Source organism: Haliotis rufescens, unplaced genomic scaffold, assembly GCF_023055435.1.
Source record: "Haliotis rufescens isolate VD_foot unplaced genomic scaffold, xgHalRufe1.0.p SCAF_2, whole genome shotgun sequence".
NCBI lineage: Eukaryota > Metazoa > Mollusca > Gastropoda > Lepetellida > Haliotidae > Haliotis > Haliotis rufescens.
In genome coordinates, this window is record NW_025963890.1 from 73,373,407 (window position 1) to 73,445,495 (window position 72,089).

The 72,089-nt window shown below is 41.3% G+C and overlaps 2 protein-coding genes across 4 annotated transcripts; one reads left to right on the forward strand and one right to left on the reverse strand.

The window, feature by feature from the left end:
* Positions 1 to 6,659: 6,659 nt before the first annotated feature.
* Positions 6,660 to 15,140, reverse strand: LOC124133228. 3 transcript variants are annotated; one of them, XM_046497541.2, is made up of 6 exons: positions 14,937 to 15,140; positions 13,117 to 13,281; positions 11,692 to 11,878; positions 10,100 to 10,237; positions 9,889 to 10,018; positions 6,660 to 9,338 (listed from the first exon to the last, which is right to left on the reverse strand). In XM_046497541.2, exons 2-6 carry the CDS (start codon positions 13,224 to 13,226, stop codon positions 9,193 to 9,195), a joined length of 711 nt encoding a protein of 236 aa, XP_046353497.1. In that variant the 5' UTR covers positions 13,227 to 13,281; positions 14,937 to 15,140; the 3' UTR covers positions 6,660 to 9,192. The 3 variants fall into 3 exon arrangements, with proteins under 3 accessions (XP_046353497.1, XP_046353496.1, XP_046353498.1); XM_046497540.2 differs by having other exon boundaries at positions 14,965 to 15,134; XM_046497542.2 differs by lacking the exon at positions 14,937 to 15,140 and adding an exon at positions 14,558 to 14,884.
* Positions 15,141 to 31,477: 16,337 nt separating this feature from the next.
* LOC124133230 (small integral membrane protein 7-like) lies at positions 31,478 to 42,657 on the forward strand. The gene is made up of 5 exons (XM_046497543.2): positions 31,478 to 31,610; positions 33,032 to 33,073; positions 33,758 to 33,810; positions 37,800 to 37,890; positions 41,667 to 42,657. The coding sequence occupies exons 1-5, from the start codon at positions 31,585 to 31,587 to the stop codon at positions 41,680 to 41,682; spliced, it is 228 nt and encodes a 75-aa protein (XP_046353499.1). The 5' UTR covers positions 31,478 to 31,584; the 3' UTR covers positions 41,683 to 42,657.
* The last annotated feature ends 29,432 nt before the right edge of the window (positions 42,658 to 72,089 follow it).

The following is a 72,089-nucleotide window of genomic DNA, read 5'->3' on the forward strand; positions in this document are numbered from 1 at the left end:
AATTGGTGTATGAGCCCAACACTCGAATTGTTCCTATAGCATTTTAATTAAAACTCTGTCGTTCAGGCGTTTTATCGACAACAGAGCATGCTCCTGAAAGAGTCCGATTGTCTTTCCTCGAACGGGGGCGGTCGGGTAGCCTAGTGGTTAAAGCGTTCGATCGCCACGCCGAAGACCCGGGTTCGATTCCCGACATGGGTACAACGTGTGAAGCCAATTTCTGGTGTCCCCCGCCGTGATATTGCTGGAATATTGCTAAAAGCGGCGTAAATCCATACTCACTCACTCACTCACTTTCCTCGAACGTTTGATACACCCACATTTAGCGAAGACTGGACATTTTAATCATCAAAACGCGGTGCTTTCCTCAGTCTCGGATGTAATGACTTGAACGGACATAAATTCGACAGATTCATAACTGACAACCCATGTTGTCCTTGTGGTCACTACAATGCAGACTGGCCATACTACTACTTTGTTTGTTGCAATTATCATGACATTTGAAGCACATAAAGATATGATATTTGATCTGAAACACATTCTACTTCGCAGAAACTCACATGTCCCAATCATGATCAGGGGGGTTTAGTGCACTAACCACACCCTGCTTCGCGGAAAGGGAAAGCACGTGTTTTCCGTGAAGACCATGTTAATGATTGGGACATGGGAGTTGCTGAGAGTTTGTTTCAGTTTGGACAGGGTAAGACGTGACTCTAACAAAAGAGTACAACTTACATCACAGTGCCATTACAGGGCATTATTCAGAATATTAGCCATATAATGTTGCCACAACAGGGTGTTTGTTTGTTTATTTATTTGTTGTTTAACGCCGCACTCACAATATTTCAGCTACGTGACGGCGGTCTGTAAATAATCAAGTATGGACCAGACAATCCAGTGATTGACGTCATGACATGCATCCACCAAGTCAGCAAGCCTGACAACCCGATCCCGTTAGTCGCCTCCTACGACAAGCAGAGTCACCTTTTACAGCAAGCATGAGTTGCTGAAGGCCTATTCTACCCCGGATCTTCACGGGTCCCATAACAGGGTGATATTATATTGTCCAATCCCTGAATGTCTGTAAGCATTGTTGTTCATTGTGCAACCTGCACGTGTCAAATGTGTGATGGAACAGTAGTGCATGTTATAAATAGTTTGGGGTTACTAAACGGGCTAAATTTTCCTTGTTGTTTTTCGTTCGTTAATTAGATATTCCTTAATATCAATATTGATATACTAATTTACGGATGTGAAGGCCTATCATCTGAAATAAATCAAGAAATTCTTTTGTCCGTCCATACTTTCATTACAAATTCGTGTTGATTTAATCTTAATACCCGAAACCCTCACATATAACATACACGTATCTTGTGAACATTATGCAGCAATTAATATTACGTATAATATCACTCTGACTATCACAACCGGACACTGTTGATAATGCTTCATAACTGACCACCAAAGTATAGTTTGTGTAATTATTACGTATACACCTTGAACTTTACTTGATTTTTATATAGGGAGAGGTATTAAAATAAGCATTGTCTTGTTTACCCATCCCAAATTTCAGGTGAAATAGAAATGTTTGAGCTAAACACCAGTGTTATCAGTGCATATTTCTCACTCTCGTGGAACGTTTATGCAGATACAAAAGGAGAGTTGTCGCCTTTTGGGACAAAACGCTCGAACCTTGAATTGAGTGAGTGAGGGAGTGAGTATGGTTTTACGCCGCTTTTAGCAATATTCCAGCAATATCACGACGGGGGACACCGGAACCATTGATTTGAAGTTGACAGGCCTATATGTGTTATGTGCTTATGTTGTAAAACATACATGTATACAAGAAGCTTGTTTGTACAAATCATATACTCGTACGTGTATTGGCGCACCACAACTGACTTAACAACTTGCCATTAATAGGCTGTTCTTCATTCCTTAACAACATTGTAGGCAGATAATGTTTCCCAAACCGTAAGTATATTTCCAAACAGAACATTTCCATTCATGTCATAATCTGTATATACTTAGGCTAATTATACTGATGGAAACGACGAGGGAACAATGAAAAATATAGGGATATAGACTTTACTATCAGCACATTTAAAAAGCACTCATACAAATTCAACACGTGTCAGAATCAAATGTTGAGATGTGTTTGTGTGCATTGTTCCCAACGCGCATTTGGTTGATATGGCTGGGAACCAATGATCATTTTACTGTGTGAAAGATTAAGTGTCCCCTTATTTATTTCCATCAGTATATTTCAACAGAATCGGGAAATCGGGAATGCAGTCGGTTTGACAAAAGTTGTAATATATTTGAATGTTTTAGCTTTGGCAGGACCATATTAAAAATCGGTTACACTGATATAGCTATAATGTTGACATGTACTTAGTTACAATAATTTGCCATCCGTCAGGTACATGTATTTGGAATCCATGCTGTCCAGTTCAAACACACCAGAGATGAACACAAAAGGGGGAGATATATGTGAGGAAGGTTATCATTACGCTTTCCAACAGTAAAGTTGCCTCGGTGCACATATATCCCAGAAAATGTATTTAGCTTCACTTACTATTTATTTCCATAATATTGTTTGTTTGTTTGTTTGTTGTTTAACGCCGCACTTAGTAATATTCTAGCTATATGAAGGCGGTCTGTAAGCAATCGAGTCTGTACCAGACAATCCAGTGACTGACACCATGAGCATCAATTGGGATACAATGACATGCATAAACTAAGTCAACGAGCCTGACCACCCGATCCCGTTAGTCGCCTCTTACGATAAGCATAGTCGCCTTTTACGGCAAGAATGGGTTGCTGAAGATTTATTCTACCCCGTGATCTTCATGGGTCGGGGTTGAAAGAATAGAGATTAAACGTTATGAGTATATCGCTTCCATCCGTTCTTTCGTCATACAGTGTATATCCCAGGTATGGCACGGTAGGCTAGTGATTTTACATCCGCTTGCCGTGCAACCTATTAACTCCATTCATTGATACGAGGATTATTAACATTTACGGAAATTAATGCTTACAATGCCAAGCCAAATACATAAAAATTATTCAAAAGCTGTTATCAGATAATTGGGCAATTACTCGTTGGTGTTCATACTTATCACACGAATTATTTGTAAAAGAACAACAGAAATTATTTATCTCAGCACTGACCTTATCGTTCTTTCCAAGGTTCCCTCAAACTCCATAGCAGGGCAAGAAACATATTGAAGATGGTTCGCGGGGACAGCCTTCATAACACTGTTCACTACCAAAATTTCTAAATCAGCGTTCATTGTAGGGCGTATCCAATAGACCCACCAATGACGAAGTGCCTAACATGTTCATCTCCGATTCAATTCACAAACTTTTTAAAATTAATTTTACGGTGCAAGTTTCAAACCAACATCGTCTGCTTCCACCACGCAGTCCAGAATTAACGCTCATCAAAAACTCGTGCAACGGAAGTGAGCCCTGATTAGTTCAACTCGTAACCATGGCATCACGTGACAATGCTGGAGAACACCTGCGTGAAATATACAACGTGTCAAACCTGATTAGACATGGGTTTTTTTCAAACAACCCAGTAAAGGAAGGGCTGGAGCGATGGGTAGGCCCTAGTCTGTCACACATTCAGGATTTCTACTGCCGTCCTTGATAGGACCATTCCCGATTAAAATTTGTCAAAAGTCTGATCAAGATCCTGTGATTCGTGGCTGGAAATTCACAAACAATCAGATATTGTTCTGATAGCGTCCCGATTCAGCCGTTTCCAATCGAATTCGTCCCGATTCTCCCGTTCTCAATCCGAATCTGATCTGATTTGTATCTTCCGCGCGGTAAAAAACGACCGAATCTGCCCCGACAGCGTCCCGATTCTCCCGAATGTGATCCGACAGAGATCAGACAGTGACCGGACAGTGAACCGACAAAGACCGTTCGTATTCGGCAAGATCAGGATGCAATCTGGACACAGTCGACGAGAAACGGCAATGAACAATTCATGCCCGTTCATCACGACAGCGTCCCGATCAACAGGACACCGTTCAGACAATGCAGGACGATTTTGATCCGTTACAGCAGAATCTGTCACGATATAGTCACGATTGTAATCCGACTAGACAAAATCGGCTGAGTTTCCCGAATGTTACTGGACGCACCATACCATCGGGAGTGCTTGGCCGACCTTTTTGGACTTTTATCTGTTACGAACGTATACGACTGCTTTAAGACAATGATAGTACATTCCAGATAATTGAGGATAGTAATCCGTCTGATCTCAAACGGGAGCCATAATCGGCACTGTGTGAACCTGGCCTAAGGCATTGGCTTTCAACGGCGAATTTCCGGGTTTGATTCCAAACATGGCCACAATCTGCATTGTTGTTTCCGTATGGTTGGAATAATGCCCAACGTATTGATAATCCAGCCGACACATTTTGAAAGGGACAATGATGTTTCAAACAGTCTAGTTCTTTAGACGGTGTAATTAACTAATGTCTTAGGTCAATCAAGAGTGAGATTGGTGTACTAGATGATCATGCAATTTGAGTTTGCAGACAAACAGAATGTCTTTGAATGGCTTGAACCAAACTTCCTGTAGATGGTGATTTTCTAAATTGCCGGGCAAAAAGTAGAATATATACTTGAAAATTGGATTTGCCAAAAAATACGAAAGTACCAAAACGTTTGTCTGTCTGTCTGTCAAAACGTTACTGGATTGAAAACAGTCGCCCAAACACTGCAAACCTAAGCTAAAAAAGACTACTGTGATACCTGTGATTATCGCCATCGAATAATCAATCACATTGTTTCATTTTAGCGACCATCAAACATGGGTGTGTTCATTCTTGTGGGACCCGTGAAGATCCGGGGTAGAATAGGTCTTCAGCAACCAATGCTTGCCGTAAATAGCGACCATGCTTGTTGTAAGCGGCGACCGGGATCGGGTGGTCAGGCTCGCTGACTTGGTTGATGATGCATGTCATCGTATTCCAATTGCGTGGATCGATGCTCATGATGTCAATCACTGGATTGTCTGGTCCAGACTCGATTATTTACAGACCGCCATCATATAGCTGGAATATTGCTGAGTGCGGCGTTATACAGACAAACAAAACATTCTTCTGGCCGTCGGTTTACAAAGACGCAGAATTATCATCGTCAAGCATCCTATCTTTGGGTTTATTTCTCATATACGATATCAACATTATTTACAGCCTCTTTAGAGATTATGATAAATGTACAAGCTTTAAAAATATTAACCCGTCTTTTAATACTGATCATTCCCTCAATAGAATCCGACCTCGGCAATGTCGGACAAGTCCATTTTTTACACAGGTGGATATTTTCCGCACATTCTCAGAATCATCACGTCGATTATCTGTACCTTACCTCCTAATACCGATTGTCACATCTCTCTCGCTTTTGGATGCGATCGTTCGGCAGTAGCGTTCATCTGCGTTGCTCAGCTACATCTATGGGGAACAACATACCAGACACTTCCCTCTCAAAAATAACGTCGTCCAATATACGACGCTGTCAAGTTGCGAGCGCATGTTCGAATCTCCAGAAATGACGACATGATAGAACAATGTTTTATCGTGAAATGAACCACACTTCGTTCTTAATTGTTCTTTGCGATTTATCGCTGAGCTATGTCATATAAAATAATTAATGTAATATTGGCGATTGATTTGCCATTTCAAATATATTAAGACTCAATTCTTATACAGTAAACTACGTTTAAAAAGAACACGTTTATAACGAACTGACGGATATAACGAACATATTTTTAGCTCTTGACCATTTGCTGTTTATACATGTATATATGTAGTCCCTTTGAGTTCGTTATAACCGTAGTTTACTGTATCTAGCCACACATACATTTTATTCCAAAGTGGATCAAAATTATGTTGTTTTAATATCAAATGTACATACCCTCCAACAGAAACAAATTTTAAAGTGGTAACAAAGTATCTTGGGTTTTTTTCATGAAGAGATTTGACTTTTTTATTCACTTATTCGCTATTCGTTTTATGGCTTATGAAAGGGTAACAATAAATACTTATTTCAAAGCATTTGTTCTAAAATTATGCGACTTATCGGTATAGATACTTATGAAGATGTTGTGAGCCATAAAATACCTGGTCTTTACTGTTACCGTATTCGACATAATGAGCGCCCACGGCGATATTTGCTAAAATATTGGCTAGTGAACAATCTCAATTAGCACCCCTTCCGATTGATCAATGTACACAAGACTTATTTATTCGTGTATAATACGCACTCGTGTGTTATATGCACCCTTAATTTGGGGGAATTAAATCCTGGAAAAATATATATGTCGTATATAAATATTTCAGGCTGTCAGCATAAACCAAGAAATTTACGAACTTTTTTCACCAAAAATATTCCAATAAGAGCCCCATATTTCTAACTTTGAGAGCGCCCTGTGCGCTTATTACGTCGAATACGGTACTTACAACTTATAAAAATGCCAATCAAACGGTTTATGTAATGGTAAGTAATTCAAAGAGTAGTCTCTAGGAATTGGGTATATTGTAGATTATATGTGGAATAATGTATCATTGGGATTTCGAGAAATGTTTTAGGCTTTGTGATTTCAAAGTAGAAATACTTGCCATGACATAAGCTCATTTACGGGTTTTGCTCATGCTTTTATTCCCTCGGTATTTCTTCAAATGTTAAAATCACACGTGACACAATGCATCTGTGAGATGCGTGAAGCATATTAAATATTGATAAAAAATATATCATAAAACACATAAAAAAGAAAACCATGGTAACATCATTTAAAACGTACATAAAATTCATACGTCATTGTGTAATGAACTACATAACTACATATAACCCACAAACCAGTTTCTATGAGTTGAAGGCATATAGATATATAGACTATTCATTCTAATAGTTGTGTAATATATGGCCATGTTAAATACATACACAACTATTAGTATAAATCGTCTGTATATATGGCTATGTAAACACAACCATTAGAATAAATAGTAATATCTGTCATACATTGATTTCGGTGATCAGATACTCAGAGTGATTTGATTTTATTCAGCTCCAACCTTGTGGTCGTCATTCAGAACTAAACTGCCGTGCAAAACGATAATATACACCCATGTTTGATGGTGATTACAAATGAATCAAACAAGGAAAGTTTATTCGATAATGATGTATTTGATTTGTCTCTTTGGCCTTAAGTTTGCAGTGTTTCGGCGATTGTTTTCAGCCTTTGATTACTTTTGTAAGTTTTGGGGCAAATCCAGTTTTCAAGTGTATACTTTCTTTTGCCCGGCAGTTTTTTTAAAGTGAAAGTTTCACGTGAATAAGTGAACGTTATTTTACGACGAAGTCAGTAATGCCCCAAATAAATTCTGCGATCTGAGAATCATCTAGTCCAGGCCATGCAAACATGTGTTTGGAGGTACGACCCAGGACATCGGGGTATGAGGGCCAGGTCAGAGTGACCTCCAAATCCTCATGTGATAGGGTGTTGGTGACATACTCATCCCTGGCTTCCCTACGGGAGACAGGCACTGGGTACTTAGACCATCTCATGTCTCAGCATCCCTACGGAGAGACAGGCACTGGGTACAAGGGACATCGTCTGTCTCAGCATCCCTACGGAGAGACAGGCACTGGGTACAAGGGACATCCTCTGTCTCAGCATCCCTACGGAGAGACAGGCACTGGGTACAAGGGACATCTTCTGTCTCAGCATCCCTACGGAGAGACAGGCACTGGGTACAAGGGACATCCTCTGTCTCAGCATCCCTACGGAGAGACAGGCACTGGGTACAAGGGGCATCGTCTGTCTCAGCATCCCTACGGAGAGACAGGCACTGGGTACAAGGGACATCTTCTGTCTCAGCATCCCTACGTAGAGACAGGCACTGGGTCCTAAGGCCATCTTCTGTCTCAGCATCCCTACGGAGAGACAGGCACTGGGTACAAGGGACATCGTCTGTCTCAGCATCCCTACGGAGAGACAGGCACTGGGTACAAGGGACATCTTCTGTCTCAGCATCCCTACGGAGAGACAGGCACTGGGTACAAGGGACATCCTCTGTCTCAGCATCCCTACGGAGAGACAGGCACTGGGTACAAGGGGCATCGTCTGTCTCAGCATCCCTACGGAGAGACAGGCACTGGGTACAAGGGACATCTTCTGTCTCAGCATCCCTACGTAGAGACAGGCACTGGGTCCTAAGGCCATCTTCTGTCTCAGCATCCCTACGGAGAGACAGGCACTGGGTACAAGGGACATCGTCTGTCTCAGCATCCCTACGGAGAGACAGGCACTGGGTACAAGGGACATCTTCTGTCTCAGCATCCCTACGGAGAGACAGGCACTGGGTACAAGGGACATCGTCTGTCTCAGCATCCCTACGGAGAGACAGGCACTGGGTACAAGGGACATCTTCTGTCTCAGCATCCCTACGGAGAGACAGGCACTGGGTACAAGGGACATCGTCTGTCTCAGCATCCCTACGGAGAGACAGGCACTGGGTACAAGGGACATCTTCTGTCTCAGCATCCCTACGGAGAGACAGGCACTGGGTACAAGGGACATCGTCTGTCTCAGCATCCCTACGGAGAGACAGGCACTGGGTACAAGGGACATCGTCTGTCTCAGCATCCCTACGGAGAGACAGGCACTGGGTACAAGGGACATCTTCTGAGGTGGAATCCCCATATGGAAATCCGTTGATAGTAAATGTGATACAACTCCACAATTGCCACGATACACCATATGCTAAGCCATGTTGTATCCACACTCGTAGGACACAATTGTTCTTAAGGCAACAATACTGTCGGTCAATGCTTTCATATCCACGGTAAACAAGAAAATAATTGTAAACATCAACCATATGTCCATGAGTACACATCCAAGTCCGTGGCAAGTTCTGAGCTATGATCGAACGATCATCAGACCAGATGTTTAAATGTTCAGTTTAATATCCTCAAGAACTCGTGTAATCTCATAGCGGTCAAGCCGGTGTAACTATATTGGCAATCTCAAATCTCCCGTTAGAAGACCAATCAGCCTTGTAACCGCGGAGATCATCACGTGATCGGGGAGGTCCCTTCATGGTCAGGAATGTCACCTCTTGATTTGCAGGTGACCGCTAGGACGAAAAATATCACCGCTTTGTTGGTTCACCTGCTGTCTGGCCGCCGCATCATTTCCAGCTGAACTATAAGAGCAGCAAGGTCAAGGGCGGATAACGTTATAAGGGAGACAACTGGATACAACACGTAGCCTTTCCAGAAGGAGTTGGTGCATATCATCACTGTGACCCCATCTGAGGATAAAAAATAGCCATCAAGACAATACCTGCAGAGTAAGAGTAATTAAGCTTCTTATTATCCATCCATAACGCCTGAACAGCAGATACAATATAAGCTTAACACTATATTTCCTGATGTCTAACGCCGCACTTAGCACCAGCGTAAGAAATTGGCACTAGTCTATAGCCCTTGCCAAACTGCCCAATAGTTAAGGTATCCTAAGGACTAGTAGATTTTGCCCCTTTTAGAGGTTTTGCTGTATGTAATCACTATAAGGACTAGTGGGCTAAAACTTTTAGTTTCTATCGCTGAGCACTATTCTAGTTATATGATAATGACAATATGATAATAAAATCTGGACCAGACATTAAGTGATTGATATTAGGGGCACCGATCCAAGCCGCCTGAGTACGATGACAAGCATTCAAGCATAAGTTTCTAGAGATTGCAACATATATTTTATAGAATATATTCCAGACACTCAGACGCTGACCTTTCCTGATTTCATTGTACTCAAAATTAAATAAATCAACACATACGAGGTAAGAAAGGAGCATTGCGAACCTGGCTCTTTGGCTAATTTCTTGATGAGGTTTTTGCGTGTCCCAGCAGACAAAATGTCAAGGTTGTTAACATTTGCCAAGGTCACGTCCTTGACCTGGTTTTGCCAACCAAGGTATTGCTCCACGTTCACCTGCAAGAACACGATGCAGCATGAGACCACGTGACATTAACTAAATTAACAAGTAATCAATAGATAATGAAACAAACTTACTTTAACCACGCACCACAGCCGTTTAAACTTCTTGTCGTTCTTGAATATCACGTACGACATCACCAGCTGTGATGTCATAACTACGCTGACGACAACAGCGTTCACTATGTTAATCCTGTTTGTGCAGAAACAACCAACCTGTCGAGGAAAACAACAGATTTAACAATGGAATAGAAGTGGGGAAAATGTCAATAATTCACATTTACACTTCGGCTACGAGCGAACTAAAACCCGTTACGAGAATATATTCAATGGTTAATTCTTAAACCACTAGCTTTTACTTGTTATGTGGCGGTACATTTAGTAAATTTATTATTTTTAATGATTGTAAATGCCAGCAATTTGATTGAGGAACTCGTACAAAATCGGATCAAGTTGTGAATCGACAACCGTAAACAAGCTCCTAGCAGTTTGAGCTATCAAAACCCTGAGGGTAACGAGGTGTGAAGTGCTGGGACGGACAATAACCAACCACAACTAAGGGGGGGGGGGGGGGGGGGGTCACTCTTAGTTAACAGATGTCAAGGTCACTACCACACCTCAATGTCGTACATGCCCCTCAATCAAATTGCTAAACCTACAATCATTAGAAATAGACTTACTAAATCTGCTGCCACATTCTCGGTTTTAGATATAGAAAGAATTGTGTCTGATAGTAAAAGAGACATAAAAAGTCATTATTTTGATCATCGTCAATGCCTCATAAGGTTTGTATTCACTACCCGTATATACCTGTAGATTTGCAGTGTAGTCGCTATTTATAACCAACCAATCAAGCCGCAGCCTGAATCAAGAGCGAGGTAAACCAGCGAGTGGTTGGACCAATGAGCGTTCAGAACATAAGCGAATACTTCTCATGCATTATTAGTCATAGCATTGTAAACCATATACACAACACATTGCTTCGGTATCCGGCTGCGGTACGGTTCCACGGGTTCTTGTATTCATGTTAGTGTGACAGATACAACATTGTACATAATTATTTAATTCACCTTCAGTATCTGCTTTTAAGTGTTCAACTTTTATGTTTAATCATTAGTTAAGATAGATTAAATGTAGTTATTGTGTCCTTCATGTTGTACGCCTTAACAAACCAAAGCCATGACGTGCTCAACTGATTGGCCAAGCTAACCCTCAAAGTTGACCCTTTGTCTCACTGCATGTTCTCAGTCTGCACACATTTCTTACACAGACAAGTTGACAAGTGGAATCATCCAAAATCAGGTTAGTTTAGGAAGGAATTTCATGGGGATGGGAGGTGTATGGGAGCAAATATAAGCAATGTCAATCAGTGTCTACAGGTGTGTGTGCGTGTGTGTTGGGGGAGCGGAGAAATGAGACATCTTTGTACACTTTTATGCACAGTCAATAGTCAATCACTAACACTACATGAGAGCCTTCTACTCCTTTTTATAGTAAATAATTATAATGTTTCATTCCAATTTTACAATCATCATAAAGGGCCATGTGGATTACTAACGGTCCTGACATTGATGGGTGGTGGAGGGACGCGGTAGTGTACACAACCCTGTGGTGTATTGACGAGTATTTTATGTTAGGATATATATGCAAGGATAGGTTCTTGTACTCACCCCTACTGCAATAAATGGTATGATGATGAACAGCAGCCAAGCGATGAATGCGCACGCATCCCCTGCACGTGTGTAATATCCGCCAGTTGGGAATATCCGCCAGAATCTCTCCCACTGATCACTGTTTGGGTTGAATGTGCGCAGGCAGTCTCCACACCTCACCAAAAAGTTGTGTTGGACGAAAGGCCTATAAAACATGCAGCGGGAATTAATGACATAGGTGCTGAAAACGTGAGTGAGTGAGTATGGTATTACGCCGCTTTTAGCAATATTCCAGCAATAAAACAGCGGGGGACACCGGAAAATTGGCTTCACACAGTGTACCAATGTGGGAAATCGAACCCGAGTCTTCGGCGTGACGAGCCAACGCTTTAACCACTAGGCTACCCAACCGTCCCTGAAGAAACAACAGAATGCACATGCAGGGAGGATACAGCGTTTGGGGGAAAGGAGGGGTGAGGATAGTGTTTTAAACAGTGTTTCGGTGACTGTTTTCAGCCTATTAACGCTTCGGCGTTTGAAATCTTTTTGTCAAATCTAATTTTCAAGTGTATACTCTCTTTTACCCTCCGATTTACGTATAAATCGAAACTCCCGTAAGATCAAGTGTGTGTAATTCCCATGCAATGGACGCCGCCTCATACTGCTGCAACGAATTTATCTTGCCTACATGTTTCAATCTGTCATTGTAAAACATTTAAAACAAACTGAATATTGATAGAAAACAGCTGTTGAATTGAGCCTAAGACTGAAGAGTCACGTGACGAATAGGGGAATATGGAAAGAGTATTGTCGCTTTAATTTCATTTACTCGAAAACAACGTGCAGTATTTTGCTTCGTAGGGGGTCCCGCTAAGAAATCCACGCGCAACTGTGAATAAGGGATTTATTGTCCAGCTCAGGAATTTATTTCCCGGGATAGGTTGCACGAGCCTCGGTTGTTTTTTGTCAAGATTACGTGAGTGAGTTGGGTTTAACGCCGCTTTTAAAAGTATTCCAGTTATATCACGGCGTGTCAGCTTAAAGTGGGAGGAAAGCCCGAAGTAATGCAGGTCTCGGACGTTTACCACTTCGGTGAAACCCTCGAGCACGGGTATGGTGCTGACAAACCTAGAAACATAATCGGGGCGAATCGGGATTCGAACCCACAATCATAGGTTTCTGTCTTGCCCAAGGGACGCAACTCTGCACAGCGAATCGTGGCGCCTTAGACGACTGGGCCACCCGTGCCCCCCAAGATTACGTGAATCAATCTGATCTCAACAATCTTACATGTAGGTAAGATAAGTAGTTTTATCATTGGACAACGAAAATAACTAAGGCTCAAAATGTGACTTGTGCCACTTTTATCAGTACCCCTTCAAGTAGGTCACTCGTTTTTGTCAGCTGTTTCTATCACGAGACATAACGACCCTTTTCTCTCACCCTCTGAGCAGAGCAGACGATGTGCCGGTGTACTTCGCCTCCAGTTGTCGTCTGCTGTCGCCCTGCTCTCGCCTGCCTGTCTCGGGGATTCCGACGAACTCAGTGTTCATGTTGGCGTCACATGTCTACCACAGCTTCACCCTAACTGTGTCCAGGGCTGGGGAGCTGGGGGTATTAAAGGTGAAGATATGTAGTTCGCTGACCTATAACCCCCACGGAGGTATAGAGAGTTATGTATCCTGATAACAGCCCGTTATATGACACCGATAAGGACATGTTTTCGCTCCAGTGGTTATGCCCTGAATGTACAGTACTCTTGTTGCTGTCTTTTCACGGGGCATAAGTAACATCCATGCGTAGATATCCTTTGAGTATTATTTCATCTATATTCCAACGGGCTATCACTAAATGAGTCTGGACGAGACAACCCAGGGGTTGATAGAATGAACAACGATCAATACCACCGGGATGTGATGACACAGCGAAATCACACATTGTAACTATTTCATCGACACATTGTACCCATTGAAACCTCATCCACATTGATACCACTTCATCAACAAAGTGTAACCACTTCATCAAAAAGGTGTAACCACTTCATCTACACATTGTAACCACTTCATGTACATTGTAACCACTTCATGTACATTGTAAACTCTTCATCTACATTGTAACCACTTCATGTACATTGTAACCACTTCATGTACATTGTTACCACTTCATCTACACATTGTAACCACTTCATGTACATTGTAACCACTTCATGTACATTGTAACCACTTCATGTACATTGTAACCATTTCATCTACATTGTAACCACTTCATCTACATTGTAACCACTTCATCTACACATTGTAACCACTTCATCTACATTGTAAACTCTTCATGTACATTGTAACCACTTCATCTACAGTGTAAACTCTTCATCTACACATTGTAAATACTTCATATACATTGTAACCACTTCATCTTCATTGTAAACTCTTCATCTACACATTGTAACCACTTCATGTACATTGTAACCTCTTCATTTACACATTGTAACCATTTTATCAACACAGTAACCACTTCATCCCCACAGTAACCACCTCATCTACACATTGTAACAACTTCATCTACATTGTAAACACTTCATCTACACATTGTAACACTTCATCTATATTGTAAACACTTCATCTACATTGTAACCTCTTCATTTACACATTGTAACCACTTCATCCACATTGTAACCACTTCCTCTACACATTGTACCACTTCATCTACATTGTAAACACTTCATCTACACATTGTGACCACTTCATCTACACGTTGTAGCCATTTCATCTACATTGTAACCTCTACGCATTGTAGATACATGGCGTTGATGAAGAAGATGACGATAATGAGAATCAAATCATTAGTCAATAGATGTTTGAGGACGATCCCGGTGGTGAGATAATACCTGATGATGATGATGATGATGATGATGATGATGATGATGATGATGAGCAATAACGCTGACAGTGATGGCGGCGGATACGCAGGTGATCATGCCATACGTCTCTGTATCTCGGCTTGTCAAGTGTGTCGCGAGAACATCACAAAGCGCAGGTGTCGCACATGTCCCCACAACCTTAGGTTAGGCAATATTCACATGTACTCGAATAGAAGCTACATTTGAGTGACAAAAGCCATAAAGATATGTGCTAAAACCGTCATTAAATTCATATTGTCTTACACGGAATATGATGAAAGACGGGCATATTTGTGTTACACATGACCACATTTACAGACCTATATATAGAGTATTGCGCAGGCTGCATAAACTTCACAACTTAAACTATTTAGGTGTGTCGTCGACCTGCTTACCTTGTTTCACCGAGGACCCCGGGGGTAGCGGGTGTCGTGTTGGGTGGGGTAGGACCCAGGGCATCCGTGGGGTCGAGGCAAGGCGGACGTGCAAAATGTGCGATAGCCTTGCTCCAAGTCTCTACTGAATGATAGATAGTAATTGTATCCCTATAATTGGCAAGTCAAGATACGCCGACAACACTAGGGGCGCCAGTCTATATATAGGGCCAATTGTTCTTACTATTCTAGGAATTATGATTTAACTAATAATCATTTCCTTATAGACTAGTGCAAGTCTAACTGGGCGACAGTCCTCGTGACCTACTTTAACTGAACAGCTGATTGCGCAGCGCCATAGTGTGTTGGGCTCAGTTGTGATGACTGGCGTTCGTCTTTATGACTGTCTCAACTCAAAGTCCCCTCTGAATAGAGAGGGGCGACAGCCACTCCTCATTAAACCGCACCGCAGTATAGAGAGGCTGCACAGTAAACGGACATGTCTACTACACTACTGAATCATCCTTACTGCTTTGAGGTGACGTGAAATTGGGTTCAACGTCGCGTTCAAGATTATGTCAGTTATATAACGACATGCGTGTGTGCGTGTGTGAGTGTGTGTGTGTGTGTGTGTGTGTGTGTGTGTGTGTGTGTGTGTGTGTGTGTGTGTGTGTGTGTGTGTGTGTGTGTGTGTGTGTTTCTCTCTGATTGCACTTGTCTGGGCGTGTGTCGGTTCTATAGTGCTAGCCCACTGAGATACCATGCCGCAGCTTAACATGGATACTTCACTTAGAATCATTTTTCGAACCCTGAGCCGACCAGTCCTTGTCTCCTTTAATGTCGAGCGCTAGACAGGGTATTATTACCATTATTTACATATTAAAATACAAAAATGCAGCAAAGAGGGTTTGGGTGATCCTGGCACAGTCAGGCTGGTTAGGCTCATCATCAGCCCAGGGCCTTTGCCCCCTCTACACACAGACAGCGAATGAGGCTTCGCCCAGCAAGCACTGCCAAGTCAAACTCACCAGACCTTTTCGGAGAATGTGAAGACTCCCCAACACTGCAGCCTTCTGTATTACCCAACCTGTCGGTAGGGCAATATTCCTGGCAGCAAACCCGGATACTCTCCTAATGTCAATCAACAGATTGAATCACATTAGTGTCAAAAGGGACAGAAAAATTAATGATAAAGGACAAGATCAGGTTTGTTGGCCTGGAATAGGTCTGAGGCTGTATACGGGACTATTCCAACTTATTTTGTATCTATAATTTTCCATGACGCCCACTATGTGTCCAAACCACAAGCATGGTGAAGACGGTAATAGAATGATCGAGCCACTCCATCATGTCGCTTAAGATACTGTGTTTGTGCCAAAGCTGGTCATCCACTGACAATATGTTCGACAGTTTCATTAAATTCATTGCGTAATCTATATTTAATATATTTTCATTTTGATGCAAAATCACACATTGGCGGTTTCGAGTGGGAAGTGACTGGTCCTGAGCATCAAACAGAAAGCCTTCTGTTTCACTTTTCAGGCCAGCCGACATCATCCAAGCGAAGGACTCTACAGGGTTACTGATCCTCTCAACACACTCGATGCAGTGGTCGCTCAGAGTCCGGGTCGATTTGATATGGCACTACGCTTGGTTGACACTCATTTCTGAACCGTCCAGCAGTACAAAACCTTCAACAAAATCAACATTGAGATTATGTCCCACATCCTTGGCTCGTTTAAGAAAACTGTGGAATGCCTTGTTTCCATCATAAGCCTTGACATGCTTCAAAAGAGGATCGTCAGACAAATACATGTATGCGAAAGTGCACAATACAATTATATCATAAAGAGCATTTACGTTAAGCAAACCACGCCCTCCCATTATGATTAGTAAATATAAGCGATTGATGGAAGAGCGAGGGTGGTGGGATCTCTTGTCTGCCACATTTTTCGTGTGAGTTTGTCAATACCCTGAATATCTTGCTTCGTCCAATCAACAACACCAAATAGGAAAGGGCGGGTACAGCATAAGTATTTGTGGCTTTAACTTTATAGCGAGCGTTCAGTCTACATTTGTAATCTTCCCGAACATTGTTTTTGATAAGGGCATTCTGGAGTTTGTCCCTAAGATGCGTCCCTAAGTATGTATAGACCTGACTCCCAGAGATGGTCAATAACCCCTGCCCCAAGAATTCTTACTGATCCTCCCTCGTCAACCCTGCCACGTTTCAGTAAAGAATGTTGCATTTGTCGAATCCAAAGGACATGCCGATATCATTAGAAAAGGAGTCGACAATGATAATCTTTTTTTTTCAGTGTGGAGTCTTAGGGGTATTGGGGATCCGTTCTCAGTAGGTCCAGGATGATAACCTTCCTCTTTGCTAAGCAAACAGTTAAAAGATTTAGTGACAAACAGTAAAGCAAATGACTAAAAGAATCGCCCTGAAATATTCCTTTTCTAATAGAAACGGGTTCAGAAATTTGATTCCCTAACCAATATCATTCTGGGTTGATTCTCATGCTAATAAAGTTTAATATTTTAGAATAATGTTTGAGATCATCTTACATGTGTGACGATGCTGAATGTCCCATTTGTAATCTAACCAAATGTTGTCATGCATGATCAAGTAGAACGAGATGGGTGAAGGCATGAGAAACCATCCATATCGACAGGCACGAAGGCGAGAAGGGTAAACCAGCGAATCGGCATGCTAAGCTACGCAAAACATTGACGTCACGATCACGTGTCATGGGATGAAGTTGAGCTCTAATAATAACAATAGCTGTAAACGAAATACATCTTTATCAGAATAAGTAAACAAAATACTGGCCAAAGAAAAGGAATTAAAATCTGCTCTGGGGCATTTATTCGAGAATACAACTAGGTGTACCATCTCGTCCTCTCTCAACGCCAGAGAATAGCCAGTCTCGATTATCCGACGAAACAGATTTCGTTAAGTATAAAAGGCAAAATAGAGGTGAGAAATATGTGAATAGATCACTGAAAATCAGTGATGACTAAGGTGTTCTCGAAAAAGGTAATGTCCTGCCCTATCGGTGTCACCCGCCATTCACAGAATTTTGCAAATAATAAGTGTGTTTTTGTAGCCTGACGCCGCACAGCGCTGCAGTATTACCCTTTCTCTGACGTCATAACATTGTTTTTTGCACAACAGCTGGCGTATCGGATCCTTCGTACAAAAGGACAATTGTTCCGAGTCCGGAGTTTACCGGACACAAGCGGTGTGGGATATGGAACAAGATTGTTGGTCTCCCTATCTGGTCCTGTTTAGAAGCAAAGACGGGTTGACTGCTCGAGGTATGTGGGTACCAGTACCATCATCTCCGCGCTGAGATGTCGAACGTCCAACTGTCGATTTTATTTTTTATCAGTAGCCAAGTGTTAGGCGCTGAAAATCGCCATGCAAGGTTGTGTTCCTTGTCGCGCCAGGATCCGCTGATCGTGGGCTCGATTGTCTGTGTATGATCCTTAGTTTGCCAGCACAATGCCCTTGCTCCTAAGTTTCGCCAAGTTGTTAAACTCGACGACCTGTCACTTAGGATTTCATTCAGATCAACTCACTCACTCACTTACTTATCATCACCCACGCTGAAATTAGCGACATTCAGGTTCAAAGAAATAATAAGTTTGTACATCATTGTTTCATGTTTCAGGTGGTGTAATCATCTCTATTGAAACATTCATATTCCAGTAGAACCTTAAAACTGCTCCTTTGTAAAAATGCATTAATATATCATTTCATGTAGTTTCACCTATGATTTCGTCTATTGGCGTCAATGTTCGCTGCTGGGTCCTCCCTAAAAGTGGATGCATCTGATGTCCGCCATGGTCGGAAGATTCTGAGAAAGAGGTCTCTGCATGCTTGATACCATTCAGAGACAATTCACTGCCACTACCGACTTCACAAAAGGGAATGTTTCCTTCCTCGCTGTCCAGTTCTACGGGAATATTACGCTGAGGTCTGTCTTGTTGCTGCGATCTCGACATCGAGGTCAAGGTCAAGGCCGTCCTCTGTGCCTCACACAACATCCGGTACCGATCCCCTTCATCCTTCAGCACCCCAGACACCCGGAGGTAGTTGTTGACTAGCTCTTCCATCCTGTCTTTGTTCTTGTGAACTCGACGTGCCCGACGACACACCCTCAGCAGCAGCAACGTCAGCGTCCCGACCAAGGCGTACACCACTACAGTCACGACAATGAAGTTCTTCGCACCAACTTCGTCATAATCGTTTACAACGCTCATTTTTGCGGTCGTGGGCTTCTTCAAACATCCCGGCTTGCTGGTAGTGTTCACCTTCAGTGAATGTGCAACGTTTCCCGAATGTAATCTACTAGTACCTGACACTGTATCATTATTGATGGCAGTGTCCGGAATAGTTGCGTTTCCCTGAACAGCTGTAGCATTGAGGACAGGCGTACACTCTGTTGTATACACGACAGCACATATTACCACGAACACCCTGAGGACAGCGTTAGATACGACCTGCGTCATCTTTCACCTCATCAACTCCAACTTCATCCTGCGCCTACAAACTACATCTACTCCGTGTTGTCACCTTCACATTCCTGTTCCAGCAAGTGCTTTTAGAAAGGAACTTGAACCAGCTTTATGTCGGCGGTATTTCTCGAATCTCGGGCTAACATCAAGCTTACAAAGCAATAACTTCCGGTGTCCAATCACATACGCAATCTCTCTGCTTGCATTGCGTTGGGAAATATTAAGAACTTACTATTGTCGTTCGTTGTATCAGCGGAGAGCCTGGATTCCAACACAACGTTTGGAGGGAACGTTGATCCAGCTGTCGGCCGTGTTTCTGACTGACGTAGGCATACACCCCCGACTTGCATGATGTCGGCAGTGACACAGAACTTCAGCGGTTAGAATCCATTAAATGTGTGGAGATTGCACCAAGGTGATACTACAATAGAAGCAGTGTGTGGGAATTGGGGGATATGACTTACTGACAAGTTTTTGTACAAACACAGTCGTGAGTCTATTATTGCTGCCACCGTTATACGCTATTATAATCCTGGCCTGTATTGAGCAGGGTCGCTCCTACCCCCGGGCATTCAACCTCACAATAGCCCGTTATGGTAACGTTATACGCTGACAGTCTCGCTCGAGAGAAAACCATTCAATATGAGTGCCCCAAATAACGCTATGTGAATATTTCTGGCTGAGTTGAGTTGAGTTTTGATTATATGTATTACAGTAACACCCCACCTCATGTGATCTTAGCTAAGAAAACTTCTAAATGCCTATCAAAGACGTCCTAATAGACTCCAGTTTTCTCACATATTCACACATCATCGCCCTGACCCCTGATAAATATAACTTACAGGTATTTCAACAACAACAACGCTGAAGCATATGTTCGTCGTGTTGTTTACAGATAAAGGTTCAATTGGAAAATTCTCATATTTTGTATTTAATTATCATGATAATTATTGATATAATATGCATCGCTATTACATAATTATATAGTTTTATGGACATAATAATATACATAGTATGAACATTAGGGACATTATACAGATATTTTATGAGAGAGGCTGCACGTTATACATCGACTGATACCATTGCCTTTGTGGGGTATATTGAAAGGTAGCGTTTAATTGCAGGATCTTTCGTAGAGCGATTAATGGCGCGAAATCAATTGTTGATTCGCGGAGCGTCTTCGGGCGTCTTCGGGCGTCTTCAGCTTACAAATACCCGCATTGATCAAGTTCTAAAACATGCTTTCTTGTCTCATCATTCACATTTGCTTGGGTCGTATCCGAGCGTCATGTTTCGTCATGTAGGTGAACAGTTCACACAGCGAAACCTTGTAAACGAATACGCTTTTACAAATAACAGTACCGACTTAATAGAATATATCAACTGATTGTTGTGCGGCTAAAGAAAAAGTGACAGATCTAACAATGCCAGCATAAGGTAGCACACGTGGTATAGGGGCAGTGCGGAGGTTAGTATGGCGGTTACCCCATGCAATGAAACTTTGGAAGAGGTGACCCTTGATCTGGCCACCAACACAACTGCAACACGCGTCTACGATGGCCGTGGTGCGATGCTGTTCACTGTCGCAACTGTTCTGGTTTATGGGATGAGCATCGTGGCTTTCATTGCCGGACACCTGCGTCGTCGACATACCTCCAAAGAAGAAGAGTCCCAGATTTCGAACTATCTGAAGCGATCAGACGATATCCGGCGCCAAGCAGTCAAGGAAGATGTGCTGCGCCTGCGCTCTCAGCTGTTGGCTGGATCTGTGATCGTTAACACTCCAAATGAACGCCGGAAGTCGCGAGTTTATCGAACAAAACAGTATCCACAAGATGACGTGGTGCCTCTGAGGCCAACAGACAGGACTTCCAGTAATGAAAGCTTAGTGCTCCCTGCTTGTACAATTCCGCCGCCCAATCAGGAGCCGAAACAGGACTCATTATCAGAGGAACTAGCCAATACTTCCGTGGATAATATGTCAGCGATTTCAGAAGACATTCCAGTGTTTCAACCAGACAATGAACAGACGGATTCGGATGACGAAGAGTCCAAACAATTCATGGATCTGCAAGGTAGGGGGAGGCCCAGGAACAGCCTCCACCAGAGTCTGCAACACTCCCTCCTCAATGGGGACGATCCCAGTCCCTCGCCAGAAGGAAGTCCAGACCTAGAGCAGTGCCGACGTTACCGAGAGCGACGTCGCGGCGGTGTACTTGGCGTGCACCTACTTCCGCCGCCGCATTTCACATGAACAGTCCAAGTGCAAGTATTGGACTGCGCTCATACGTAAATACAAGTGATTGAGTTGTGTCTCAAGTGTAATGAGTGTACCGACACTAGGTCTTTCCTTCTTGTAGTCACGGATAGCAGTAGTAACATGCCTGTGGGAGAATTGATCCTGACTGTCTGTGTTAAGCCATTTGAACCATGTCATACTTTCACACTGGAAGTGGCTTAATTGCATTCCAACAGGCTTTGTAATGAGATAGTGTTTTGGGCCAGTCCACCCATTGACCGTCACTGCCAATACTTCGAGGACTTATTGGTCAAGCGTGGAATCGTGGTCAAGGGAGGTTTCTATGACAAGACAAGTGGACATGTGTACAGGGAGGATGGTGTCCAGGTGTATCACAGTGGAGGGCTACAAGGATGGACAGAGGATATGCAAGTGGAAAGGTGTATAAAGTGTCTGTTCGTTGACTCATGTTGGACAGAGAGTTAGTGGACAGCTATATGCGATAAAAGTATAACAGTCGGTTAATAAAGTAACTGAAGATTTTAGTCAATATTATTATTTGCTTGATTCACTCAATCTCGATTGCCAGGAATGTTCCTGTATTTTGTGGGGACATATTAACAAATTCTCCTTATAATTAAAAGACGATCATTACTCTTTTCGATTTAATCGAGTTGAAATGGGATTTGACGTCGTGCTCAAGATTATTGCACTTAAATAGTGACGTGCATGCATGTCGGCGTGTGTGCGTTCGTGCGTGCGTGCGTGTGTATGGCTGCTTGTACTAGTTCGGACTATCTTCCCATCTTATAACGTCTTATGACGCAGTCGGGGATAGAACCGACCTGTCGCTCTCCGGGCAGCTGCTCTATCCACTAGACCACGGAGCCGTCGCTTTAAGTGACTATTAAAATATAAGGTACCGAATGTGAAACAAATAATTTTAAATGCAAAACTCACAAATCTAATTTGTGGTGGCGTATTACTACCGGTAGAATCAATCGATCTGTTGCATAATTTTATGGAATTTTCAGGCAACTTTCCTTGGCTGAAACATTCAGTGATTTGTCAAATTGACTGAACATGTACAGAGTTTATGTTTATAGCGAGAGTGAGTTTGTGAAGAGGTCGATGGCACACTGTGATCGGTGAGTCTGTGCAAATGTTTCAGTACACAGTAAGAGGGTAAGTTTGGTTTAAGGCCGCCTATGAACAGTATTTCAGTTATATCACGGTGGTTACCATGATGTGGGTAGGAAACCCCGACTTGATACAGGTCGCAGACGTTTACCAGTTCGGTGAAACCCACGAGCACGGGTATGGTGCTTACAAACCTAGAAACATAACCATGGCGAACCGAGATTCAAACCGAAGGTCATAGGTTTCTGGCAAGCCAAATGGACGCAACTCTGCACAGCGAAATGAGGTACCTCAGACAACTGGGACCCCGCACCCCCATGCTGGTATAGACGTACAGATGTACTACTGGTCGTAACATTCATCCGTCAATACATGTATCGTCAGTCTATGGCAACAATAAAATTCATTTTATTTTAATCCAGATGTACGTCGCGACGATCAAATGCATAATCCGAACATAACACCAAATAATGATAATGAAGTTTTTCGGTGGCAGCGTATTGATGTGGGTGTTATTCTCCCACACTAATATAGCAAAACTGGTTCAAGGCAACTTAAAGGTCCAACGCTATTGTGTGGAAGCCCTACATTTACCAAATTTTGATCCATACTCTCATTTCGATCATGGGGAGGAGATTCCAAGCATAATTTGACGCTAATGGAGGAAACACGAGGCATTGCGTTCTCATGACCTGACCTTTATCATGTTCAGTGCAGGGTCTTCCTATTGGACATGTATCCACTATTCTCCTGTTTGGAATATGTCACAATTCATCAAGTGTTCAGATGTGCAGTAAATGCGTGTACTCCCACACAATATCTGGTTCTGTTGTTTTTTTTCTGTTCAGTATAAAATGCTGTTCAGGGCATCTGTGTACGGGTAGTGAGCCGGGCAAGAAAAGCCACAAATTAATTTCTTGTGGCCGTGTGTAGCGATATTCTAACTATATAAGACGGCGTGAATGTGGGGACTCGAACCCAGAACTTCGATCGATGTGATAAACCAATCCTAAAACCGCTTGGCTACCCACCGCCCTGCTTAAAAAACAATGTGATAACCAAATAACTGTGGTAATAAACGTCTTGTAAATACACAATGAGGGTCCATTTTATAGTTCTGATTTCAGAGATAACAAACGCCGTGATATAACTGAAATACTGTTAAAAGCGACGTTAAACCCAACTCACTCACTCACTCACTCACTCACTCACTCACTCAGAGATAACAATAACAGTGGGCCCTATCATACTATTGCAACTATCTAGTTGTACTTATAAATTCATAAGAACAAAACTTCCTTAATGTCTTGTTCAGTGTTCTTTTAAAACAGCGTCGGATACAGGAGTGAATGAAAAGTGAAACCTCGTTAACCCGAACCCCGTAAGTTTGGAAGCCAATCAACCCGGACTATATACAGTCAAGTTAATCCGACATAGTTGGTTGCATATGATTATGTTGGATTAACGAGTATGTCGAATGAACAAAATTAAGTACTATCAACGTTCGTGAGCAAAAATCGGACAACTACATGATAGAAAACGATACAAACACATTGTAAAAAATGAAATTATTAGCGGAATATGTTTTCTGATCATGCAACATCTAAAGCCTAACACAAAACTACGGTTATGACGGATTCAAAATACTTTTAAAAGAATAGTCTGGAATGGAAGTCGCCAGTTTGAATCTAGTGCCGCAAAGCTCAAGAAAGTTGTTTTCTTAGTGGCTAGCGTTGTTAATATGTATATACAATTAAGGGGGACATTACTCTGTACTCATGATTCGTTAATCCAGACGATTGCACTGGGACTCCGTCCGGATTAACGGAGTTTCACGCTATCTAACATACACTGGTATTGGCCCGCGTGTACATGAATTGTTCCAAGGATTATCTGTGTCGTTTAAAGGGACATGCTATGATCACAACATCATGATTCAATGTTATCTTCAAACACAAAATCATCTGTAACCATAAGTAATATGCACAGTTTCGACAACTATGACATGTTTGAGAGGCACTAAGAAGTTGCTGTACTAAATAAGGATAAGATGGATGAACAACTTCTTTATTACAATTACGAGCGACGTGCAGGTTCTAACACCGTTATCAGCTGGTTAATCTATATTTCATGTGCATATTTGCTTTTCCATGGCAGTCTACATACAATTCTAAAATCCTGGGAGATCAATTGTGAATATATGAAGTTGTTTCACATAACAATTATCAAATGCCAACGATGTGGGTTAATTAGGAAGTATTGAACCACAATACTACGACTCATTATGTAATTACGTAGGAAGGAGACAAACCACTTGCATTTCAAAAGAGCATTACGCCAAAGCTGGGTAATTAGTAAACAATACCGGGGTCCTGGTAATTCCAGCCACACATTGATGTATTCCCCTGCTGGAGTCGATCAGATGACTCATTGTTCTGTACGCTTATGTTGTGAGAGGGCGTTGTCCAAATCGGATCACCATCTAAAACCGATTCAGTTTATTTAATCGTCATTTCTTTATAATACGAGATTGTACTTAACAAATGGTGCATATTGTTATGCTTGACTTTATACCTGAGAAAATATAAAGGACTGCTTACAATACATTTCCATATAAATTAGCCATTAAAAAAAAGCGCATCCTGTATTATTTTACAGACGAACCAAATATGTTTTTGTTTTCAAAGTGACATTTTTATTTTATATTCAAGTAAAGAAATCGGTTATATAATGTCACTAGACAAATATATACAAAAATGACCATGCGTTTTATATCAGACTTACAATTGGATGTTTCTATTTTCACTTACATGATACAGGGAGATATTTCTGAGAGCATCAGTGCTCTTACACTGCATGATAGAGATAAACGTATAAATTGTACGATATTTATTAAATCACAATACACATATACATGGAAGAAGTAAAATTCATCTTCAACAGCAATATAGCCTTGCATGGAATGCATTATCTTTCATTATAAAGGATATTCAGTGTTCTTATAGGAAAAATATATAGTGCTCTTATAGGAGCAATATATAGTGCTCTTATAGGAGAAACATTCAGTGTTCTTATAGGGAAAATATATAGTGCTCTTATAGGAGAAACATTCAGTGTTCTTATAGGAGAAATATATAGTGCTCTTATAGGAGAAACATTCAGTGCTCTTATAGGCGAAACATACAGTGCTCTTACAGGAGAAACATACATGGCTCTTACAGGAGAAACATTCAGTGCTCTAATAGGAGAAACATTCAGTGCTCTTGTAGAAGAAACATTCAGTGCTCTTACAGGAGAAACATTCAGTGTTCTTATAGGAGAAATATATAGTGCTCTTATAGGAGAAACATTCAGTGTTCTTATAGGAGAAATATATAGTGCTCTTACAGGAGAAACATTCAGTGCTCTTATGGGAGAAACATTCAGTGCTCTTACAGGAGAAACATACAGTGCTCTTATAGGAGAAACATTCAGTGCTCTTACAGGAGAAACATACAGTGCTCTTATAGGCGAAACATACAGTGCTCTTATAGGAGAAACATACATGGCTCTTAGAGGAGAAACATTCAGTGCTCTAATAGGAGAAACATTCAGTGCTCTTGTAGAAGAAACATTCAGTGCTCTTACAGGAGAAACATTCAGTGCTTTATGGGAGAAACATTCAGTGCTATTACAGGAGAAACATACAGTGCTCTTATAGGAGAAACATTCAGTGCTCTTGCAAGAGAAACATACATGGCTCTTATGCCAAGTGATAGCAGGTATTGGTGGTGTAATAATCATTTATCAATACTTTCAATATGAAGATATTTCCAAAAGATACATCTGAGTTCAATCAGCCTTATTCATTCAGTATTGTAGGCCATAGGCCCATGATGACAACTGCAGTACGTGGAGTCGGAACACAGTGTGCCAACTGTTTCTGATACACGTTGCTTGTATATGAACATCGATAGGTTTTTGACGGTGTATTCCTTCGTGGACGACATTTATACATAAACCTTGTGTCAAGTAGCATAGGTATAATGTGTTGGTGCTATACATTTAGCTCTTAGATCATCATATGTTTTACAGATATGATATAATGGTATTCGTCTTCTCTGTAGTGCTCTTTACAAAAAACACAAATTCTATCTTCTTTTTTTACATTGAATGTGTGAATTGATACGGATGTTTGATCTTTGAGAGAAGATAAAGTTCTCGAAACTTTCACTTTGTTGTCATCTCTTGGGGATGATGAAAGGATTGAAAGCCCTTAAGATTTTTATCTACAAGTACCTTGGCTTATAATCAAATATTCCCTTACGATTTCTTTGGTAGCAAGCGTACGTGGCGTGTTTAGGGAGTGAATGATTAATACATTATTTGTTTTCACGTTAATAAACTGACGGGCAAAAGAAAGTATACACCCATGTTTGATGGTGGCAAAAGATGAAACAAATCAGAAATGATTCGATGGTGATGTATTTGACGGTATCATGGTCATGTTTTGTACCTTAAGTTTGCAATGACCACTGTTTTCAGCCTAGAAACATTTTAATGACACTTGTATTTTTTTTGTCAAGTCCAATTCCAAGTGTATAATTTCTTCTTTATTAAATATTATATAAAAGAAGTTGTTACCTATAATTGTGTCTACTTTAAGAATTGACCTAATTTGCCATGTGGGTTTTAAAAAGAATACAACCGCATGTAGTAAAAAATACACATTTTCACCAATGACACTCGTTGCAACGTGGAACAATATTTCGCCATAGCTTACCTGTTAAACACACTGTTGTTTTAGCGGAGTGGTTAATAAGCGTCAGTGTCAGTCTCATGCTAACATTACTAGATAAACTGACAATGTACTGACTGTTGTATACAGACAACAGATACAGGTGTTTCATCAGAGCGCCGACATCACAACCAGACAATAGCCAAGCCTGTCAATGTCCAAGGCCATTGATGTCCAGCGGGATGATGCTGATTGGCTGGGATGCCAGCAGTCACTGGAGCAAGACGGGAAGGTACGTCACCCGTACACACGTCGCCTCATTAACGGCTCATTAGAAACTATGCAAATTAGCATAATGAGATTCCGGTTGATTGAGTGAGTTAAGCCAAAGTTATTACCCCGGCGACATGTTTTGACAGCAGGGGTCGTGACGTAATAAGGGTGAAGGAGGTAACATCCTGGCCAGGTCGAGCAGATGTCATTAGGTGAGAGGTCATTCTTCACGAAGGAACACGTGGCCACCTGACTGCATTAACCAAGACACCGATGCTTCGAGAGGTTCACAATACTCGGGTTGTAGAACAGAAACAACATGGAGACCACAGAAATTCACGACTCTTTTCCATCATCCGGGCACTTACCTCTCACGCAAGAAGAATTGACGGTCAGGGTTATGTGTGCGGAGATTCGGTTTCGACGTGCTTGCGACCAAGTTACTTTGATCAACAGGAAAATTCGTTCGTTGGAGGTGCGCTACTTCAAAGCACGTGCAGACCACAGACGGTCTTACCGCTACATTCTGCGCATGCGTCTGATGTCCGCAGAGAACATGCGCGACATGTACCACATTTACGCCGCTGCAAAGGCTGACGAGGTGATGGCGTTGCGGAAACAGCTAGGAACGGAGTGGGAAGAGCAGGAGGACGATGTCGCCGACTTCGTTGACAACAACATCACCGACAGCGAGGATGAAGAGATGGAGATTGAGAACAATACTCCCGAGGCAATGATTGTTCAGACATCGACAGAACAGCCATCATGATCACACGTGGATAGGCAGGTGCGTCGCACACATGGACACGTGGAGTCCACGACAACTTCGCAACACCAGTTCATTCGGCTTCCTGGTTATATAATACATGTGACGTATTTTGATTAAACAGATAGTGAAACCTTGCCTACGGCACAGCTTGGCGGTGTCTTTGTAGACAGGAAGTGATCGCTTTCTGTGCGCCGAGGATGACCAGACCGTGCCTCGGGCTTGTGAGATACAACGTGATCACAATGGGCTGGGTTAACTCCGGGCGGTGGGGCGTCCCAAGCAGGAGGTAGTGATTGACAAATATCAGCTGTGCTGTTTCCCAGTGATGAAAATAGAACGGATTAAGACACGAACAACGAAACTGTCAACTTTGACGGTATCAGGTGTGCAAAGGAGGATTACCGATTAACTTTATAAGAACTGTTTCAGAGCCTGTATAAACTGTGCCATGCTGTGAGGTGCATTTGGCAAATGATCCATTGGTTGCATTAAAAAATATTCAGTTATTTCCAAACATAAAGCACCACAAAGGTTATTTACAGGCGTGCATACATACCATTGTATACGTACATTCAGAAGTCTTTTACTTCAAACAGGTACGACGCAATGCATGGGTTCATCTATAATTGTACATGTATATACTCTGCTTCAAAACGTCTCATTTGATATTCCATGATTTTAATTTATTTATTATCTTGTTTTTAATTTATTAATTTATTGACTTGAGGCGTATACTCATTTTACATGCAGACTATGCCCGCTGACTGTTTTCTGCAAGCTTTTATTGCTGGCATTATAGCATCATGATCATATAACATTATCATGCCACTTTGAGACTGATATTATCATCGTGAAACTTAGCATAATAAAAATATGTTCATATTTACGAACTGAATTTGTCATTTTATATATACAACTCAAAGTGTAAGAACATCCTTATTTTTCAAATGTCTGTAGTTGATCTGTCATGACAGGGAAATTGAATGTTTGTGATGGAAACAAAGTACACACCATATCCTTCACACATCTACCACAAACTAAGTATGTCACGAAACATAATACTAATGCACTACAATCTTCATGACACAGCGAGACCAGGTTCGGGTCAATCGCAGTTCATGCAAGTTAAAACAGGTCATCCTGTCAACTACGCCCTATATAACAACACTTTGTAAGGTCTGCTAACTCAGGCTTTATTAAACTATTCATACGCTTTCCTCGTCTGCTGACTCAAGTTTTATTTAAAAAACAAACACTTAAGTGGTCTGCAAATTCAAAGTTTCATTAAACAGCTCTCGTCTTAAGATGTACATGACAATAACTTATTACCCAATTACAATGTCTAAATCTCACACAAGGTACAAATTACACTGCCGAGACGTCTGGTGTTGTGGAGACGTGTGCAACAGACTGTAACCAACATGGCCTCCCTTTAAACCAGACGTCCTGTTTAAACACGCTACCTTATTCGCCATGTCTTACAATGTTTTATTCGACCTCTAATGGTGTGTTTTATGATGCAAGCAATCTGGGAATAACACACAGCACTGATTAAAGCGTCTCCTTATCACACAGGGACACTAATTACTGTGTCAAGATCGAGAATGGTCAGGGGCGGTGGAGTAGCCTAGTGGTTATAACGTTCGCTCGTCACGCCGAAGACCCGGGTTCGTTTCCCGACATGGGTACAATGTGAGAAGCCCATTTCTGGTGTCCCCCGCCGTGATATTGCCGGAATATTGCAAAAAGCGGCGTAAAACCTTACTCATTCACTCACTCCAGAATGGTCATGTGACACACCTTCATATAGTCAACTGTTTTTATCACTAAGTGCTTGGTCTAGAAGTATTTTCTTTAACCCACATCATAGGCGGTGATTTCACATGTTTCCTAATAATAATATATTCATATACAACTGCGTAGACCAATGTACACTGATGGTCAAAGGTTTACACCAATGTTTGAAGGTGGCTAAAAATGAAACAAACAAGAAATGATTGGATGGTGGTGTATTTGATACAAGTACCACAGCTATGTTCTCTAACCTTATGTTTGCTGTGTTTCGGCGACTGTTTTCGGCCTGCTGACGTATTGTGAGCTCGCTTGATGACGGATAGGTTAACGCCCTACTGAGCACACGATCAAAGTTTTGAAAAGCTTCCAATCCTTTGTAACAAGTCAAAGTCCACAGACCAAGTTAACCGATTGGTTATGATAAGGCTTTTTCTTGTGCACAACCACAATCAAATTGAGTTTGTCTAACTACAGCCTTGATTCGAGCCATTTTCTGAATTAATTGAACTTTATTCTACAACACCGTGTTCTATTTGTAATGCAGTCTTCTGAAAAGTCTATGAGACCATTTGGTAATTGGATAGGAAGTACATATATTTACAACTTGTTGTATTTGTTGTGAATTGTTTGATAGTCATTTCTTAGAAGTTGGCGGATGACAAAGTAGACACAATTTATGGATAACAGCTTCTTTAAAAGTTATTTTACAGTATTTTACATTTCGGTATAGATCCTCATACCGTTGTCAAGCACCTTTCGCTAACACTTGTGGCGACCTTTCTACTAACATGTATATTGTTGTTATGTAGTATGGTACAAAGGGGAAAAAACGAAATTACTTAACAGGGAGTGTAAAATATTTATGTGGACTCTGATCTCAGGAAGTAAATGATATACATAAAAATCGCTTATCTAAAACTATGTTTCTCTTGTACAAGAATCAAGTTGTACAAATGAAATTAACTTTGAAAGGAAGATACGTTTTCTTAATTCTTCTTAGATAAGGTAATTTCGGAACGCTATGTGTTTTCAATATTTTTTTAACGGACTGCAGTTTGGGAATACATATGAGAGTTATCTCACCTTGACTGTAGGTGGCAGTGTTATTTGTACACCGTGGCTGGAGTAAACAGAAGAGCTGGAAAGTGAAATTGTTTTAGAAATCGGAGCCGTAACTGATAAGAAATGATATCAGACTTGATAATATGTGGGTATGTGAACATTGTCAGATTCTAACACTTGCAGCACAGGTTTACTCGCCGCTTGTTCCGGCTGATAATGTCTAAATGAATCGACGGGTGTAGAATTTTGAGAAAAGTTTCTGATGTTTCTGTTTCTGTGCGAGTGAGTGTTCATTTACAACGCAGAGCTGAAGCTGTCTGTAATTAAACTTGCTAGCGGTTGAAACCATTATCAGCCATTGAACACATCGTAGACATCTGCTGATCATCCGGAAAATGACATTTTATTTATTGTATTTATCACCCCAGTCAATAGATTCATATATAGGCCTAGTTGAAGAAATAGATCCCCACCCTTGAAACCAGAGCTGTTATATTTACCCAGTGTTTTAGTGATATATTGTTGATTATCTGTATGGTGCATGGTTGACATAGTCGTCCAAATCGCTTTGATTAGTTATGCAACTTCGTGTAATTTAGGTGTGACATCCTGTCATTGTGGTAGACTTTTTGTGTTATGATTGTTGGATGACTACAACTGCTGATAATCAAGTGTGCCTTTGTTTCGTCTGTTCAAAGTTAGGATCGTCACTTTATATATTACAGTGGGTCAGGTAATATTATTTTGTAAATTTTTGTACGCCTTAAGCTGACATTCTGTGATCATGGCGTCATGATTGTCCAAGGCTCTATCATGGTGACATGACTGTCCAAGGCTCTATCATGGCAACATGATTGTCCAAGGCTCTATCATGGCGACATGACTGTCCAAGGCTCTAACATGGCAACATGACTGTCCATGACTCTATCATAGCAACATAACTAAACTGTCCAAGGCTCTATCATGGCAACATGATTGTCCAAGGCTCCTTCATGGCAACATGACTGTCCAAGGCTCTATCATGGCGACATGACTGTCCAAGGCTCTATCATGGCAACATAACTAAACTGTCCAAGGCTCTATGATGGCGACGTAACTGTCCAAGACTGCTCTATCATGATGACATGACAGTCCAAAGCATTTTATAACATACCTCACTCACTGATGCTTTGCACCTGTGAAGATTCTGGTTAGAATAGGTCTTCCGCTACCCATGCTTGTCGTAAGAGGCGACTAATGGGATCGGGTGGTCAAGCTCACTGACTTGGTTGATGCACGTCATTTTATCCCAATTGCGTGGGTTGATGCCTCATGATATCAATCACTGGATTGTCTGGTTCAGACTCAATTATTTGCAGATAGCGATCATTTAGCTGAGTGCGCCATTAAACATCAGACAAACAAAAAACACGAATGCTTTTTTGAGTTTGATCTTTTCTTGCGACCCAGATGTGAGGAGATAAAAAAATGCACCGATATACAGATAGTTGTTTTCCTGCATTCTCACATATGAGGTATTCATTCCAATGCATTAAAAACTTTTGAATGATTTTATGATTTCATTTTCCAGAACTCTCCTCATGAATGCAGGGGCAGTTTTAAACTTCAAGTTGTAAGTACACACAGGGATAAATGAAAGAACTGACATGATTAAATGGAAATATGTTTCCTATGTGTGTAGCATTACGTCACTCTGAATTGCTCATTCGTTGTGGCTTTGTCATCTTGTCAAGTTGAAGTTCAAAAGATTGATGTGGGAAAAAAATCTTACTTCCTCAACATGCTTAAGCATGGGGTTGTTGGGATCTTCAAGTTTACCTTTGACAACATCAGCAATTCAGGATTTTTATCATATTCATTCAAATTGTCAAATAATCAGCATCAACATTGTATTAAAAACAATATGAAATACAAAGAAGCTTGTGGCAGTTGATAAATCTTCCTTTGTTGTGAGGGGCGGTCGGGTAGCCTAGTGGTTAAAGCGTTCGCTCGTCACGCCGAAGACCTGGGTTCGATTCCCGACATGGGTACAATGTGTGAAGCCCATTTCTGGTGTCCCCCGCCGTGATATTGCTGGAATATTGCTAAAAGCGGCGTAAAACTATACTCACTCACTCACTCACTCACTTCCTTTGTTGTGTGGAATATCATCTTGTTTCATAATTGCCAAAACTGGACACACAAATAAATAATAAACCAAGTTTATCAAAGAGTTATGATAAATGTTTTTGCTTAACATATATACTGCAGATAAATTTAAATTTTCCAAAGTGATAACTTAATGAATTATTTTCAGAAAAAAGACGCAAGAAGAGGGAGCATTTGGTGCTGAACGGGATCCAACAGTTGGTAAGGGCTTGGGATTATAAGACGATATACCACTCAAAGGAATTTAAAGAACACCTGATATTTTCATATCATGATATGGCTATAGTTAATTTGACAGATCTAAAGATTATCTATTGTCATATGAAACAATTGCGTCTTCTCTAAAGTCTTTTGAGTAGTAAACTGGTACCACTCCTTGCTATGTTTCACTGACTTCAAATGGGCCAAAATATGCCAAGGAGTTCAGTGAATTTGAGTTAGTTTTGCTCATCTGTCTGAAAAACACATTACCCATTGTCCGTGTGTCGTCAACTTTTACAATTTCAACATCCCTGTGGCTCTGTTTTTGACTCGCTTGAATATCTGCCAAGTAGCTGGTGTGTGGTTAATCAATAATCACTCACTCGACAGTTTTTTTGAAACACTTACATGCATGGTTTTGAAGCATGCACATACCTGAACCATGGCCTTGTCAGAGATAGAAATTGGCATTAGCCGATTCATTTAATGGTAAAGATATCCTGATGACTGATAGTAGAATTTCTAGCAGTTTAGGGGTGTCCTAATAATCACTATATACATGTATATGTTTTTTTTCTGGGTTTCATGTTTGACCAGCTTTGCTCATCAGCAAATGATTAGCAATCTTGCGCATTCTAGGTGTATATGCACTTAGGTTCAGTTTAGAAATCTTACCAGCTAGATTATTGCAGTGTGATTGAAACCGAAAAGAAACTTCTCTTTCTGTTTTTGTATGTTTGGGGATAAAATTAATAGAATCGTCATAAATGGATTTTGTGATTGCAAATGTATTTTAAGTTATCTCCCTTTGATTTTGTGTGCTCATATAGTAGTGTTTAGACCATTTCAAAACAGTTCTCTTCATGTTTCATGTCTAACTTAAGTTGACAAATGAGGTCAATGACCTGCTTATGGTTGAATAATCATAATAATCAGCTTGATAATGTCATTGCAAGGCCGTGTATTCAGCTCTTTGTCAGTGTATGAGTTAATCATGTTCTATGGTAGCATCTTTAATGCCAGACCCCAGAGGTGTTGATATTAAACTCATGTTCCATTGCTCAATGAGAGGTTAGATTCAGGAAGTACTGCAGTCCTAGCAATAATGATTCAGATCATGGATACAGTGTTTCACTTGTCTGCACACTCCATTACTATGGGGGGGGCATGGGTGGCCCAGTCGTCTAAGGCGCCGCGATTCGCTGTGCAGAGTTGCGTCCCTTGGGCACGCCAGAAACCTATGATTGTGGGTTTGAATCCCGGTCCGCCCCAATTATGTTTCTAGGTTTGTCAGCACCATACCCGTGCTCGTGGGTTTCACCGAAGTGGTAAACGTCTGAGTGAGTTGGGTTTAACGCCACTTTTAACAGTATTCCAGTTATATCACGGCGTGTCAGCTTAATGTGGGAGGAAATCCTGAAGTGATGCAGGTCTAAGATATTTACTTACGACTTTGGTGAACCTTATGTGCGTTGTGCTGACAAGCCTACAAACGTAATGCGGGCGATTGTTGGATTCCAACCCACATCAGGTTTCAAGAAAGCCAAAGGGACATAACTCTGCACAGCAACTTGTTGGCCTTAGACGACTGGGCCTCATGGCGCCCCAGTGATGCTTGAGTGATTGAACATGATTGTCACTAGAAGCATCTTACACTAGAAAACAGTCCTTCTGGTTATCTTAGCTGAATAAACAATTCTGCCAATGCAATTAAGTGAAATATTTTACAAATTTTGTGAAAATAACATTGCCACACTGGTAGGGCTGGGACGAGTCCAAATTTACTACCCGGGTACCCACCCCCCCTATTACCCGACCCTACCCGGTTACCCACTGTAGGTCTCAGGAGATGTCTAAAAATGTCCGATTGGGAACATTTTTAGCATAGCCCTGTCAAAACGATTTAGATACATGTATTAAACAATCTGGTCATTTGTACACTGAAGTTGAATTAAGTTAAGTTATATCTTTATTCAACCATATGAAAAATCTGAAGGAATGGGTGCACAGTCAGAAAGAAATGCGAACATTAGTGACTTGTAGTGTAACCATAGAGTTCTAGATAATTTTTGTCATTAAACAATATATCACGTGACTAACCACGCGTCCGGGTAGTCCTGTGGGTACCCGGCGGGTCCTACTCAGTACCCACCCCACCCGGGTACCCGAGTTACCCATCCCAGGCCTACACACTGGTACCTGGGTAGAATGAGTCCCCGACACCTCACTGCTAATAGTAAGGGGCGGCTGAATAGGAAACCCATGGGGAATCCAGGCAAGAATTGGTTCCTAATAACCTGTGCTCATTGTAAGGGGCAACTCAATGGATGGGTGCTCAGAGACTTGGTAGGTTGTGTTTATATGTATATAAGCTTGGTTTGTTGCTCAAAATAACAGTCACTGGATTATATGTGAAAAAAGTGAAAAAAGCAAATTGTATACTTCCAACCTCTGATTCTTTCAAGTTACTCTGTAAACTGTTTTCTTAATTTTTATGCACATATTTAAAAGGGTGGGGATACTGATGGCTTTGTTATCCTCCACGTATTCATTAGAGCGCTGAATAGTCAGACTGAAAACAACGCAAGATAACAACACTGACCATTGAATCTAGTTCCTGTTACGAGTGACACACTGCTTCAAGTAACGGGTGGTAGGGTAGCCTCGTGGTTAAAGTGTTCGCTCGTCACACCGACAGGTTCGATTCCCGACATGGGTACAACGTGTGAAGCCCATTTCTGGTGTCCCCTGCAGAGATATTGCTGTAATATTGGTAAAAGCGGCATAAAACCAAACTCACTCACTCACCTCAAGTAACAAAAAGGAAGGACCAACTCAGTTTTGCTATTAAGAATATCTAATTATTACCAAAATCTACAATTACTCAATATTTACACAATTGACAATTATAATCTGGCAAACTAACATATATATCGCAAAGCTGAATAGGTGAAGACCCAACGTGATACAGAAACTCCTCCAATCGGACACAGTCCGGATCCTGGTCACAGACGTATTCCGATCACAGTTCGATTAGTCAGTGACACAGTATGCCCAGTCTCAGTCTAGCTCAAATCACAGTTCTACTTTCCTGTCTCTCACAAATGATAGACACATCCTAATGCATCACATGATTCCACAGGTGGGAATGTCACAGACCGACATGGTCAATACAGGGACAAAGTGAGTGTGAGACATCCTGGACCCATCTCAGTTCTCAAAATCAAAAACTCTCTCCCTGCTCTAAACGCTGGAGCTCCCAGCTCTGGAGCTTGGTCAACACAACCTGGTCCCCAGCTCAGTCTCATGTCCAAGCCTCTGAAACAATACACCATACATTGCTTACAGGGTTACATAAGCTACTCAATGTGGCAAGCTTACCAATCACAGTGGCAAAGCTAATCAATCACAGGTCCACCTTTGGTCCACCTTTTTTTTCTCTCTCTTTTTATTTTGAAATGTAAACTTTTATTCTCAAGATAGTTGTGGTCCCCCTTTCCTATAACCTCAATAACCTCTTTGGTTACAATACATGGTTACTCTTTGGTTAATATAAAAAATGCTCACATATTACATTCCTCTTTAACTGATTATCTGGCGCCAGTGCAGCTTCAAATTTAACCCTATTCGTCCAGCTTCAACTTCTGTTACGTGGACTTGTTTAGTTGGTTTCTGGATCCTGCCAACCGTAACCTAATGATCTGAAAATCACTAAAACCGTATTCCTCATGTCTTATTAATGCCGTATTGCATGTTCAGAACAAAACAATTGTGCATACAATAGATTAAACTGCTAGACCGTTTGTTCAAGTGACATCATGTATAGATAATATTTTGAAATATGAAAAAAACATTCTGAAATATTTTTTTTTAGTTTATTTACTTTCACAAAATGATCAGGACTTAAAAATATATTGTAAACAATGACCTGAATTGGTTGTCTTGTGTTTCTCCTTAGATTGTTTCCATGGCAACTGTGTTTGTTTCAGGAGACAAGGTCCGGAGCTTCCTGCTGAGTCTCCGCCACCTCAGGATCTTCATTGCCATGTGGAACATCTTCATCATGTTTCTTATGATAGTGTGAGTCCCGAGAACGTTCATGTCGTTCATGTCTCATGTTTCCTTTCACAGGAATGTCAAATGAGAGTCACTTGTTGTTTCTTTAGGATATCCTGAAAAACACAGGATTATCTCAGCAGTCTGGGCCAAAACTTTTGTGTCTTCTCACCCATATTTGACTTTTTGGATCATTGTTTTTAGATTTTAATTTTAGTGTGTGGACTTATATTACCTGGGCTCACAAGACTGAACATAATTTTGCTGCAGTCAAGACAAGATATTTTGTGGATGACCACTGTTATGATGTGATGCGACGTTTCGGTGTATATCTTTATACTGTTGTTAATCATGTTCATGTATACTCTCATGTTGTTTTTGTTAGCTCACCGGGTCCAAGGACCAAGGTGAGCTTATGCCATACCGTTGCATCCGTCCGTCCGTCGTCCGTACGTCAACAATTTATTCAAACAACTTCTTCTTCTGAACCACTAATTGGAAGTTAACAAAATTTGACTGGAGCATCCCTAGGTCGTGGGCATCCAAAATCGTACAAATGGTGGGGCTGAGGTGCGGGGCCAAATTGGGGTAATATGGCCATATTGCTTTGAACAACTTCTTCTCTGGAACTAAGAGATGCAGATCAACCATATTAGGTTGGAGACATTCTCCAGTGGTGAGGATTGAAAATTGTACAAATGGTGGGGCTGATCCCCCAGGGGGCTGAGGGGTGGGGCCAAATAGGGGTAATTTGGCTATATTGCTTTAAATGAATTCTTCTCTGGAACTAAGAGATGCAGATCAACTATATTAGGTTGGAAACATTCTCCGGTGGTGAGGATTGAAAATTGTACAAATGGTGGGGCTGATCCCCCAAGGGGCTGAGGGGTGGGGCCAAATAGGGGTAATTTGGCTATATTGCTTTAAATGAATTCTTCTCTGGAACTAAGAGATGCAGATCAACTATATTAGGTTGGAAACATTATCCGGTGGTGAGGATTGAAAATTGTACAAATGGTGGGGTTGACCCCCCAAGGGGCTGAGGGGTGGGGCCAAATAGGGGTAATTTGGCTATATTGCTTTAAATGAATTCTTCTCTGGAACTAAGAGATGCAGATCAACCATATTAGGTTGGAGACATTCTCCAGTGGTGAGGATTGAAAATTGTACAAATGGTGGGGCTGATCCCCCAAGAGGCTGAGGGGTGGGGCCAAATAGGGGTAATTTGGCTATATTGCTTTAAATGAATTCTTCTCTGGAACTAAGAGATGCAGATCAACTATATTAGGTTGGAAACATTCTCCGGTGGTGAGGATTGAAAATTGTACAAATAGTTGGGCTGACCCCCCAAGGGGCTGAGGGGTGGGGCCAAATAGGGGTAATTTGGCTATATTGCTTTAAATGAATTCTTCTCTGGAACTAAGAGATGCAGATCAACCATATTAGGTTGGAAACATTCTCCGGTGGTGAGGATTGAAAATTGTACAAATGGTGGGGCTGACCCCCCAAGGGGCTGAGGGGTGGGGCCAAATAGGGGTAATTTGGCTATATTGCTTTAAATGAATTCTTCTCTGGAACTAAGAGATGCAGATCAACCATATTTGGTTGGAAACATTCTCCGGTGGTGAGGATTCAAAATGGAACAAATGGTGGGGCAGACCGTATTGCAGTATTATATACATGTACAATGCAAATGTAGATTTTGTCATGATTGCGTAAATATCCAGGTAAGCGATACAGGCCCTATGGGCCTCAAGTTAATCCTTATTAGAATGTATATAAGCCTGTACTGCATGGCTCCAACTGGATTTACCTTGCACCAGGTGCATGTTGGCATGGAAACCAAGATGCTCTAGACAAAAACAGGTTGCACCCTGGTCCCATTGATTTATCAAAGTCGAAACATAGGCCTGATTTGCTACCAGTGTCAATAAATTGATGACATATTGCTGTAAAACGTTGTTGGAACATGTGCACATGATCTTGAGTGTCCACAGTTTGATGATGTCAAGCCCCAAAGCATGACCAATTACACATACGTACAAGAATGCACATGGTATTATTTGTACGAGACATCATGTAAAATATGGACACAGGTCGTTTTCTGCGTTCGCCAAACCATGAAGTTTGCGATCTTTCAATTCTTTTTTTTAACCAAACTTTCATTCTAATAAGCGCCCCCCTTTTCTAATTTTGAGAGCGCCCTGGGCGCTTATTACGTCGAATACGGTAACAGAGCAATTATTTATGTAGTACATTGTATGGTCAGTGTAGCCTGGAGGTGATGTGTACAAAGATCAGTGTTGTGGGAACAATTAAGCATGAGTCAGACACATATTATTATTTTTTACTTGCACAGAGCTCCAGATGACTTTTTGAGCAATTGAGTTTTTACTCAAAGGTTTCTAGTTTAATTGGGTTATTACATTTTTCATTGGGTAACCTATATTTTTTCTCTTATCTATTCATTACTCTATTGGGTTTTTCCCAAAACAGTAAACATTTGAGATTAAAAAAAATTGAAATGTTTTAGATGTTTATAACGGTTCTAAATATAGGCTTGATTTGGACAGTAAATTAGTTTGTTATTGTGTTTTGGAAATTAGCTCTGTTGTACGTGTGCTGTTTTTATACATTTGAGTTTTTCATTTAATGCATGCGTTTCTGTATGCAAGGTAATTGAAAGTAATTGGGTTATGAATCATTTTTGGAGGGTATTTAGCGCAAATACGCAGCTGATCTGTAGCTCTGCTAGCACTTGGTGCATGTAGACTTAGATATTTGGTTCTTTTGTCAATATCAGATTGCACTGGTGCATGTTTTGTTTAGCTAAATCAAGCTCTGGACTGTACTGTCTTACTTCACTTCCATTTTTACCGAAACGTTGCATCCGAATACAATAAAGAAGTTGTCATCCATACAATATCTTGTCTATACTGTGACTTACCAACTTCTAAAAAATGGCAATCCAACAGTTCATGATTTTGCAAGACTTTTACTTCAGACTAGTCACGCTAGTGGATTTAGTCACAGACTGTATCAGTAGGTTATTACATAAAAGCTAGGAAAGGATTCTTATTTCTTTGCCTGTGTCTTCAACTGCCCCCCTGAATATTACAATATGACATTACCTACTGACATATGAAATCAGAACCTCACATACGTGATAAAGAAGTAATATGCTTGAAAAGATTATCATATAGGTCATCAATCATCTTCACAGTTTTTGAATTTTACAAGTTTATGTGTATCGTAAATATTATCATATATTTTCACAGAGCAGAATGCTGAAATAGGAGCTCTTATAATGTTTAATATGTTTATACCATGTGTATGAGAATGTTCTTTCTGTTTAGTTGTAAACATGTATCAGCACTCTTATATACTGTTCTAGTCCAGTGATGCTGCTTGTCGTAAGAGGTGACTAACAGGATCGGGTGGTCAGGCTCTCTGACTTGGTTGAAGCATGTCATCGTATCCCAATTGCGTGGATTAATGCTCATGATATCAATCACTGGATTGTCTGGTCCACACTCGATTATTTACAGACTGCCATCATATAGCTGGAATATTGCTCAGTGTGGCGTTAAACAGCAAACCAACCAACCAACAAACCGATGATGCCTTCCTTTGTCTACTTGCTGTAGATACTCCCTAATAAAAAACAGTTTCAATTAAAGTTGGTTTGAGGTTGAAAAAAATCGCTTGTAGTCTGGTTTACAAAATAGCTGATTGTTTAAACCTGTAAACTATCTATCATTGTATTGACTGTGATTCATTTGCAATGTAATTTATTTCAGATTCTTTGGCCATTGAGGAAAATTAAGGAGAGACTGCTGACAGGAGTTGCCTCCCTTGGACTAGGAGTCTCGTCCAGACAGCTGCAGTTTTCTCCCTTCATGGTTACAGGGTTGTGACTTAAAGAATTAAGCTGACATATCTTATGGGAAGCCTTTCAAAGTCTCAAAGAGCAGACTTTTGATTCCAGGTGGAATACTCAATAGCAGTATAGCTAAGAACTTGAGAGGTTGGGTATTGCTGGAAAGAGGCACTATCTTTAAGTGGCATCTTTGAGAGTCCATGGAAAGTCTGTGGAATCAATGGAGGGCCACAAAAACTGTGTTTGGGGTGGGTGGGTGCATAAGGGTATGTACAATTTGTGACATGGCCTTGATAGAAAATGATATTGATTTGGGACTTATTCTTGAAGACATTACTTTAGATACATAGGAGGGCGCGGGTGGTCCCGTGCTCCATTCATCTAAGGCGCTGCGATTCACTGTGCAGAGTTGCGTCCCTTTGGCACACCAGAAACCTATAATTGTGGGTTTGAATCCCGGTTTTAGGTTTATCAGCACCATACCCGTGCTCGTGGGTTTCACCGAAGTGGTAAACGTCTGAGACCTGCATCACTTTGGGCTTTCCTCCCAAATTAAGCTGACACGCTGTGATATAACTGGAATTCTGTTAAAAGCAGCGTTAAAACCAACTCACTCATTCACTTTAGACACACAGAGAGGGCCAGTGTTTGTGGCTGATTGACCAGGTTTTTAGATCTCTCATGGATGAAATGTTCTGAACATCTGTACCAATTCTTTATTGTTTTGATAAATACTTCCCAGTGTGTGAGCGCTATTGCCACCAGGATGAGGAAGTGTTATGTTTGTGCTAGATGGTAGATGGGGTTCCTGTGCTACTTCTGCAGGGCATGTGTAAATATGTATGATACACACACTGTATGTTACACCATCATGCATTTCCTTGTACATATCATTAAAAATATAACATTTGCGCGCATTGTTTTGTTTCTGATCTTTGTGTGGCATCTTGGGCCATCCATTTTTTTGTGTTGTCATCTCCAACCTCAACCAACAGAGCATGTGGGCGAAATAAGATAAAAAAATATTAAAAGATGTTTTTCACTAATTATATAACTTTTTTTATAACATTTCAAAATTTATAACATTTGCTACCAGTCTTTATATTTATTTTGGAAACAAACTTTTAATAAAAATGACTGAAGAAGGATGAAACTGACCTAGGTTTGCCAGTGTAGCCACTGTGGTTGCATATAGGGGGGTAGGCCAGTGAATACACCGTTCACTCCCCATGGCGAAGGCCTGGTTTAAGTCTCCACATCGGTGCAGGGGACCCCAACTGTTTCATTTCCTTTCAGGAAATATGAGGCTGCTGTAAAGTAATTAAATAGTGTGCTGCACTGCAAGATTTATTTTATTTTAATTTTATATTTCTTGTCAAGAAGTTGGTACAATAAATATTATTGTGCATCTGCGTCCAATTCCATACATTTGTGTTTAATGGACGCACATTTCTGTGTAAAACCCTTGGAAATGAAGCTTATTTCATGTTTCTCCACTATGATATTGTTGGAATATTGACAAAAAGTGGCGTGAAACCATGGTCACTCTGCATCCATGGGGCTCTATACATCATGGCCACACTGTAAGATGAGTTGCGTCAGAAAGGTTATTAATCCCCACCAGGAGCCCCAACCTATATGTCCTGTCCACCCTAACTCTTTTCTGAAAGTGCTGTGAACCAGCATGGATAAATTACTATTTCACAGAGTTATGGCCCTTGTTTGATGTTTTGGACATTCCAGGAGATGGAAGCACAGAAATGTGCATTGTCAGTCACCTTAGGGAAACTTAGAGTTTCATGCTTGTATCATCATTTGAACAACCCCCATCTTGTGTGCACCGTGTCTGACCCACTATGAGTGGATGTGCACTTGCATATAAATAACTGACTTTCAAGTACCATTTGTCATCTGGAGTGACAACAAATCATCAGTATGAAGAACGGATTTTGAAAGATGGTAATATACTGAACCGCAAAAGAAACGTCACCATGGATAGATATGAGAAATCAATGGGTCCAAAAACTGTAAACATACTTTGAGACATATTGAAAAGATGAAACTTGGCAAAACTGATCATCAAGGTTGAAATTAAAGTGTCAAATGTTCTTAAAGTGAAAGACAACACCAGTCTCTGAGAAAATGGCATCACAAGTCAGTATCTCGTGTGTCCGCCATGTGCATTGATGACTGCCGTGCAACGTCGATACATGGAATGGATGAGGCGGTTGATGAAGGCCACCAGCACTTGAGCCCACACTCTGAGGAACGCCTGACGCAGTTCAGCTGCAGTTGTCGGCCTTGGTCGGCTGTCATTCAGCCGCCTTTGAATCTCGTCCCACCGGTGCTCAATGGGATTTTAATCGGGACTGAGGGCAGGCCACTGCATGGTTCTGATGCCATTCTCTTGGAGGAAGTCTCTTGTTACACTCGCAGTGTTGGCACGGGCGTGATCATGCTGAAACCCGTGGTTGCGGCGACGTGCCAAAGGAGGTATGGCGTGTGGCCTCAAGACTTGATCAATGTACCGAGCTGCTGTGACACCATTGCCTCTCCCTGGACCGAAGTTATGGAAGACCACAGGGCCGACCCTCTGTGCAAGACCAATTCCACCCACACCATGATGCTCGGACCACCCCACAGTCTCTCTCAGCAACACAAGCATCCGAATAACGTTTCCCACGACTCTCTCTGCCATCTGCTGTTGAGATACAGTAACGGCTCTCGTCTGAGAAGAGGACTCTTCTCCACTGCTGGTGGAATAGGTCCTCGGTTTTGGCCTGTGACAGTGGAGGTGTCTGCTCGTCAATCGTCGACGCACGGTGTCCGCACGAATATGTCGCTGGTGTGTCCCCATGGTCTGTCGAGCAGTTTCCACAGCAGTGACAAAGCGATCTTGAAGATGTCGCACAATCTGACGGTCATGACGTCAGGGGGTGACCCTTGGTCTTCCACTACGTGGTCGGTCATCTGTAGTGTTGGTGGTCTGTTACCGTTGCTGGAGCCTGTATATGGTCCTTACGTGGACTTGAAATGCATTTGCTACTTGCTGGGCTGTTTGTCCAGCTTGCAATCGTCCAAGGGCTTGGTGTCGCTGATTTCTTGTCAATCTTGGCATGTGGTAGCAATTCAACAGCGAATGAATGTTATCCGATCTGGGTGGATATTTATAGGGCAAGAAATGGGGGAACGCATGTGCATTTCAATTTGCACGGAACTCACGTGCATCGGGTTACCATGGCCGTTGCCATGATGCTTTTGGGCGATCGGTTTTATTGTCATCTGCTTTGGTTTTTTGTGATCAAATTTTATTTTTCCAGACAAGCTAATTTTAAATTTTAGAAACTTAAAGACTTATTTAAATGACAACTTTTCATGCAATGTTACTTGGGGTGACGTTTCTTTTGCGGTTCAGTATAAAATAAAAGCTTTAATTATTTGTCCAGATATCATATATAATAAATAGTTGTCTTTTGATAACCCTACTTCTACTTTGAACTTTATGGACAGTTTCTTTGACTTTTCTAATGGTAATGTGAATCGCAAGCCTTCACCTTCGTCAAAACGAGACACTTGTAGATCATTTGTGTGTTTATCACAAAAAATAAAAGCAGATTCAACCTCAATATCATTATTAGCTGCCCATACATGTAACGTCAGTTATGTGACGTGCAAATGTCGTAAGTTGGATGTTATGTATAGAATCTCACCCTTGTTTCTTTGAAACTTTTACGCACGAGTGTTGATATACTTGATGTCAAAAGACACAAGGGTGAATTCATTTATCATCCAAAGTCATTCTTTCAACCTTCTTAACTTGTAAATGGTAATAACTAGTGTCTTGAATTTAAGCAGTACAGCTCAGCATGCAGCTTTGACTGTTATGTCATGGTAACCGATGAGGTCACAATGGTCTGCAATGCAGCGTGATGCAGTTTCATTGAAGCGATATCTCCCAGGAGACATGACTTGATCTCACCAAAATGATATTTGTGTAAGCCAGTTGGGACTGATAAATACAGAAACTCACCTGAGAGTCTTTTGTGTAAAAAAATTAACCGATATTGTCCCAGTGGTCGGCAGAGCGTTGTGATGAAATTTCAGACAAGCAGCGTCTCCCGTGGAAGCTAGTTTCGGATCACAAAACCATTTCATGTGTTGGAAGGAAAAATGAAGTATTACAGTAAACTACGGTTATAACGAACTCAAAGGGACTCCTAATTTTAGTTCGTTATAACCGTAGTTCGTTATAAGTACATATACAGCATGACTACAGCAAGTAGTCGGGACCAAAAAGTAAGTTCGTTATATCCGTCAGTTCGTTATAAGCGTGTTCGTTATAACCGTAGTTTACTGTATTTTCAGGATCGCACACAGTTGATGTACTATAAAGTTCGATCAGATGGAGAGCGTGATGTTAGTGATGTCAGTTGATTTTTAGAGGCTGTGACAGTTTGTGACTAATAGAACAACATAATTTATGAATTTCATTTATGATACAGAAATGGCAGGGATTTCTGGTTTGGGAATTTGACACCAAACACTTTATCAGCATAAACATGACAATTGGATATTTTAGAATAAAGTTTAAGGATCCAAATCAGGTTTAGCACATTCCCACTCAATTCATCCGATAAAAGTGAGCCTCAGTGCCACTGGAGCTCTGGTTTAAGTACTGAAAACGCTTTCTAGTTGTAAACGGAAACGTTTTTGACCCCAGGGGAAACAGGTTATGTTGGAGACAAGGCAGATCGATGAGGAAGGGCAAGTACACCGTGACCCTTCTCGCTCAGAGGTGTCTCTTTGTAGGTCCAACAGCATCAAAATGTGAGACAGCTGTGTTTATAGTGAATATCATCTTATAGTATATTTCTGTAACAATTCACCCGAGCCCACATTTACTTCAATACGAGACCCGTGAAGATCCGGGTGAGAATAGATCAACGCATGCTTGCAGTAAAATGTGACTATGCTCGTCGTAAGAGGCGAATTGCGGTTGGTTGGGTGGTTTGTTGTTTAACGCCGCACTCAGCAATATTCCAGCTATATGACGGCGGTCTGTAAATAATCGAGTCTGGACCAGACAATCAAGTGATTGATGTCATGAGCATCGATCCACGCAATTGGGATCGATGACATGCATCAACCAAGTCAGCGAGTCTGACCACCCGATCCCGTTAGTCGCCTTTTACGACAAGCATAGTCACCTTTTATGGCAAGCATGGGTTGCTGAAGACCTATTCTACCCCGGACACTTCACGCGAATTACGGGATCGGGTGGTCAGGCTAGCTGACTTGGTTGATGCATGTCATCGTATCCCACTAGTGTAGATCGAAGCTCATGATGTCAATCACTGGATTGTCTGGTCCAGACTCAATTATCCACAGACCTCCGTCATATAGCTGGAATATTGCTGAACAACAAACAAACAAAACAAACAACAGTATACTGTGTCTGAGTGGGGTATTCATGTTAAACTGCAGCATGGTTTGTTTGTTGATTAACGCTGCACTCGGCAATATTCCAGCTATATGGCGGATGCACTGCCTTCCAGATGAACACAAACTCATCTCATCATTTGATTCTGACGTGTTGAATTTGTATGCGCGCGATTTCATATCTACTGATAGTAAAGTTTCTTTCGCTATATTTTTTATTGTTCCCTTATTCGTTTCCATCAGTATATGTAAATGACCCTTCAATAATGACGCTGAGTATATGACTCTGATTTCATTGATTGCTTGTCATTGTAGACGGGCTGTTCCTTACACTGTCGACCACTGGTTTGTCTGACTCGATTATTTACAGGCGGCCATTTATGGATAGTTGCCGAGCGCCGAGTAACACAACAAACAAATCTTGCCATACGAGTCTATATGATCTTGTATAATTATTATGTTTGCGGGGCAATATTGGCCTAGTCGTGTAAGGCACGCAAATCGCTGTGCAGAGTTGCGACCGTTAGGCACGCCAGAAACTCAGGATTGTGGGTTCGAATCCCGGTTCGTCATGATTATGTTTCTATGTTTGTCAGCACCATATCCGTGCTCGTGGGTTTTACCAGGCCTTGAGTGATGAGTGTTAAACTAACTGAAGCACGTATGTCATTTGTATTCCAACCTGCAACTGCTACTGATATCTTTTGTTATTGATAGCTGAAATTCGAATTTGTGATATCAATAAGTTGCCCCCGTATAAATGCCATATACGCACTTGCGGTGTATATTTCATTTCTCCTGAGCCTCCCGTTGAGTAGATCTGCAGCAGAGTCTATACTATCCTACATATTTGTATTGTCGCGGGAGCGACCATGTACTGAATGCACTAACGCCATGGAATACCTGATCAGCTATGCCTACCGACAGGCACTACAAACCATTCGTTCCTCCAGTGTACATATTTCCATGAGTTTATTTTGTGGCACATTAAAGGTAGTCACGGGAGCTCTCATTCCAATCGCTTTTTTATCCCACAATTAGGCTCAGATTATCATGCTCCATTGGGCGAACTGAGATTTGTAGTTATAGCTGGTAGCTGAACTCATAATTCAAGTTTTAACCGTTCGTTTATTACACTGGTAACCTGTGCTGACAGTTTTCAATTCTACCGTGACCTTTTTGTCGGTCACGTGTTAGGTTGAATCTCCCAGCCTTTGGATATCGCTTGATGTCTTCCTTTAAGGCAACGGTGGATGAAACGTCAAGGTCTGGGACAGTGACAAATCAGAAGTTGATGGAGAACATATTATACCACAGCCCTTCCTGTTTGTGTCGGGTCAGTGTTCAAAATTACTTATAAGGTAGGGAACGTGGTGGCCCAGTCGTCTTAGGCGCCGCAAGTCGCTGTGCAGAGTTACGTCCCCTGGCTACGCCGGAAACCTTTGATCGTGGTTCGAATTCCGTTTCTCCCCGATTATATGTCTAGGTTTTTCAGCATCATACCCATGCTGGTGGGTTTGACCAGGCCTTTTTTGATAAGTGTCAAAGTGAAGATTTGGCGTAAGAGCATGCGTGTATCATGCCGTCCTCATTTGGATTCCAACCTGCAAGTACAACCGATAGAATTTGTAACGATAGAATGAAGATTTGTTGATCAGGAAACAAACCAAAGTAATTTGGGAAAAACCCTAAAGGTTTTCAAATAAGTGATAAATGCATCCTTTGTGCATGTAAGCTTCTACGAACTAGACGACAGCATGCTGTTAAAAAAACTCGCTTTATTTAACGGTAGTACGTTCCATTTTGAACACTTTCGAGTGATAACAGTATTAAGTAATATTTTCAGTATATTCAAGATGTCTGCGGATGAGGTTATTAAATCCAGGTGCGTGATCAGCCACCATGAATCAATGCATCGAACTCGAAGGCATCTCTCTTCAGTGAAATAATATTGATGTGGCTTTGACCCTTTTGGAAAAGTCCTATGTTTATATGAGGGTTTCAGAACAGCCTCCGACCCGTGAAGATCAGGGTTGGAATAGGTCTTTAGCAACTCACGTTAGCCGTATTATAAGGCAACTAACGCGATCGGGTGGTCAGGTTCGCTGACTTGGTTGATGCATGTCATCGATCCCAATTGCGTGGAACGATGCTCATGATGTCAATTACTGGATTGTCTTGTCTACACTCGATTATTTACAGACCGTCATATGGCTAGAATATTGCTGAGTGCGGCAACAAACAAACAAACAAATAAACAAACAACAGAACAGGCTTGACTGTGATAGTCAGTTGGCCAGGGGTGAAAAACAAGATTTTCGTTCCCACATTTTCCTGTATACCTTAAACCTTTTCTATTGCATGAAGGAGGTATCTGTACACAATTTTCATTGGGTAGTAAGCTTGCAAGTGTGTGCAGGAATATGCAGGGGGTCAAAATTGCATAAATTGAAGGAAAAATGCATAATTTGACAAAATTGGCTGTAACATTTTTATTAAGCCATTAAACTATCCCAATTATGTCTTTGATTACAGGTAATATGTTCGGTTATCTGAATTTGGCAAACATTTTGTTTCATTTAATTGTTATTTTAATTCTCATTGGAAACATTGGTAAAATTCAGGTTTTTTTACTTCATTTTCAAATCTTGTGAGTAGGTAAAACACTAATTCCATTGAATTGTGACAATAAAACCACTATAACTGGGTACTAAAATCTGCCTTAACCATTGTACTGTCCTATACAAAAAACAAAATGAAAATATATTACATAGGGGTTAAGATATTGTATACAGTGTTACCCCACCCCCCAAAAACCAATTTTACCGAAAATTGCTTATTGAGATATGGTGGTAGATGATGCTGCTGTAGTGGTTGAGTGGGATAATTGCAACAATGCTTAAAAACACCAAAATAGTAAACTCATAAAGAAAAATGATGTTTAAGTTTTTCTGTGAGCATTTATGGTGCCCATCTTGAATTTCAAGGTGGCCGCCATTTTGACCTGTTTTCGAAATCAAGATCTTATATAGTTCTTCAACATGGTCATGTAATATATCATATGAAAGCTTTTTACGTTGTCTTTTCAATGATGTACCTTATTCACTGACTCCTGTGGTAAATTGATCCCCAACAATGAAAAAAAGGAAATATTGAAAGCTAATTTCTCGCGACTTTACCCAAATTTAGATTTAAATTAAAATGGACATCGTTTCACTCAAAATTGTAGATATACTGCACTTTTGTCTGAGCATTTCACTAGTTTATAGGGGCGGTCGGGTAGCCTAGTGGTAAAGGCGTTCGCTCGTCACGCCGAAGACCCGGGTTCGAATCCCGACATGGGTACAATGTGTGAAGCCCATTTATGGTGTCCCCCGCCGTGATATTGCTGGAATATTGCTAAAAGCGGCGTAAAACCAAACTCACTCACTCACACTCACTCACTAGTTTATAATTTTAGTGAAGAAACAAACATGATAATACTTCTAGTATTATGAAGTATTAAAAATAAAATGTGAAATAATGTCATCTCTAGTCACCGTCAGAGTCCGTCTCATCTTGAAATGTAGGTAAGTTGTTTCTGTTTAGGCATGACATAGCACAACTGCATCCAAGGGAACATCCCATGATGTTCTTGGTGCAGCTACACCTGAATGAGGAGCATCTACCTGTTGTGCATTTACAAGTAAGTAATTCTAGATACAGTGCTGGCATTTATTCCTGGGTCATTGGGATGGGTTCTATGACATCGTCTGTAGACGTCTACCTATACCCTTCTGGTGGTGGAATGTCAGCCTTTCCTTTATGTGCAGAACACCATGTGATGCACTGGTACTGACATCTGAGTAGAGGTTTTGTGGTTGTGTGGTGGGAGTTCCTCTAGGTCTCCAACTCCGTGAAACATGTCAGCTGTAAGCGTATTAATGCTAGTTGCAGTCGATGCTGGATTGTACACTTTGATGACAAGTGAGTGAAGGAACCAGTTTCTTCTGTTGGTTGCAACAAACATGGTTGTGCGATAAATATGAATATGTTCCAGGTCCACAACCTGTGACCGCATGGCATGCTGGTAGAGCTAATACAACATCTGAGAGAATGAGAGATTGATGTACATCATCAACTGATATCCACCCATTCATATCTGAGCAGAAAACCGATGTTTATGATGTTTCAACTGTACCAACACATAAGTGTATCGGCTGTGAATGACACTGTGGTCGTATCCATTGCAGGAGGCATCCATGACATTGATCACCATTCGTGTATCTGCCTCTTTATGTGTTGACAGCAGATTTGGCATTGCTTCAGATTGATCTATGGAAGATACTGCTGTATCTGGGCTGCTTAATCCACCTGCAATGATGATGATTTGATGATTATGATGGAGATGTTGTGCCTGTTGTTGTTTCAATAAAATTGGACGATGAAGTCAGCAGAAGGATGTCTCATTTATCTATTATTCTTCGAATTTTCTTTGATCGATCACCTCTTTTTGTATAGATTTTACTGACTTTGCAACATATTGGTCAAAGACATCATCGACTTAAGTATAAGTTTCACTGAAGTTCTTCAGCACATTCCACTTGAAAACATCAGCCAAATCTTGGTTTGCCTATAGCCTGTACAAGAGCCATGTCCGAAATAACAATGCATGTTGTGTCATCAGTTGGTGGTAGCATGAGAATCTGCAAGCAAATGTGATAATGCAGCTTTGTTGTACAAAGTAGACCATCTGCTGTTGCCAGGGAAGGTGGGGTATGGGACAGCTCATGTGTTAGAAGATGTGATACGTTTACGTCTCTTCCACTGTGGGTGGAACTCAGCAACCTTCTGAAAAGTTTTCTTCCTTGCTTAAAGGTATTGGTTTGAGTTGACTTCTTTGATACCTGCATGGTGTACAGTGTATGTACTGTTGGACATATTTTCTTATATTTTGTCATGAATACTCTCAGCATTATCCGCCAATCGATTTTCAATGAACTCTTGCAAAAGCTTGTCACCTCGAATCATACCATGATGATGTAATATCTTCCTTAGATCAATCTGCAGCAATATCATATCTACTATAAACACACGAAGAGGCGATACACGAATGATGATGCATGTCATGGATGCCACCTGCAATTCATACGACCAAATTGTCGTTCACAACCGAGACACTGATGTGTTAGATACCGTTGATACATCATAAACATCGGTTTTCTGCTCAGATATTGATGGGTGCAGGTACTGCAAAGGACCCTCTATTCATACAAGTTGATGATGTAAATCAATCTCTCACTCTAGATGTTGTAGCAGCTCTACCAGCATTCCATGCGGTCATGGTTGTGACACAACAAGCCAGTTCAGTGGTTATGGCAAGACGTCGACCTGGAACATATTTATCGCACAACCAGATTTGTTGCAACCAACAGAAGAAACTGGTGCCTTCAACATGAAAAAGACAGAAACAGTTGTTGTCAAAGTGTACAATCCAGCATCAACTGCAACTAGCATTAATACACTTAAAGCTGACATGTTCCCCAGAGTTGGAGACCTAGAGGAACTCCCACCACACAACCTCTACTCAGATGTCAGCACCAGTGCATTACATGGTGTTCTGCACACAAAGGAAAGGCTGACATTCACCACCAGAAGGGTATAGATGGTCGTCCACTGAGAACCCACCCCAATGACCCAGAAACGAATGCCAGCACTGTGTCTAGAATTGCTCACCTGTAAATGCACAACAGGCAGATGCGCCTCACCCAGGTGTAGCTGCGCCAAGAACATCATGGGATGTTCCCTTGGATGCAGTTGTGCTATGTCATGCCTAAACAGAAACAATTTACCTAGCTTTCCAGAAGAGATGGACTCTGACGGTGACTAGAGGTGGCATTATTTCACAGCCCATGACTCTGTGATAGAATCTTTAATACTTCATAATATTAGAAGTATTCTCATGTTTTTTTTCACTCAAACGATAAACTAGTGAAATGCTCAGACAAAAGTGCAGTATATCTACAATTATGAGTGAAACGATGTCCATCTTATTGAAATACAACTTTGGAGGTTGGTTGGTGTTGCTAGAGAAATTAGATTTCGATATATCATGTGTTTTATTATTAGGGGATAAGATTACCACAGAAGTCATTGAATAAGGTACATCATTGAAAAGACAAGGTAACAAAGCTTTCATATGATATATTACATGACAATGTTGAAGAAAAGTGCAGTATATCTACAATTTTGAGTGAAAATATGTCCATTTTAATCTAAATCTAAATTTGGGTTTGGGTTGAAGTTGCGAGGGAAATTAGATTTCAATATTTCCTTTTTTCATAGTTGGGGATCAATTTACCACAGGTGTCAGTGAATAATGTACATCATTGAAAAGACAATGTAATAAGCTTTCATATGATATATTACATGACCATGTTGAAGAACTATATAAGATCTTGATTTCGAAAACAGGTCAAAATGGCGGCCATCTTGAAATTCAAGATGGGCACCATAAATGCTCACAGAAAAACTTGAAACATCATTTTTCTTTATGAGTTTACTATTTCGGTGTTTTTAAGCATTGTTGCAATTATCCTAATCATCCACTTCAGCAACATCATTTACCACCATATCTCAATAAGCACTTTTCGTCAAAATTGGTTTTTGGGGGGTGGGGTAACACTGTATACAATATCTTAACCCCTATGTAATATATTTTCATTTTGTTTTTTGTATAGGACAGTACAATGGTTAAGGCAGATTTTAATACCCAGTTACAGTGGTTTTATTGTCACAATTCAATGGAATTAGTGTTTTACCTACTCACAAGATTTGAAAATGAAGTAAAAAAAACTGAATTTTACCAATGTTTCCAATGAGAATTAAAATAACAATTAAATGAAACAAAATGTTTGCAAAATTCAGATAACCGAACATATTACCTGTAATCAAAGACATAATTGGGATAGTTTAATGACTTAATAAAAATGTTACAGCCAATTTTGTCAAATTATGCATTTTTCCTTCAATTTATGCAATTTTGACCCCCTGAAAATTCCTGCACACACTTGCAAGCTTACTACCCAATGAACATTGTGTACAGATACCTCCTTTATGCAATAGAAAAGGTTTAAGGTATACAGGAAAATTTGGGAACGAAAATGTAAACTAAGCCTCTTTTCCGATGGTGGCCAACTGACTATGACTATCTACACCAGGGAACAGATGAATGATACAGTCAAAAGCTACCGTTACAGTAGATAAACTGCGACGAAGCTATATCATTTATTAACGACATACCAACGCACAACAGCCACAAACAAGGGCGATGGTTAGGGCCCGACCACGTGATAGGCAGGGGTGGCGTGGAGGGGTACACACACTAATAGCACACTGGACAGTTGCATGGCCCCTCCCGAGGAGTAATTCCACTGACTACTTGAAAAGAAGCTTGGTGTTGTACATGGTATGGTTCTGCTGCCTTATCCCATTGGGTTGACACCCTGGAACCTCTGGCAATTAATCAGGCGATTACGCGTAATTAACCTTGATTTGAGCGTTATAATTCATGATGTACAGCCTCGTATGACTAATAATCATCTGTGGTTGTAACTTATTAATGACCAAGAACCTCTCCGAATGTGCCTGTGTTAATGTGCGCTATTCACCTCCTTGTGTACTTATTATATCAATCGGTAGTAGACTAGCCACATTCACACTTTGTATACATGTCATACCATCTCTGTGTCTACTTGTCACATCACTGTGTCTACTTGGCATATTATGACTGTCTACTTGTTATACCATCACTGTGTCTAGTTGTCATACCATCACTGTGTCTACTTGTCACATCACTGTGTCTACTTGGCATATTATGACTGTCTACTAGTCATATCATCACTGTGTCTACTATTCATATCATCACTGTGTCTACTTGTCATATCATCACTGTGTCTACTAGTCATATCATCACTGCGTCTACTTGTTATATCATCACTGTGTCTACTTGTCATACCATCAGTGTCTACTTCTCATACCATCACTGCGTCTACTTGTCATACCATCTATGTGTCTACTTGTCATACCATCACTGTGTCTACTTGTCATACCATCACTGTGTCAACTTGTCATACCATCACTGTGTCTACTTGTCATACCATCACTGTGTCTACTAGTCATACCATTACTGTGTGTACTTGTCATACCATCACTGTGTCTACTTGTCATACCATCACTGTGTCTACTAGTCATACCATTACTGTGTCAACTTGTCATATCCCATTGTTATGCTCAGTACATACCTTACTGTAGGCTACTTGTCATATCATCACTGGCGTGCACTAGCAATATATTCGAGTTAGAAACACCCAAGAAAACAAGAATATAATATTATATCCTCTCAAGCATAGGGCTTTACACGATCCCTTTGTACCAGGGGTCTAGTTAATGGTTGGTATAATAGCATAGTGTCAATACTGCTGACATATATTAAATGCGTTTGGTGTCCACTTTTGTAGCGTAATTGAATGCCCTACGTAATTATAAGAATCAGAATTCTCCCTTTTCCAAATCAAGGACCAAATAACAGATCCCCATATTCCTCTGGCTATCAATCAGCCCATCGACCCCCACCCCACGCTTAGCTTGTCATTTACCACTCCAACCATTCCACTTTAATGGGGTCCCTTTCTAACCCCCTACCGCATAGCACACATCACCCTTCTCTTCCCTCACACTCCATCCTCCCTACTTACCACCGCATTGCGTTGTCACCTTGCCTGCCCACACCCTCACACCCTTCCCTATACTTCATTAGACCACCCGCCCCTTCCCCTCTTCTCTAAGTTCATGACCCGCCATCCCGCGAGACACCTTTAATCCGGGCGGCATTCGTTGTCCAACTCATGTTTTATGTATCTTCTTCACAAACCAATAAGCAGGTGCGTCATCCCCACACAAACAGAGGGGTTATTGTATTAGTTATTCACGAATCCTTCAAATAATTAATATGAATAAGATATACGTCGCCAGTGTTTACGTTAGAAACAAATTTGATTGCGATGTCAATTTTAGATGCTGGTGATTCACCAGCCACTGTTCTGTTGATACAAGGTCCCGTTAAGCATGTAACGTGCCTCTATTTAATGCTAACTTCAGAAGCGAAGACGCCTGTCTATCAGCTTGGTGGAACACACTGTTGGCTGCCTCGATATATTATTGAGAGTCACCACCTGGTGTTAACAGAAGCATGACCTGGGAGACATTGGTTCCAAAGGGCTCACTGAAGCGTCACATCAAATGCAATGTTAATGCTGATTAAACTTTAAAATTCCACCTGGGATACCTGCAATCAAGGTGGGATGAACAAACATCTTTGCTAGAGAAATGCTTACAAGGCACACGCGCTCTACCGTGCCTTGCTTCACGGTAGATGTTCGAAGTCCCACGGCGAAGCGTACGTTGGTTTTAAATTATTATTTAAAAGCTCTGTAAACAGCAATTTGGACACCAGATGCGTCAACAGACATATATTCTATCAATCAAAAGTTCGATTTTCGTTTGAGTTAAAACAATGACGTCAGCATTTAAAATAGGATCGTTTTGAATATTGAAGCCTTGAGCTCACCTGAAAAGTCCGTCCTTAAAGTTCAATTTAATGTTCCTAGTAAAGCCTGCCATCTTGTGTGAACTGACTGGAAAATCCTGTAGACTGAAGTCGGATTCGACTTTCCATATTTGGTACATCTTATTTTCTGCAAACACATGTTGATATTTCTGTAACATTGACAAAGGAAGCATTGAAAATATATCGGGCCAAGTGCAAAACAAGGTATAGCGGGAAGCACTCGTAAATCTAAAGTCAGTTTATTTATTATGCTTTCTCATAAACACGTCATGACGCTTCGAAGGAGTAGAACCCTTTCATTAATATGTTATATGCCATTGTAATCATGCCGAATATAAAAAAAGTAAACTGCCGGGGAAAAGAAAGTAGACACCCACGTTTGATGGCGGCTAAATATGAAACAAACAAGAAATGGTTATTCGATGATGATGTATTGGACACAGATATCATAGTTTTGTTCTGGATTTTAAGACTGCAGTGTCCCCGTTACTCTTTTCAGCCAAGTAATGTCTTGATTACGTTTGTAAATTTTTGGTCACATCCAATTTTCATTTGCCAGGTTGTTCAAATTTCAAATGTCCTTTGTCAGGCAGTTTAGAACGATTAAAGGACCGAGTGTGGTGAAGCTTGGCTTTCACTTGTGTTTGGATGTTATCAACTCACGTTAGCTTAACGTGGGAAAAGAATCTTAACTGATGCAGGCTGGAGTGTTCACCACTGTAGCGGGACCAAGGAACAAGACTACGGTGCGGACAGACCATGTAGCATTATTTAGAATGCGATGAATTAGAGATTCGAGTCCACACAAGTGCACTTGGCACAACCAAGGGACGTAACTCTGCACAACGGGTCTCTGACCGGTCTGCCATCCGTGTTTCAACAATCGAAGGAAGTTTGTATCCAACTGTTTGCAGAGCCTTCGCTCCTGTTCAAAATTAGGTCGGCACAGTGAACACGTGAAAACATGCTTCATCAGTGATGTGAATGTGTTTACATTCCGCAGCCCAATTCAATTCCACGGGGACTTGTAGAGGCGTATACGGTGATAAAATTTCCATTTCATCAAGTCAAATGATCATGATTTGAACAGCATCGAACCACGAGGGACCCATGTCTAATGAGATAGTGGCGTATCATCACAACACATTGGTAGCTGCGCGTTGTTACGTGCCTGTTGAAGCCGGGTACTCCAGAACGTTGTATTGACTGCCTTGCAGGGTCATCTGAGTGGTAGGATAAGAATCTCCACAGCGTAGAAATACATGCATATTTTGACTAGGGTAAGGATGGAACGGTGCTGAGGGGTATTGCTTCATATTGTTCCTTAATTTAGTTGTCTTAATTCTTTATTACACGAACTCTTGGGGGTTCTGGGTGAGAATACATATCCCCAGGAACTTATGCTTGTCGCAAGAGGAAACTTAATGGATCGGGTGATCCGGTTCGATGACTTTGTGTTTTGCATGTCATCGTATCCCAATTGTTTGGATCGATGCTCATGATGTCAATCACTGGAATCAATAATGTACATATCGCTGTCATATTGCTGGAATATTGCTTGTGCGGCGTTAAACAACAAACAAAATACCTTAAAGGGAAAGTACATGTCACTGAAATCGGTTATAACGAATATTCGGTTGTCACGAAGTCGACTGCATTTTGGAAGTTCACGTTATTTATTATTGGATTAGGTATCCCTGTATAACAAACTGATTTCTTTAATTTCACTCCGCGTTCAGCAATACTCTTGCAATATCATGGCCGGGGACACAAGAAATGGGCTGTATGTATCATTAGCAGATATGTGATTAATTATACAAAGGTTATCAAAAGTGTTGGACCATAGCAAGAGGGCATAACCGACATGTGGGGAAGAGTCACGCAAAGTCGACCCGTGAAGATCCGGGGTCTTCAGCAACCCATGCTTGCCTTAAACGGCGACGATGCTTGTCCTCAGAGGCGACCAACGGGATCGGGTGGTCAGGCTCGCTGACTTGGTTGATGCCTGTCATCGTATCCCGATTGCGTGGATCGATGCTCATGATGTCAATCACTGGATTGTCTGGTCCACACTCGATTATTTACAGACCGATGGAATATTGCTGAGTGTGGCGTTAAACAACAAACAAACAAAAAAACAAAGCAAAGTCAAAGAGGTTCTTATGATACATTTTCCTTCAGTGCCTTATTTCACCGAGTGCCATTTTCACCAGGAGGCCCTTTTGGTGACCACGAATCGCTGTACAGAGTTGTGTCCCTTAGTCGGGTCTGGATCCTGACTGACCTGTTTCACCGATGTTAAAAACGTCCACATCGTGTGTCATCTCGAACTTGACTGACTCCCTCTTTAAGCCGACGCGTCGTGATATTACTGAAATATTGAAAGTGGCATTCCTGTATTCAAAAACTCATTTCATCCAATTCTTCTAACGACAGAGACGTCGTCACTAGATTGTGAACGCTGCGACTACCTATTGCCGATGCTTAGTTCCGTACTACAGTGCGCCCGGGATGTTCTGATCAGACATCTGCTATGTATCAGAGTGGAATTAAGAGTTATCCGCCCCTGGGTTGTTTGTGAACATGGCAGGCTTCATCCTTCGAGATGTTTTTGACGGGACGGACACTAGGCTGGCTGTACCTACTCCATAAGAGTCACAAGAAGGCGATTCAAGGCCTTTTTCGACCTGACGTTGTCGTATCTACTTGCCAATTGCGGATTCGATTCCTATTTGAAAACACGGAATTCCTGCCAGCTTGCAACACATGCAAGAACGCAACCAGGCCTGGTTCAAGACATTTGACAGTGGCTTATTACATATTTGTGACATCATTTACATTAATGATAGAATCTGCTACTGACTTAACCCATTGTATTGCTTTTTATAGTATAAACCTAAAACTGTATGTTTCAAAATAATTAATTGATTAATCATTGATCTTGTGTGGTCATGTCCTGATTTCACTATTTATATCTGTACGCACCGATGTCGGAGTTATCGTTTGTGTTTCATTTTGGAAATCACCTCGTAACAACACCGATGACAATAAATTATGAAAGCTGCAACATGGCAACTCGGCTTTGCAGAGGCTTCGTTCTGTACTCAGGTGCGCCCGAAGCGTTCTGATAGAGACGCCGATGTCACTTGACAGTGAAAACTGCAAGATGGCGACTTCTCTTTGACGAGGTTTAGTTATGTACAACGATGCGCCCGAGGTGTTCTGAAAGAGACGCCGATGTCACTAGACTGTGAAAGCTGCAAGATGGCGACCACTTTTTCAGAGGCGTAGTCCGATACTGTGTTCTGATAGAGACGACGATATTACTACCGAGTACAAGAAACGGGTTTGCAAGCACAGCAGTTTGAGCGCGTTCCTGTTTTTGTCGCTGAGATGTCTGAGTGAGTCGTGTTTTAGATGTGGTTCTTCATTTCAACGAGTTTCTAATAGAATCAGTGTCGGCAGATAATCGAATGACTGAGTTGGGTTTAACGCCGCTTTTAACAGTATTCCAGTTATATCGCGGCGTGTCAGCTTAATGTGGGAGGAAAGCCCGAAGTGATGCAGGTCTCTGACGTTTACCACTTCGGTGAAACCCACAAGCACGGGTATGGTGCTTACAAACCTAGAAACATAATCGCGGCGAACCGGGATTCGAACCCACAATTATAGGTTTTTGGCGTGCCCAAGGGACGCAACTCTGCACAGCGAATCGCGGCGCCTTAGACGACTGGGCCATCGAGACTTACTATTCTTTGTCGTTGACTGCTATCGACAAAAATAAGTGAACTGATGAAATGATATTGAAGGTGTAATGGCGATAAATGCCTTTAAAATTAAGTTCGGGCGTGTAGATCAATATCTGGTGTGTCCACCATGTTTGGCGACACACCTTGATGGCATACTGCTGATTTACTAGCGTATGATTGCCCTTGGTATTGCCCGCCATTCCGCTTGAAGAGCTACCCCAAACTATTACCAGAAGTTAATATACGTCTACTGCATCATGCAACATTTGTTTAAGTGTAGGACAGGACCGACGCCCTTGGAATTTTCAGGAGTCAAGCTTGCAGCCGGTCACCCATCCACCTACTCTCCGCGACCAACGTAACGTTACTTGACCGATTTGTGACCTGTGCGCTGTGCGCTGTGGGCTGTCAGAACCACGATCCACCACATTGCTACCATGTTGCTACTGATGCTACCATACCACTCATGCTACCATGTTGCTACTGATGCTACCATACCACTCATGCTACCATGTTGCTACTGATGCTGTCATACCGCTCATGCTACCATGTTGTTACTGATGCTACCATACCACTCATGCTACCATGTTGCTGCTGATGCTACCATACCACTCATGCTACCATGTTGTAACTGATGCTACCATACCACTCATGCTACCATGTTGCTACTGATGCTACCATACCACTCATGCTACCATGTTGTTGCTGATGCTACCATACCACTCATGCTACCATGTTGCTACTGATGCCACCATACCACTCAAGCTACCATGTTGCTGCTGATGCTACCATACCACTCATGCTACCATGTTGCTACTGATGCTACCATACCACTCATGCTACCATGTTGTTACTGATGCCACCATACCATTCATCCTACCATGTTGCAACTGATGCCACCCTACCATTCATGCTACCATGTTGCTACTGATGCCACTATACCATTCATGCTACCATGTTGCAACTGATGCTACCATACCACTCATGCTACCATGTTGCAACTGATGCCACCATACCACTCATGCTACCATGTTGCTTCTGATGCTACCATACCACTCATGCTACTATGTTGCAACTGATGCTACCATACCACTCATGCTACCATGTTGTTACTGATGCCACCATACCATTCATCCTACCATGTTGCAACTGATGCCACCCTACCATTCATGCTACCATGTTGCTACTGATGCCACTATACCATTCATGCTACCATGTTGCAACTGATGCTACCATACCACTCATGCTACCATGTTGCAACTGATGCCACCATACCACTCATGCTACCATGTTGCTTCTGATGCTACCATACCACTCATGCTACTATGTTGCAACTGATGCCACCATACCACTCATGCTACCATGTTGCTTCTGATGCTACCATACCACTCATGCTACTATGTTGCAACTGATGCTACCATACCACTCATGCTACCATGTTGCTGCCGATGCTACCATACCACTCATGCTACCATGTTTCTACTTTTGCTTTTTTGTTGCTGCTCACTCACACTCACCCACTCTCATAATTAAACTGAAAGATACTTATGCCTATAATACTATCATTACTAACTTAAGGATGATAAAACAGCTTCCTTCGCCTCCTTGACCATAATACCAACCCATTCGCCGGATTTCCCCAGCTTCTCTGAAGATGTCGACATTATGTCTTCCAAACCGTACTCATTTTTACGTTTATTGTGCGATGCCATAACATACAAAAACCATTACAGTTCTCTGCCGCTGATTCTGCCGACTGCACTCCGAGGCACTACAAATCAAGTTATAACCCTATCAGATTCGCACTTTCATAAACATCCACTTTGCTTTTGAAATTTCCATTTCAGGCCATCAACTGGAGAGCTCCAAATTGATTCTGACCTTTCTCGTAATCTGGTATCATTACGGAGCTCGGGTATGATAAATACACCTTCAAAGACTTATATTTGCCTGTTTTTAGCACTGGTTTGAATATCATCATTGATATACTACTTCCAGGCTATTATCGGACATCAAGATCACGTGACCTATGAATAAATCTATAAGACCGGTTGAGCCACCTCAGTGTATGGTTGACCGAAATCACAAAAAAAAATTTTTTATGTTATGCATAAAAAGATACCGTCAAGCGAAAATGCATAATTATATAGACAGGATTGAAGAATATGCATATCGCGGGTCATGCCCTCTTATTTCTTGTGTAGCATCGCAGTGGAGATTGTAACGTGACACTAATTGTAAAAGGTATGTTAAAGCTCCGCGACATCCGACGTTAATGTTGTTTTTTCAATCGGAATGATCCTTCCCAGATGGTGGTGTATCTCTGTGGCGGTGTGGCATCCCCGCCATCATCTAGTTACATAGCCTGACGTCAAACCTGGATGTCTGTAGAAGGGAGCGCCTGGTTATATAACTTTGTATACGAGTCACAGGATCTGGTTATATGCCAGTATTCCAGTAATTTTACATGAGCTACCGTTTGTCTCTGATACCATGCTCTGTGTGTGAGTGAGTGAGTGAGAATGGATTTACGCTGCTTTTAGCAATGTTCCAGAAATATCATGACGGCGGACACCAGAAGTGGGCTTCACATATTGTATCTGTAAAAGGAATCAAACCCGTGGCTTCGGCACAGTGATATCCCTCGGATTACCACATTTCCGGGGTAACGAATTTTGACTGGGCTCCTGTCTACTAAACAACACTAAGCGCGCCGCGCGAACCATCAGTGGAACCAGATTAGGAGTCATTCCTCCTTGCATGTCACGAATGCAGTGTGTCTGGATAAACGAGCTCTGGACAACGTGAGTTCACTTCATACATACATTCATGTGAACAAGTAAGCCATTGGAAATGTGTGCGAAACTGTCGGATATTTACATACAAATCAACCCAACACACATGGGTTTGTACACAAAGTCAGTCCACACACGTTACCTGTTCATAATGCCAGCTATGTCCACCCAACCAACAGGATCCACCAACAGGATCCACCAACGGGATCCACCAACAGGATCCACCAACAGGATCCACCAACAAGATCCACCAACAATATGAACGGCCACCACAATACATATTACAACATATCCAATGTCAGTTAAACACACATATATCAAATCATTGAATTACGAGGGTAGCTATTAGGATTCTGTTAACTAATAGTTTGCATTTATGCAATACAATACTTTCCATGCTAACAGGCTGCATTTGAAGCAAGTACACAACCAGGCAGCATATTTATGACTATATTTTTATCAAAGTGACTGGGTATTCTCTGTTGATGAAAATGGACATAACTGGATACCGCGCTGTCATCCAGTACCAGCTATACATGCAGACTTGGTGCCAGCCTTAGAGGACGATGCTCCTTCCGTTGCCGCTGTTGTGAAGTATGCAGCGGAGAGAGACTCGTATATGAGCCAAGATTAGGAGGACCTTTAACTGCAACCACTAAGGACCATTTAGATAAAATACATGATGTGGTCGACAACTCAGTATTCATCACATGCCAATACAGTTGGCGTCTCTCACAAGGGAGAATGAACTGGGCACGCTTGGTTCCAAGGCTTCTGATTCCTGGACCGAAACGTTCCAGTTTCACATCTGTCGTGCGACTTTACGTCAGGGAGGAGAATATATGGATGTCAACTTCTTGATCATGAGGAACAGAATGAAGACTTTACGTTGTTTTGAAGCAGACCCAGCTGAGTCTTGGATTTACCTCTATCAGCCAGAGACCAAACAGTGGAAACATCTGACGTCTCCTCCTCCGACGAGGGCAAAATCTGTTCCATCAGCTGGCAAGGTGATTGCTTCTGTTTTCGGTGATGGTTCAGAACTTTTCAGCACCCCTCCTAACTGAAATCGTTGTCAAATTCTAAACTCGAGGATTATCGTTAAAACCAAAGGCTGAGTGATATTTTAAATAAACAATTAAACATGTAATTATTTATTTGTTTTTATTCACATCGTAGTGACAATAACGGCCCAATAGCGTAAAAGTTGTGACTATGTAATGATGGTTCTCATAGGCTCTGGTGGCTTATTACAAATAGCCACCTTTGAACAACTCGCAAGAATGCTTGACAGAATGTAAACCAAATTTAATAGGTAATGTTCAATTTGCTTATGCTTGACGGCCTGTGACACAGAATCTGTATGCTTGACCACAATCATGTTCACACAATTGTTGCTTACAAGCATGTTCTGCACATGCTTTATGTATGCGTGGTCACAGATATATTACCTGTCCACCCCTTAATGCGTTGGATCCCTTGCATTGTATATGTTCCAGAGAACATCACCGATGGAAAGCTGTGTCGCAACAAACTCGTGTATTGATGGGAAGAGAAATTGTTTCATCATAAAACTTCGTATCTTGGAGTATATAAGAACAAATTCTCACTCCTCCAGTGAATATGTGTAATCCTTGAAAAACTGGGGGATTGCGTATGTTCCACAAGTGAATCAGGCATAACACATAATCCCTGGATCCGGGGTACAATAGGTCTTCAGCAACCAATGTTTGCTGTAAAAGGCGACTATGCTTGTCGTAAGAGGCAACTAACGGGATTGGGTGGTCAGGCTCGCTGACTTGGTTGATGCCTGTCATCGTATCCCAATTGCGTGGATCGATGCTCACGATGTCAATCACTGGATTGTCTAGTCCAGACTCGATTTTTTACAGACCGCCGTCATATAGCTAGAATATTGCCGAGTGCGGCGTCAAACAACAAACAAACAAACATAATCCCTTCATATTTCAAGTATTATCAATATGCTATTTTTATGCTGTTTTATTTGAATCCCATGAAGAATAGGTCCAGAGCAATCTATGCTGATCATAAGAGGCTTCTTACTGGATCGGGTGGTCAGGCTCGTTGATTTGGTTGATGACGTGTCATCATACCCCGATCGTTGCTCATAATATCAATCACTGGATTTTCTGGTCCAGGCAGGCCGCCGTCATATATCTGGAATATTGCTGAACGCGGCATAAACAACAAACAAACAAAAATATATTCCTATGACATTTATGTTGAAATTTCAATAACGCGAAATTCTCGTTTATCTCTCAATGTAGGATTCAATGAGCATTTTGTCTTTGTAGCAGTATAGTGAATGTCTTGCAAACAGTCAGTAAACACACGCTACGGGAATGAGATCTTTATTGCGATGCCACTTAGTGGGAAATCAAAGACAACCTGAAACACATAATTGCATAATAAAAAATAGGTATAATTATATCATAAATATAAATGTACATAGCTTCGTCTCATCACAGGTAATAATTTTACTACATTAACTAATAAACATGTCAGTCACCCATTAAAGACACTAGTTAATGTGCGCGCGCTTAACGTTTATACTGTAGCATATACGGTAATAAACGTGTCACACAATGTTGACATAAATAATCCAAGGCAGATCATTTCTTGACTTTGGTTTTGATTATATACACAAAATATAAATATATTACGTTTACACATTTCTGTATTAACACAAACAATACTTGGGGACGAATGATGCATAACATTACATTTAATGTGATCATAACATTTAGAATATACATGAAGTAATACATAAATATAAACAATTCAATGGCTATCGATGAAATATATTTTAATATTAATATTTATATATTTAGGTTTAACCTGTTCACCATCCCATTCCTTTAAATTAATATATTTTAGCAATACCTTCTGGCTGTTTGACTCACTGTATGAAGATTTAAATAATAAGACATGACCTACATATATATTATATTGGATGAATTAGGTTAACTTAATAAAACACATTCAGCATACTTTATTATTTTAATACATCACAATATTAAGCTTTTGGACATTTAACTCACCTAATTTAATGGGCTGAAAAATGGGCTTTACACATTGTACCCAGGTGGGGAATCGAACCCGGGTCTTCGGCGTGACGAGCAAACGCTTTATCCACTAGGCTACCCCATCGCCCCTCATCAAGTGTCTTACAGATGCAGTCTTACAACAGGATAACAGCTGACGGATAGAACTAAATGAAACTAACAACTAATTATATATACTAAAATATGTAAAAACCTGGAAACAAATTAAAACAAATATAGCCAACAACTACATCGGTCACATGCTTCCCTACCTCGACAAATGACGTCTACGTCACTGTTCCCATCCAATAACAAGATCCAAGATGGAGGAGGTCGCGGAACAATCCGCCAGCTTGACGTGAGCAGAGATGGTTAGCTTTTGTATGCCCCCCATCTTCAACTGCACAGGGAGCCACAGAGAGCACTCCTCATCCATTTAGGTTTTAAATATAAGGAATAGATGTAAAAACCTGGGGTGAAAGTAAAACAGATGTATACATGTTGTATGTAGAGGATGTTTCATGTGTCGAGTGAAATTCACCAGTGGCAGCTTGCAACGCTAGTCGTGAAACTATTTTTTGTGTAGTTGTCTACCGGAAATTAATCATATCACTTTTCTCAACTTCAGAAGACGTCCTTTGCACTGAAGTATACAATAAATGCAAAAGACTGCATCGGCCACATTAGTTTGATCAAACAGTAATTGTACCAAATTAAAAAAGGGTTAAAATGTTTTCATTTAGTAAGTTAGAGACTTTTAATTTTCGGGGGAATATTTTCTGTCACTGCTTCAAGACATTTCACATGGTCGAAAACACAGTTCGCAGTGGAGAGTGTCTTGAACATGGTACTCTATTGAGACTGTCGTAAACACTTTTCGATGTGGAGATTGTCTTGAATACGGTATGCTGAGGGGACTGTCGTAAACGAAGTACGCTGTGGAGATTGTCTTGAATACGGTACTCTATTGAGACTGTCGTAAACACAGTACGCTGTGGTAAGTGTCGAAAACACAGTGCGCTGTGGAGAGCGTCATAAACACAGTGCGCTGTAAAGAGCGTTGTAAACACAGTGCGCTGTGGAGAGTGTTATAAACACAGTACGCTGTGGAGAGAGTTGTAAACACAGTACGCTGTGGTGAGTGTTATAAACACAGTACGCTGTGGAGAGTGTTGTAAACACAGTACGCTGTGGAGAGTGTTGTAAACACAGTACGCTGTGGAGAGTGTCGTAAACACAGTACGCTGTGGAGAGGGTTATAAACACAGTAAGCTGTAGAGAGCGTCGTAATTACGGTGCGCTGTGGAGAGTGTAGTAAACACAGTACGCTATGGAGAGTTCGTAAACACAGTACGCTGTGGAGAGAGTAGTAAACACAGTACGCTGTGGAGAGCGTTATAAACACAGTACGCTGTAGAGAGAGTCGTAAACACAGTACGCTGTGGAGAATGTCGTAAACACAGTACGCTGTGGAGAGAGTCATTAACACAGTACGCTGTGGAGAGAGTCATTAACACAGTACGCTGTGGAGAGTGTTATAAACACAGTAAGCTGTAGAGAGCGTCGTAAACACAGTACGCTGTGGAGAATGTCGTAAACACAGTACGCTGTGGAGAGAGTCATTAGCACAGTACGCTGTGGAGAGTGTTATAAACACAGTAAGCTGTAGAGAGCGTCGTAAACACAGTGCGCTGTGGAGAGTGTAGTAAACACAGTGCGCTGTGGAGAGAGTCGTAAACACAGTACTCTGTGGAGAGCGTCGTAAACACAATACGCTGTGGAGAGTGTAGTGAACACAGTACGCTGTGGAGAGTGTCGTAAACACAGTACTCTGTGGAGAGCGTCGTAAACACAGTGCGCTGTAGAGAGCGTCGTAAACACAGTACGCTGTGGAGAGAGTCGTAAACACAGTGCACTGTGGAGAGTTCGTAAACACAATACGCTGTGGAGAGTGTAGTGAACACAGTACGCTGTGGAGAGTGTCGTAAACACAGTACTCTGTGGAGAGCGTCGTAAACACAGTGCGCTGTAGAGAGTGTTGTAAAAACACAGTGCGCTGTGGAGAGTGTCGTAAACACAGTACGCTGTGGAGAGAGTTGTAAACACAATACGCTGTGGAGAGTGTAGTGAACACAGTACGCTGTGGAGAGTGTAGTGAACACAGTACGCTGTGGAGAGTGTAGTGAACACAGTACGCTGCGGAGAGTATCGTAAACACAGTACTCTGTGGAGAGTTTCGTAAACACAGTACTGTGTGGAGAGTATCGTAAACACAGTACGCTGTGGAGAGTGTTGTAAACACAGTACGCTGTGGAGAGTGTTGTAAACACAGTACGCTGTGGAGAGTATCGTAAACACAGTGCGCTGTAGAGAGTATCGTAAACACAGTGCGCTGTAGAGAGTATCGTAAACACAGTACGCTGTGGAGAGTGTCGTAAACACAGTACTGTGTGGAGAGTATCGTAAACACAGTACGCTGTGGAGAGTGTCGTAAACACAGTACGCTGTAGAGAGTATCGTAAACACAGTACTCTGTGGAGAGTGTCGTAAACACAGTACTGTGTGGAGAGTATCGTAAACACAGTACGCTGTGGAGAGTGTCGTAAACACAGTACGCTGTGGAGAGTGTTGTAAACACAGTACGCTGTTGAGAGTGTTGTTAACACAGTACGCTGTAGAGAGTGTAGTAAACACAGTACGCTGTAGAGAGTGTAGTAAACACAGTACGCTGTGGAGAGTGTTGTAAACACAGTACGCTGTAGAGAGCGTAGTAAACACAGTACGCTGTAGAGAGTGTAGTAAACACAGTGCGCTGTGGAGAGTGTTGTAAACACAGTACGCTGTGGAGAGTGTTGTAAACACAGTACGCTGTTGAGAGTATCGTAAACACAGCACTCTGTGGAGAGTGTTGTAAACACAGTACGCTGTGGAGAGTGTTGTAAACACAGTATGCCACTAGTGTAGTCCTTAATATTTTGATCAAAGTTGACTGATGGATTAAATTTCAACACATTTAATCGTTTGGTGATCACAAACACACAGGCAATGAACGGCAGCTGCACGAGTCCAGTGCTGTGTAGCATATGACGTTACACAGTCACTTGAAGTTTACAACCTTGTAACTTAAAAAAACCCATGCATTTATACACATGTCAGCGTGCGTCGAAATGTGGTTGAAACAGGTTTTCTCATAACTCACAGCGCATGAATATTGCTTCAGATACAATATTTAAAGTCGTAAACGAGAAAATCGGTTTTCAGTTGACGACATGAATACTAATTATTTTTATGTTTTTTTTATATATTTCACTTAACATTCAGAATTTTCCAACAAACATTTTTAATCTTTTTTTCTGCACCTTCAGCTGTTTGCTCGCGAAACGTTTCCAGAATGCTTGGTTTAATAATTTCGAGCATAATTATCATATTGGAGATATATAGGGAATTAACGCTGATTGGCTCATGAGAGCCATTGTTCTATTGTTTACTTACAATCATCAACTCTTCATGTCCGTTAAGAGGAGTCACATTTGACGGGAAGCAACGAGATGAGGTATGCATACACTCTAACATATGGACTGGAGATACATCAGCCAATAATAACCTTAGATGAGAAATTCGATCCCCTTGGACCATTATTATGCATTGTTTGTATTAACATAACGTTTTTGTGAATTGGCATGACAATACGAGGGCATTATATCCATTTTCGTTGTCATGTCTGTTGTAAAAAAAGGATTTTATATTGCAGCGAAATATGAATACAATGTTATTGTCATGACTCCCATGCATATTTTACTTTTATATGTATGAGATAAATACATTAACCTCTTTTCACATTTTCTTTATGTTGAATATGACCCAAATAACAGTATTTATTTACCAGTCTACATCTTGGAAAATGGTGTACTGCTGTGCGGCGTCAGGCAACAAACAAACCTTTAGTTTGGGGGCAAATTGTATGTGTGGCGGGCGCTAGCTGTAGGACGGGCCATGCCAACCCTTTTCCCGAACACCTGGTGTCATGTTTCTGGATTGTGTATGTAGACCGAACATTTCTTCAGCTGCAGCTGTAAAAGAGGATATATATGTTCATTGAGAGAGAGAAAAAGAGAATGGTTTTACGCCGCTTTAAGGAATATTCCAGCAATATCACGGCGGGGGACACCAGAAATGGGCTTCACACATTGTACCCATGTCGGGAAACGAACCCGGGTCTTCGGCGTGACGAGCGAACGCTTTAACCAGTAGGCTACCCGACCGCCCCTTAAGTTCATTGAAACTATGACCCTAAATTGTTTAAAAGCATCTTGCAACAATTTTCTTTGAGGCAGACAATGTCATTTTTGTCAAAAGATTTCAAGCATAATTAGTTTTTTTGCTGATTTTTTTTCAAATATTAGAAAATCGCTTTCTGAAAATACTAAAATCAGCTTCTTTGACACATCCTAGTGGTACATTACCATAGGTGTTGACATACGTACAAACATGCAAGTGCTGAAATTAAGTCTTATTCTCTTAATATGAATTTTGTTATCAATTTCTTCATGTTCTCACTTCTTAACTTATGTAGGTCATGTGGCCCCAAAACGGTCCTCATCACACATCGTCCTTGTCTCGACGTCAAATCTGCCGCCATGATAAACCTCCTCTAATGACATCATGCATTGTCTTATCTCATTACCGACCAGCAACATATATGAGGCGCCATCAATTCTATTGCAGGAAAGACGTCGTGTATATGCACATCATATTTGCAATAGCCATGCAATTAAACAGTTACACGTGGAAGTATAATTATCTATACTTGAGCACTTCGCCAATTAGTACACATAACGCAGCTGGGATGACGAAGTCGTTCATGCTGCTGACGTTGCGTGTGGTAACGTTGATGCCCCTGACCGCCATTAGACAATAGCGTGTAATGAGGGATGGGGGAAGGAAGAGGCAGAGATTCCTGGCGATGTTTCTCATTGTTTTCTCGTGAGCACATTACAGTCTTCACAGATTCGATATTTTTTAGAGATTTATTAAATCAAATGAGCAAATTGTGAAATAAGCTGAAACAGAGATACTACTACTACTACAACTACTACTACTACTACTACTACTACTACTACTACTATTACTCCCAAAGAAAGGTAGTTGGACTGATTCCACACACTTCTGCACTATTACTTGTCTGCATACACAGTACACAATATTTACAGGGTGTTTTACATATCTTGTGTCATCAGACTGCGCTTCCAATGACATTATATACATGGAGCAGAAAGGAGCCAGAAAAGGATGTTGGGGTTGTAAGGATCAATTGCTGGTTCAAAATATGATCCTTGAATAGGGTAAACATACCACCGTAACCTCACTGTGTGTTGGATGGTCTACAGAAAAGCTTATGAAAAGTCACAGGAATGTATTGAACTCCCCGAGCGACCACTTGTTTTTACCAAACCTTAAAAGAGTTGAATTGCTGGTCAACGCAACTTGAGATGTATTCGCAGGGGCAGGTGATGACCTCGGAACACATTTCTGTTAGACAAGGAATATTTCAGGGCGATTCTTTCAGTCCTTTGTTTTTTCTGTTTGTCACTAAATCCTTTAATCTGTTTGCTTAGCAAAGAGGAATGTTATCATCCTTGACCGCCTCAGCACAGATCCCCAACACACCTCCTTTACATTGATGATCTT

Coding starts and splice junctions, on each gene's coding strand:
- LOC124133228 (XM_046497541.2), bottom strand. CDS start 13,226: ATGAACACTGAGTTCGTCGGAATCCCCGAGACAGGCAGGCGAGAGCAG. Junction 11,879..13,116: donor TCGTCTGCTCTGCTCAGAGG/GTGAGAGAAAAG, acceptor CATGTTTTATAG/GCCTTTCGTCCAACACAACT. Junction 10,238..11,691: donor TACCATTTATTGCAGTAGGG/GTGAGTACAAGA, acceptor TTTCCTCGACAG/GTTGGTTGTTTCTGCACAAA.
- LOC124133230 (XM_046497543.2), top strand. CDS start 31,585: ATGATATCAGACTTGATAATATGTGG. Junction 31,611..33,031: donor TCAGACTTGATAATATGTGG/GTATGTGAACAT, acceptor TTCATTTTCCAG/AACTCTCCTCATGAATGCAG. Junction 33,074..33,757: donor GCAGTTTTAAACTTCAAGTT/GTAAGTACACAC, acceptor AATTATTTTCAG/AAAAAAGACGCAAGAAGAGG.